Below are 72,089 nucleotides of genomic sequence, written 5' to 3'. Positions count from 1 at the left end.
TTTATTTATTTATTTATTTATTTATTTATTTATTTATTTATTTATTTATTTATTTATTTATTTATTTATTTATTTGATTTCTATCCCGCCCATCTAGACCAAAGAATAGAATATTAATTTACTTAATATTTGTGCAAAAGTGAAGTCATATCATTTGGCGTCATGCTGTCGGGCATAAACTGACAGTGGCAGTCGAGTTATCTCTCGACCCTCTGTTTTTCAAATTATATGCACAGCTGAAAATTATTTTCTTTCCAAACTGAGAAAGAAAAGGCTTTGAGTCGTGGGCAAAAGGCATAAATTGGGGGAAATGAGGAGGGGATGGGGAAGAGATCAGGAAAAGTATATAGCAAAATGTGTGTCAATCTCCATGTCTTGCTATCCAGAATTTTTTTTTTTTGATCCATTCAAATACAAATGTACCAGGGAACTTTGTGTGATTCCTATCGTTTAACATGCTACTCTTCTAATTCTTCATGACAGAGTTGTTGCCCCCTAGGAGGCGGTCACCTGTTCATATCCCATGTTGGATAAACAGGACAGGTCACCGTGAAATAACCTGTGAATAGTGCAGCCCCATGTCTGTCTTCTCAGACACAAATCTTTGCACCTACTCCTAGGTAAGCCTGCACAGGAATCTAGCACAATTCTTTAAAAAAAAAAAAAAACAATGCAGAGACTATTGAAAATGCCTAAGTATGGAGTTTGTAGTAAAGTTTAAAAATTAAGTTAAAACATATCAACCTGCTTTGAAAGTAAATACTTTGAATGATGTGTCAGGAGAAAATAAAAATGTTCTATTTATTCCTCACAGCCACTTTACTGGTGGAAATTTTATGTCAGGCTCATTAAAGCTACAGGGCGATTTAGATGGTCCAGTGGGATACAAAATTGCCTGATGTTGTAATACGATATCTGAATATATGACTGAAAAGTCAGCATTTTGGGACCAAACAAATTGGAGCACTGTTGGTCAGAATAAACTTTATATTGAAAGGAGCAGGTGTTTGTTCTAATTTTGTAAATTAATACACCTTACATCATCTGCCCGTGGCTGGTTACATGCACCTAAATAATTTACTTTTATTTTCCTAGTTGTCATTATATTAACATTCTATAAATATACACTGTCTTCAGAAAGAAATAGTACTTGTGTAAAAACCTACCAATGTTTACTTTCAATTATTCAGTTACTAAAAGTAAAGGAATACCAAGCTGTTTCCTGTACCATCTGTTAAGGCACTGGTTCACAAACATGGGCACCCAGAATTTCTTGTCCCAGCCAGCATAGAAAATGGCCAAGGATACTGGGACGTTTAGTCCAAAATTTGTACTTCGGCTGGAATCATGTTAAAAAGTTGTTATTGCAATTTCTTTCATCATTTTGCCGAGATAACTGTCTTAGGATATAACTGCACAAGGAGGAACACCATGTTTGCTGTAACGTCTTTGCTGGCTTCTGCTGTAACTGTCCCCAGTAATGTCATTAATTATCCTATTGCAAGAATCCACACTACATTTCCCGTTTGGTTCATTTTCCACAAAGCCCCATCTTTTTAATATTGCCTTCTTCCTCATCCCATACTACTAGCCTACTTTTTTTTTTCAGAAGTGAAATGGCACTTCTCTGATACAGCACTAAATTCAATAAACATAATTTTAAAAAATAGAAAACAAAATTAAGAAAGGGAGACAACAGGCAGTTAGAGGAGTGAAATTATCCTGTTGTAATGTTGTGCCATATTGAAGACATCACTGTCAATGTAACTGTCAATGTCGCATCCATGACTGACTCTTTCAATTAAGAAAATGGAGGAAATCAATGCCAGCTGAAACCATGCAGTATAGCTACAAGCTTTTGGCCGAACAAATAGAAATAAATGTCAATGGAAAAGGCTTTACATTGTGTAGTCTAGAAAATACTTCAGGTCTAACTGTGCCAACTCCAACACAAACCATGGGGTAAACTGCAATGTAGTCACACCCTTATTCTGTTTTTAGCAACAACAAAAACCAAAAGCAATACAAAGGCAGTGACAAGATACTGATACAGATCTAGGTGCTACATCTACTCTGACAGAACCCTTACAGGTCCCAACAATGTCACCAGCCATGGCAGGAGCTCATTCACTTCTTCATTTTCTTAGGTAATATATGCCATCCTTCACCACCAAGGCAGACTAAACACTCTCTGTGTAAGAGAATAAATGAGCACCTAGTTTACATCAGAAACAGCAATGTATGAAAGCCACATTTCAGCCTTCTGGGACTCTCTGTTGATTATCTGAAAGTGGAATTATAGAGTAAAGGAATTAGAAAGGAAGATTCAAAAGGGAAACAGCTAAAGGAAGATGCAGTCATAAATTCCAGTTTGCATCTAGGAGACTAAAAAGAGATGGAGATTTTTAGCACTCCTTCCCCACCCCGCAGATGTTTACATATACAGAGACACACAAGTACATATGTTTAATTCCGTTCTTGCATATAACCATGCATGTTCTTTGCATTATTTTGATCCCAATACAACCTGTTCTTCCTGAAAACTCAAGCCCTAAAATTCAAGTCCTGAAAATTCATGTCATGTCCATTTTCCTATCGCTAGGTTTGCCAAGATGTTAACATTATCAACACCCAGAATGTTCAATACTTGTGTTAATAAAGTTACTGTCACATTGGAAGCTTATTGTCAATTGTTAATATGATGTTACCTTTTGATTTGTTCCCATCACCACCATTCCCCAAACTGGTTCCACATCATGTGCACTCTGTATAAACCTGTTGCCCAGATTTGTGCCCCATGTGTCTAAAATAAATTCTATTCATGAAAATATCAAAATAAATTTGTGAGTCTTAAAAGGGACACAGTTTTCCATTTTGCCTGCGAAAGGTGTCATAATTTTATTGTAACATTTACTCAATGCCACAGGTTGTGACATGGCAACATGCCACCTCGGTTTTTGAGGTCATATGAAATTGTGAATTGTACCAGTTTTTGTTTGTTTGTTTGTTTGTTTGTTTGTTTGTTTGGTTGGTTGGTTGGTTGGTTGGTTGGTTGGTTGGTGATTGATTGATTGATTGATTGATTGATTGATTGATTGATTGATTGATTGATTGATTGATTTTTATATGACCCATCTGGCTAGCAAGGCCACTCTGGGTGGTTGATAAAAACATCAAAAAAATGTCAAAGTTTCTCAAGAATTGTTTACTAAAAGAAAATTTACAGAGAATCATCAAACTCCAGAAATATGTGGTGGTATGAACTAAGTCTAAACTCAAGGAAGTGTACCCTTAATACTGTACTTCCCATTTTTCATAACTGTTACTTTGTATATTGGCTCCATTTTTTAAAATGTACCCATTCTAATAATAATTAGCTGTATTAGGGTTAATAATTAGCTTTATTAGGTCCATTTCCATGTCAGCTTCAAGGTAATAGTTTTAGCCCATGAAGCCCAAACCTGGCAGAACATCTGCTTCCAACTGGATCTGCCCATCCTACATGAATATCCTAAGAAGGCTGGCTGAGAATACTAATCTCAAGAAAGGCCCAGAGGAAGAAGACAAGAAACCAGGCCTTCTCAGCAGTTGCTCCTCAGCTGTGGAATGAACTCCTTCCTGCAATTTGCCTGGCTCCTTCGCTGGCGATATTTAAGAGTCATTAAAACCTGATATTCAGGCAGGCATTCCAGAATGTTATACCTGTGGAGCCAGCTGAGCTTAGCTAGTCTTAATTTGACCAAGTCTGCTATTTTGAATGTTTGTTTATGTAAATGTATTTTAATGCTTTTGATTGTTTATTTGTATTTTATTATTTTTATGTTATGTTCTGTCAGACTGATATTTTAATTATGTTGCTAATGTATTTTGTTATAAACTGCCCAGAGTGGCCTGTGGCCAGATGGGTGGTATAGAAATGAAAATAAATAAATAAATAAATAAATAAATAAATAAATAAATAAATAAATAAATAAATAAATAAATAGTCAATCAATCCCCCTGGTCCTCTTACCTTTGAAGAATTAGGAAAAAAAGTACATGCTGATGATTTTATATCAATGCAAGTGTGATGACAATCCCCAACAAATGTTATAAGTGAAAGACATTTGTGGGGGAAACCATAGAAAGAGGGAGAAAAAAAGAATGAATGAAATGATGTGTTTAAGAATGGACTGGGCATTTTTTGGCACCATAAACCTTATCACAATGTTGACATCTTGGCAAGACCTGTCCACAAAAGGGCTGCCATATTCCAGATTGGTTTCCTTTGTGTGGAAACATTGGTGAAAACTCTGTACAGAGTAGTGGTGGGCTTTCCTTTATGCATAGAAAAATGTTTGCTGAATTCTTCAGTCTCATCAACTTGGGCTCTCTCAAAAGCTCCATGAGCTATCTTAAAGCCCTGAGAGACTCCCTCAAGGTAGAACCATATAAGGAGGGGCTTGCCAGAACCCACCCCAAGATTTCACAGGGAGTTGGCGGGGGTGGGACCTTTGCATAATAGACTGGAAGAAAAATAACTATAGCAGCTCTGAGTAGCAATTGTTTAGACATTTACCAGAGTGTACATGTTTTTTTCCAGCTGCCAATTATTTGAATGAGTTAAAGGACATTAAATATCTGCCAGACAGTCTGATCCCCCAAAAGCGGGCCAGCTTTAGCCCAGATCGCAGCCAAGCCTCCAGCTGCCTTACTTGAAGCGAACAGATTTCTGCCTCTTTTCTGATATCGCTAATTGGTTTGCAAATCACATGTCTCCAAATCCTTGGCATTTTAGTGCTTGGTTTCGGAAGCCTGATAGCCTGTATCAAAGCATTTTGGTGTCTGGAACTACAGGCTACAGGCTGATAATTAGAGGGACCTTACAACACTGTTAGCAGAGTCAGGCGAGGGGAGAAAAAAAATAGAAGGGAAATACATTCCCATTCCTTATTTCAGTTATTTTTTAAGCTCACCAACATCAGTGACACATGGATGCCAAAGTTTAATTAATTTGAGCAGTAGAAGATTAGAATGTCCTGGAGATAACAGGCAGCAAGAAGTACCAAAAATAAGGTCCAACAAATATAGTTATTTATGAGATGGGGGTCTTTCAGTTGCTTGTTATCTCCCAGAACATTCGTTGTGGTCTTCCTACAATGTTTTCTGTACAATAAAGTATGGCTGCTTAGCACCTGCATAATTGTTGACCTGGATGAGGAGTAGCTCCTGTACCTAAAGTACTTTTTCATTAAAAAGTGAGATTATACCAACTACTCGCTCAATATAAACACATTGTTGTCAACTGCAGTGTAGTGCTGATTTTGCCAAGGTGTTCAGTATACCTGGTTCAGTATATTCATTTATCTCATAAGGCGAGTGGCTGTATTATGAATCATGCGCTATTTCAGTTTTCTCAAACATATATCTCTTCTTCTTCTTTAGCTCATCAGCTTCAAAAGATATGTTGGACTGGTGACCACATTTGCAAATGCAAATCAAGGGCAGCTCTTTGTAGCTAGCTGCATGGCCAAAGGTTGTTGGTAACATTTTCTCTTGAGGGCTGGAATCCTAGTGGTCAATTGTGTTTCCATTGTGTGCAATGGCATGAATTTCAGCAGTAAGGTCATGCTCTTTAGCAAGTGTCCACTTGCATTCCTTGTCTCCGCCCAATCACAAGAATTGGAGCACAACAGGGGACACAAGTGACAACTCATTACCAAACAGCAGTTCATTTAGATCACTGTACTTTTAATGGCATAATGAACCCATAGATTTTGACCAACATAGTTTTTGTTGTATCCAATATGGCTGGATCTCATAACCAAGTAGACTTCTGTTGGATGAGAATCCTTGCTGTTTACCATATTACTGGCAGTTCCACTGGAGGGCACTGTGGAGATGGAGGCCACAGTGATGTCATCTTGCATGGTCTGCTTATTGTGTAAGCGGAATATTGTAATCAAGAATAAATTGGCAACCTATGGCCAAGATCTTGTGGTATATTTGCTGTCCGTCTGCAAGCAGGCAAAGACCTTTCTCTTCAGGCAAGCTTTGCCTTAGTGACTGACTGTCTAGGAGACAATAAACAGGATGGTTTCTAATTTGTTTCTTCTAAAACTGTTTTTGTACTGTTACCTAACATTTAAATATAATGTTATTAATCCATTAATATTTGAATAATTTACTGTTTTTGGCTTTTAGTACTGTGTTTTTAATTACATAAGTTGCATTGAGTCCTTTTTTAAGGAGAAAGTCAGGCTAAAAATATTTTAAAGAAATAAATTTTAAAAATTCAAGGAATCATTCTGCTTCTGCCAGAATCAGTGATGTCTGCCTTTCCCCTGTAGCCCTGATAACCAGCCTGCAGTCATGGTATATGTGCATTCTCAAAAGGAGAGCTTCCAATTGGTGGGCATTGGCAGAGTTTTCAGTGACACTGGAGGTGTGCCTGTCCTTTTACAGAAGCTGCGTGTTTGATTCTTTCAAGTTTTAATCCTTTACTTCCAGGCCAAGCATTCACTGGTATTCCCACATCATAATACTTTGGTACCTCTGGTCTATATTCGTATAAATAAAGTATTACAGTGTGATACTGAGATTTTGGCAAACCTTATCACAAACCAAACCAAACCAACCAACTGTTTATGTGCTTTCTTGCCCTGAAAAAATCTCCAAAATGATAAAAAGCTAGAAACAGACTGGTCAAAATCTTGTGGCTTAGCACAGTAAATTGCACTAAAGCAGGCCCATTGAATCAATTGAGATTTAGTGAGTAAATTCCTTGGTAAATTCCATTGATTCAAATGGGCCTACTTTAACAGCAACTTATTTTAGCATAGTAAGTTGCAGTTAGGGTGGCTCCCATTTGAATCAACTTTTTATCCAACTATATATAAAGGCTTCATGCCACAACAATAAAGTATGTATGTATGTATGTATGTATGTATGTATGTATGTATGTATGTATGTATGTATGTATGTATGTATGTATGTATGTATGTATGTATGTATGTATGTATCCATCCAGCTATAATATATTCTGGATAATATGATGTTAATAATGAATTTTCCTTACCTATATCTTCACAGTGTCTGGTTTTCTTATTGGGCCCAGCTAATTCTGAACAAATAACTATGCAAAGTATTCTCGAAGGCTTTCATGGCTGGGATCTGGTAGTTGTTGTGGTTTTTTCAGGCTCTTTGGCCGTGTTCTGAAGGTTGTTCTTCCTGACTGGAGTAGGATCACCCTATCTCCTGAAAAAAGACAAAAGCTGTTCCCACAGCTATAAATACTCAACTATCCAACAAACAGCAACAGAGAATGGACAGAGTTCCTACTCCAGTCCTCTGAAGATGCCGGCCACAGAGAGTGGCGAAACGTCAGGAAGAACAACTATCAGAACATGGCCAAAGAGCCCGAAAAACCCACAACCATCTTCCATGCCAGTTTGTTGTACCTCTATGGTTTCCTGAGTACACTTCTGTACTGCAGTGAGTCCTGGACCCTTCATGCATGGCAGGAGAGAAAGCTGAACATGTTCCAAATGTGTTGTCTCCAATGTATTTTTGGCATCACCTGGCAGGACAAAGTCCCAAATAGAATAGTCCTATATCTAGCTGGAATTTTTAGCATATATACATTACTGAAGCAGCGACATCTACGTTGGCTTGGGCATGTTGTAAGAATGGCTGATGGTCGGATTCCAAAAGATCTCCTATATGGAGAATTAGTGCAGGGACATTGCCCCAGAGGGAGACCACAGCTATGAAGGCCTTGGAAATGGATCTCAATAGATGGGAAACCCTGACATCTGAGCATTCGGCCTGGAGGCAGGCAGTGCATCACGGCCTCTGCCAATTTGAAGAGACCCTTGTCCAGCAAGTCAAGGCAAAAAGGCAGTCACAATAGCAGCAAAATCAGGGAGCTAGACAGGGTACAAACTGTGTGGAAGGGATTGCCCTTCTCAGCCACACTAGATGCTGTTCCAAGTCCTCCATGCAGAGCATGATACCATAGTCTCTCAAGACTGAAGGATGCCTAACCTGAATCCTGACTATCACATTGCACCGCTGGACATGAAATGAGTAGGGCTGGGCATAGGCATTGGCCAAATGCTGAGTCTTGAGTTGCATTTTGACTATTTATGTTGACCTGGTGCACCCTCAATCAAAGTGAACATCCCTGATCCTGCTGAATGTTCTTTTTTTTGGGGGGGGGGATGGAGTTGAGAGAGTTAAAAAGGAACAGGCACATTCAACCAAAGGGAAAGGGGAACACAACTTTCGAATAGTACATAAGAAAGACACTGTGATGGGATGAGATGATTAAAAAGGAGATGGAGCTGGGCTTCACTAATAGACAGGCCCACAACCACCAAGGAAAAGGACTTTCTCAGTACTCTCCAGGTAGTGAGTCTGTAAGGAGGATCCTTGAGTGATGTCTTTTATGTTGTTTTACATGCCATGTTTCTGTTAGGAGCTAGGAAGGGGTTATAAATGTTTATTTAGTTTCACTTCGATTTAGGACTCAGTGTGCCATTTTTGTCTGGGTTGTGAGTGATACTGAGTTGCCAGTTTTAGTGTAGTACCCACTACCATATTTCCTCCTTCCCCTTTTCTCTCTTTCTCTCTATGGGTTTCTTCTTCCCTCTCCCAGTTGCTTAGCATGGTTGCAATCTTCTCCCTTCTCACAAATGGGAGCAAGTTTCCTTCCTTCCTACTCTAATGTTGCAGAATCCTGTTTCCTGAACATGCTTAAGATGGAAAATGATGTTCTTGTTTGCATGTATGTCTTGCACATGAGCCAAACGTGTGGTTTGCATGAAAAAAGTGATAGCAGAGGAGAGCAGGAGTGGCCACCTATTAGACCAAGAAAAACTTAAGAAAAAGAAGCAATGTTGAGATGGCTCCTCTTCAAACCAACATTAAATAAAATTTAAGAATTCAGTATATCTGAAAAAGCTATATTTCATCTTCAAATCAAAATGGTAAATCCTGTCTTTGTGATCACCCATCTTGCCAAGTTTCATGGCAATTTGTAACAGCTTGCTCTAAAATTATAAGCATTCGTAAATACCCAGTCAAGTGAACAGGAGTTCCAGATACTTGGAAATCCAAATTGTGAATCAGGTTCATGCCTGCATAGGATCAACAATGGCCCAGATTTTGCTGGATCAGACAGGGTCTTGATCCCAAGTGCCAAACTGGCACCCAAGTTGGATTGGGAAGCTATGCAGAACCCTACAGATGAGACGAATCCCAGCTTATTGTCATTTGAGAGTGTCTGCCTTTCAAGCATACCAAAGGATTAACACTATTTTGATAAGATTCTTTTTTTGTACATATATCACACTCCTAATTAGACACCTGCTAAGGGAAGAATTAAATTTGGAAGCAAATCCCTCTTTGGCCAGTGAAGTACAAATGAATGACAACAAAAAGGTAGCACTAGCAACAAACAACTTTTCTAAAAATAAGACTTAATTTATTTATAATGAAAAAAAATGTTAATTGTCTGCTAGTTTACACATACTGTTCAACAGAGCAGCTTGATGAAGCTTTCAAATGCTTAGTGCTTGGCAGCAGAAAGTTTGGAATAATTAAACTCTCACTACAAAATGTTTGCTTTCTGTCTGTCTCTCTCTCTCTGTCGCATGACTTTGTCCAAAGAGACAGAAAAGTGAAGGAAGGATTTGGCTAGGTTAACAATATCATGTGAGGTGGATTTTCACAAAAGGGTTTGAATGTGGAGGGAACGGGAGGGGTGCCTGCTTGAAGTAACCAGCTACAGTCTTTCTGAAGCTTTATTTGCTCCTGCCAACACCGAATCAGGCTTGAGGAATCCTTCACATTGCCAGGAAATAAAGCATGCTCCAGTTGCTTATGGGTTGTTGGCTAGTATCTCAAAAACACATGAAGGCCTAAGAAGTGAAGTCCAGATTCCTGAGAAAGAGTTCTTGTGACAAACCTGCATTTCTCCAAAGCCAGCATGAAAACAAAGCATATAATCTGCTGGAACTTCTTTGGCAGAAACCTCACCTAAATGAAGGGAGGCTGGACAGTGTGCTGGAGAAGGTCCAAGGCAGTGCTATTAGCCAAAATGAAATGGAGGGATGGCTTTAGAACGCAAATACAGTACTTAAAGGAAATATAGTCTTCCCCATCTCATCTATGTATTATAACTATATGAATTTTCAACAGGAGTGCCAAATAGTCTTTGTTTGGAGCTTGGGCAGGGAGCTTTCAAAGTCTGTTGTGGACCCCTCAGAATAGATTTTTTCTATCTAGTACCAGTCCAATAGTTTGTACTTCAGCTCTCAGCAGTTCCAGCCTGACCAGTGGACAGGAATGCTGAAAGCTCATCCATTCCCAGCACAGCATCCCCAGATCTGTGTTGTGAATATCAGGATTCAATCATTCACTAGGTCCGTGTGGTAAATGACCAGAACTACCATTTAGGGCATCTTATAGGGCGGTGGTATATCTTCAGGTTCTATGCTAGATGGGCCAACCCACCGATACCAGACAATATGAACTTATGATAGTAAAACCTATATAAAGTCTCCTATTTGGGTGGGGACTTTTCTTGGCCAATATCAGTGTCCCTGGTTCTCAAACAATTTGGTTCGTTATTCACCTTCTTAGCATTGTTATTCAGGTCTGGCATGACGCACAGCTGCTGATTTTTCCACTGATTTCTGATTGATGCCTTCCACACACCCCTGACAGGATAGGACATAAACATGCACACAGTGCTTCAAAATCAAATATCTGAGTTGCAAAGTGATTGAGGGAGCACACCAAATAATGGCTGCATAGGTAAATGCCAGAACTAGAAAAGAAAAGCTTACAGTCAGTGCAGATCTTGTTGAAAAACTCTCTCCTACAGATGAAACTGAATCCTGACAAGCCAGAGATCTTGTTGTTAGGAAGTTCTCTTATGCCAATGTAATTAATCTGTAGGATTCTAGGCAATATGGGATCATATGAGATTATTTCTGCTTTACTATTTTTCCATATCATAGAGAGGAAATAAATGGGACATGCTTTAATTAAAAATACAGATAAAAATTCAATTATTATTTTATTTTATTTACAAAATTATTCAGCTACATTTACCAGATTGTCACACTTATTTACTCCCAGTTTTTGAGACAACATATAGAAGAGATTTTTTTTCAGAAAGTCAGCCATAGCCATTCGCAAACAATCAATTTAATTTTCCAGGTTGATTACAGAAACTTCACTGCATATCTTTCAACCAAGGTAGAATGTGTCTATGGTCAGATTTAATTCCCTGAATTAGCAGTTAATTAGCAATTAATTCTCTTCTCCAGCTTAATGTTGTGCAGCTCCAGGTTCCTGAGCTGTAGATCAATTAATTCCTCCTTGGAAATAATTAAAGAACTAAAAAACAACAACCCTAAAAAATGCTCACATTTCCCAACTACCTGAGAGCTTGAGATGTCCCCAAGGTCATTCAGATGAATGAGAGATACGTGTGCAAGTTAACCCATACAAAAACACTCTGGAATAATTCACATTGTGAAAATATTTGACTGGGTATCTGAAGATATACGAAATTGATCTTATCGGACAGTTGGCAAAGGCAGATGAGAATGTTCATTTGTCACAAAGTATGCCGCTATAGCTAGAAAACAGAGGAATGCTTGATTATCCACCATGAGTTAACCACCATTGTTAGCTTTCTAGCCATTTTTCAGGTGAAGGCTTTATTATGTACCACTTGCTTCATCCATCTTATCTGCTTCCATCACCAGACCAAAGTTTTTCTGGATGGTGCATCATTAGAATGTAGGTGGAAGAATAATATAATTGAAAGCCCTTTCCACACACATGCAGAAGAAAAGAGCATCAGTTGAAAAGTCTCACCCTTAATCTTTGTTGCATGCTATTTTCTCATATGTGGAAGTTTATGGGTGACTGTGCAGTTCCATTACCTGCAGTCTGAAGTGGAACCATGTTATCTCATGAACAGATTTGTGTGAACCAGGCACAGGTAGGAAACCTGTGGCCCACAACATGCTGAAGAACTCCTATTCCTGTGCTTCCTCGCCATTAGTCATGTTGCCAAGAGCTGATGGGAACGGGTTTTTAACAATGGCTCCTAATTCCTGCCTTGTTAACAGAACTTGTACAAGTTACTTTTGGGGAGTGCAGCTCATAAATCCACCAGATAACAGTATGGCCACAGACATAAAACTCCAGAAAGAAACTCCTCTAAACTTTTTTTTAAATTATCTCTGTTTATTAAGGATGGAAAATCTGTCAATTTCACTTTCTCTTGCATTCAGTTTTTTAAAAGAAGTTCTTTCCATCATCTGAGAACGTTGGTACATTCTTTAGAAAGTGAAACTAAATTTTTACTATACTGGCCAAATGTATTGGAGCAATTCCTAGAATAGTTATTTACTTGTTGTATTGTACGTGTTGTATATTTGCTAAAATGAGAGAGTATGGGGAGGTGGCAACCAAATGGAGGACTTGCATGCTTGAATACATACAGATTCAAACCCAGGCTTTTAAGAGTTAAACAGTCAGAACAATAAGCATCTGTCAGTTTTAACTTCTCCTATGTCTGCCTATTAGTATTCCAAAGTTCTTTCCATACAAGCTAAAACAAAATGTGACGATTTAGAAAAATTCTTATTAAAACAGTCTGGAATTAAATTTCCCTCCATTCAAGGACTGGACTCAGTAATCCACAGGTCTTTTCCAGCTCGGCAGCTCAAAGACTATTATTATATTATTATATTCCTACTGCTTATCAACTGGTAGTCTACTCAGAGAAAGACAACATGCAATAAAATATGACAGTGAGGAGAATTCCCTGCTCAAGCCACTCCATTCCATTTTTCAAGATGAAGGAGATGATGATAATGATGATTATGATTTTGATTGCTTTATTTTTCTGATAAGAAGGTCTCAAAAAAATCCAGAGATTTTTTTCATGGACAAGATGGAAAGAATTGAAGTCTAGAATATTCCAATATAGGGAAAAGCAAAAGAGACAGATTTATTTAACAACTGAGTGGTCTTTAGCCATGTAACTGTGATATCTGGATTTGAATCTCTGTTTGTGATACTGATGCTGGACAGCTTTATTTGTTCTGACAGCCTCCTCATTTCTAACCGTTATATGGCAGCCATGACTTTCTTATGACAGAATTAGCTGCACATTCTGAATTTGGCTGGAAAATTTCCTTGACCATTTTTTTAAAAAATAAAAACTTACCAGAATTTGTAAATGTTCCCATAAAGGATAAAGAACATGAGGTATTATTTTTTTAAAAAAAAAATGAATGACAGAAAAAACAAGAATGGGTAGATTCATCTAAATGTATTCATTCCCATGTCCACCTAAGTGTTTTCCTTTCAGTCTTCATGGTATATTTTGAATGATTTGAACCACAGATCTCATGTATCATATCCAGCATATTCAATAGTATATTAGATTATGGGCGTTGTAGTCTAAAATGACTGGGTAACAGTAGTTTGCATACCCCTATTCTAGAATGAATATCTTATTTCCTTACATTTTTCTCATTCTCAAAGTGGATTTGTCTGAAAGAAAGCCACGAGGAAAAGTTATATCACCTGACTGATTTATTTTTAAGTAACACATTTTCTTTTGGTATTCTTCGTATTTACAGTATATGATACGCAGTCACTGAATGTCATGGTAACAGTACCTTAAGGCCTGCTAAATAAGGCTGGTGATCAAGAGCTGGTTTAATAGGCCAGTTTCTTTTCATGTATATCCACCTATAACATTCTGTTTTTCCAGTGCCAAGTGTAACAGTTTTATATGTTTATAACACTGGTTGTTCTCTTGCTTAGTTCATGACTGAAGACTGTAATTGTTGTCGGCTGTTTTATAACTAGTAAAATATTCTACATTTTACTCAAGTGAAAGGCAACCCTTCCATTAATTTTTAATGTTCAGGATATACACACACTGCCATCTCAGGTAATTCTTTTCCACCGGATGAGGCATCTGGAGTAGTCATAATGTTGGTTGAAGGGGAGCTGCTTACATTACCTTTATGGCTGGTAAACACACCTCCTTTGCTTCTCGGTACATATAGGATTTGCAGCTAATACTGAACAGGCTTTCTGGCCAGGTGTGTCTCCATCGTTTGCCTTGAAAAAACATTATCACAACTTTGGATACTAAGAGGTGTTGCTTATTGTTTATTGCTCACTGTGACTCTCTCTCTCTCTCTCTCTCTCTCTCTCTCTCTCTCTCTCTGTGTGTGTGTGTGGAGAGAGAGAGAGAGAGAGAAGGACCTACAGTATATATATATATATACATATAAACAGACACATAGAGCTAGGGTTACTCCATACATACAAATACAGATATACACAAATATAGGCCAGGAGCTCCTACACCTACTTGAGAAAGCTGTCCAAAGTGGTCAAGTCCTACATTATTAGAAGATCGTGTGTAGACAGTCCCATTCTCATCTAGGTGAAAAGCATCACCATGGAGATTGGGGTACACAGCTAGATGGTGTGTTACACAAAAGGCATGTCAGCAAGGTTGCTTCCACAAGCCCCAGATGCATCCTTGAATGACAATGGCTCCATCTGGTTGCACATCTCTTCTATCCCTGAATGAATGCATTCCCCTTATCTCAGAGGTGGGAAACCTGTGGCCCTCCAGATATCATTGGACTTCAATTCCCATCAGCCCTAGCTACACAGTCCATGGCAAGAGACACTAGGAGTTATAGTTAGGGATGTGTAAGGAATTCTTGAAACCCGGCAACCCCTCAAATTCTCCTGACTCTTGCTTTTTGACACCCAGCTTTTCTTACAACTGTTGATTTATTTATTTATTTAGCTTCTTGAAAGTTCATGGTTCACTTGCTACTATTCTGTTATGCTATATGATGTTTCGTCTTAACTATGTTTATGCAATGAACACCTTAAAAGTTCACTACCATTGCTAATAATGCAGTTTTACCCTGATCCTGCCCCCTTTATTGGAGGACTCCATGTATCTGAGGAAGTTGTTGTAACCTAAATTCACATTGAAGTAAATCAATTTCAGTGTTAAAGAAAGATGGTAAATGAACACCTTCTGCTAACCAGTAGTTGTCACTACTGGACTTTCACAGATTAAAAAAAAATGCCAATGTTAAAAGCATTGGTTTGAATGAAAAGGCAAAGAAAAGGGACTAGAATCTACCTCAGATTGTGATGAGTAAAAGAATCTTCTGCAGGTGAACCATAGATTTTCTCACGCATGAATGTTCAGATGAGATTGTGTATGAGGGTGTGATCAGATGAAGAAATAGCTTGTATTTTGGACCACTTGTGACATGATCTGGTGCAAGCTATTGTATGGCAATCACAACCTGACCCTGATGTTTGCCTTTCTGGTCCAGCAGCAAAGCTACTTTTTTTATGGCAAGAGAAAGGGAACCAAGCCAGACTGAAACAATTCTGTGAAGACAGAAGGGTTGCTCTAAGGAAGATTTTTTCCCAGCAAAGCAACTTTTCTGGCATATTCAGAAGCAAACCTTTCTTGTCATCTGATCGCACCTTAGGTCTTTACCAAATTCCAGAAAATACTATAAGCAGCTATTAGGCATTATTGCTTCTTCCGAGAGAGTCATTCCAAATTCCAAGGAAGTAACTCTTAAGCATATTAAATAGAAAAGATACTTAAGTATAAGTCTGTGTATCTGGAAATCAATGCCAAGAAAATGCATATTCTTAGTTACAATGCATGAATGTGAAAGCTAGACAATAAAGAAAGCTGATAGGAAGAAAAACAATTCATTTGAAAGACGGTCTTAGAGGATAGGTTAACATATACCATCGACAATCCAAAATATATTCTTTCTTTCTTTCTTTCTTTCTTTCTTTCTTTCTTTCTTTCTTTCTTTCTTTCTTTCTTTCTTTCTTTCTTTCTTTCTTTCTTTCTTTCTTTCTTTCTTCCTTCCTTCCTTCCTTCCTTCCTTCCTTCCTTCCTTCCTTCCTTCCTTCCTTCCTTCCTTCCTTCCTTCCTTCCTTCCTTCTTTCTTTCTTTCTTTCTTTCTTTCTTTCTTTCTTTCTTTCTTTCAACTTACAGTACATGCTACCATTATGCAACACTCTCTCTGGGCAGTTTACAGCAAAGCAAATAAATGGTTTTTAGTTCAAATAATGTATAAATTCTCATGAGAAGCTAAAACAACTGACACAAGGCTATCAGACTTTACATATAAGATGAGAAAACAGGAAAAGACAGTAATACTAGGGACAGTGAAAGGCAGTAGGAGTAGAGGAAGATGTAACATGAAATGAGTTGACTCAGTAAGGGGAAGCCACAGCCTTTTGTCAGCAGTACCTGAGCAAGAGCTGTTAATGGCAGGGTCTTTTGGAGATACTGTAATTCATTCATAGTGTTCTCCTCAGCTGAAACAACTTGATCACACATAACAAGCATTATTACTACTTATAATAGGGTTAGCTCTGAAATGCCCCCCCCCGTGCAAATCAGACTTTTCCCTCCTTTGCTTTTTAGCACTTAGATTCTGCACAGTCCTGACTTAATCTTGGAAGCATGCCTTTGTCATAGATTACAGCATATGATAGACCAGAGAATACATTCTATCTGCTTTCTAGTCCATTCTCTGAAACGTATAACGTAAGCCCAAATGCTTCATATTGCTCCAGTAGCAATATTTAGAAGAAAGACTGCCATTTTGCCCTTCTCAGAGAACATAAATTGTCATTATTGTTGTTTTCTAAATGCCAAGAGTATCATCCAACTCAGAAATGAAATGTGAAAGGTGTAAGAGCAGCAGCAAACATTTTGATTAATCACCACCAAAGGAAATTAGAATTGCTTTTTTGTGCTAGACCGAAACAATAACTTAATACCATAGTTGATTATTATATCCATATCTAGAGATAGATCTTGACTTCTGAAGTGTAGTAACCCATCAGGGTTAATAACAGAAGAATTGCCTTCCTGAGTGAGTCTAAAGCCCATGTACTCTAGCTTTCTGTTTTTCAATAGCAACCTTCTGGATTGGAAACAACAACCAAAAACTGTGTGTGTGTGTTTTGGTCACAATTAGAGATGGGCACAAACTGCCAATTTGGCAGTTCATATGTTCAGTGCTTTCTAGCCCTGCCTCCTCCAGTGGGCGCCCACAAAGAGGCAGTGCCCTAGCTTCCCTGCCCGCCTCCTCTAGCTGCTGCCTCTGAGCGGGTGCCTGCTGGAGGAGGCGGGCTTGGGAAGAGCAAACACACATTTGTCTGAAGGACAAACCAGCATGAACCGTTGGATCAGCAGTTTGTGCCCAGTCACAATCTTTATAATTCTGAATTTCTTCTCTCACTTCCTAAACAACCTCTCCTCCAGAGTCAAAAATCACTTCAGCAGGTTTCTATGCTGACACTTTATGCAACCACAAGCAGTCAGAAAGAATCATGGATTATGGAGAGAGAACACTACTGTGGGACTGTGTTTTTTAAATATGCTTTGTACATTGTAGTGCCTATAAACCATCAAAGCCATTTTGCATATTTACTGAGAAGCTACTACACGTGGTGGTGCTGCGGGCTTAACTGCAGAAGCCTGTGCTGCAGGGTCAGAAGACCAAGCAGTTGTAAGATCGAATCCACACGACGGAGTGAGCTCCCATCGCTTGTCCCAGCTCCCGCCAACCTAGCAGTTCGAAAGCATGCAAATGCAAGTAGATAAATAGGGACCACCTTGGTGGGAAGGTAACAGCGTTCCATGTCTAAGTCGCACTGGCCATGTGACCATGGAAGATTGTCTTCGGACAAAACGCTGGCTCTGTGACTTGGAAACGGGGATGAGCATCGCCCCCTAGAGTAGAACATGACTGGACAAAAATTTTTAAGGGGAACCTTTACCTTTACTACAATTGCACAATTTTTTTTCCAGTTTATAGCCATCAATTTTTGTGAAATGTCAGGTCCTGGGAAATACTTGTCCATCTTCAAAAGTAACTTTTGCCTTTGTTGGCTGTACCCAATCAAATAGGTATGAGCAGGAATTTCAAACAGTTATTTAGATCAGGGGTTGGCAAATCATATCCAGACACTGATAGGCTTCTCATTCTCATCATTCCTCACCATTGGTCTTACTGATTGCAGGTGATCAGCATCTGGAGGTTAGCACTTTGTCTGCCCCAGATTTAAACATCAGGTATTATGCTTAGACAAACCAATGGTTTCTCCTGCCTGGTGCACTCATGGCTTAAGACCTGTCTCTGTTTCAGGGGTACAATGTTTCTGTGTTGGGATCTGTATTGGATGTTGGGATACATATGGGAGGGGGGCTTAAATTCATAGAGGAATGCCATTTTTGCCTATTTAATTCTCACTCCTCTCCTTTTCACCCTTCAAATTGTTTGCTTGCTTGCTTGCTTGCTTGTTTTAAAGTAAAGTAAAAGAAAAATGCATTTATTGTTCCAGGAATGACTTACAGATACCACAGACAATGAGAAAAGCAGATAAGTGAGTGTTCAATCAAGTCAAGTCTGAACTTTCATTATAACAAAAATGAGTAAACTAAAGCTATAAAATCTATTAAAATCTTAAAACTGCAGAGCTGGAAAGGACCCAGTGGATCATCAAGCCCAGTCCCTGTCAATGAAGCACAGTGGGGAATCAAACTCTCAACCTCTGGCTCTGCCAAAACCACTGAGCTATGCAGCAGTTCCTACTATGCACATACCTGGAAAAGAGGGGAGGGCAGTAGGAAGAAAGATCTGACATGAGCTAGATTGTCTCAAAAGTTCAGATTGCCGGAAGGTGGAGCTTCATTGTGGTGCTGCCAGTAGCCCCCAGGAATAGCTCCCAGGAATAGCTGGAACCACCTGGTTTGGGATCCCTTCAGAAATGGGGGATCAAAGGGGAGACCAGGAGAGGTCTCTCTCAAGCAGTTGGTGAGCCCCAGAAGGAAGAAGATTGGGCGGCAACCTGATTTTAATTCCCTCTGATAATTCACCCTAGCACAGATCAGAGACGGGAGCCATCTTGGCAGAATAACTATGAGCACTCCACCCCGACCCCCCGAGGAAAGGAGAACAAAAAATACGGCTGAAAAATATACAATAACAAAGTAAGTTGAAGCTTTTGATTTATGAATAACCGCATTAAGATGAAAAAGAAATTAGGGTGAAAATACTTGGCTGAAAGAAGATAAGGAGCGGCGAGTCGTGCTTGCCAGCCTGCTTCTTCAAAACGAAACTGATTCTTAAGCAGCAGACTGGCTCAAGGTCGAATTTAAGACAGTGAGAAGGAAAAATCTTGTGTTTCTGGAAAAAATCCCAGAGAAAATACCACTGGACAATCTTTAAGAGACTGAAATTTTGTGAATGTTGTTTAGTCTGGATCTTTCTCCCTAGACTGTATGGGACTCTGATAACAGAATTTTGCCAGGTTTTCGGAGAAGGGGGAAGAAGCTTTTGGAAGTAAAAAACCGGACTGTGAATCTCCAGTGAGACGATGAAATCAGCTAGATTGAGGATCTAGGAAAACCAGCACTGGAGTTTGATGAATGGGACTTTGATAACAGAACCTTGCTGGATTTCAGAACGAGGAATAAACTTTTGGAAGCAAGAAAATGGACTGTGAATCATCAGTGAGACAAACGCAACCAAATAGACTGAGGAGTGAGGAAAACCAGGACTGGAATTTGACAGATACAAGTATATCTATTGGAGAGACTGACTTCCTGTGTCTACTGTTTAGTTTGGACTTTTTATTGGCTGGACTATGTGGGACTCTGATAATACTGCCATGGTTGTAATTTAAATTGTTGGGCTAAAAGTTGGTCTACATACTATAATATCTGGGTAAGGAGGGGAGGAAGTACTTAGGGGAGGTTTATGATAATAGGTTTGGTTCGTTGATAAAATAGTGGAAACTAAAGAGTATTATTTATACAGACCATACTCATTGGAAAGATGAAAATGGACTCCGAAAAATTAAAATATCAATTGTTGGGGACTTTGTCAGATAAAGAATGTCAGGTTACCATGCAAATGATAATAATAACAGGATTTCAGCAGGTAAATGAGTGTCTCAGACAGATGGAAGATTTGATGAAAGAGAAGTCATCAGATGTTAAACAACAGTCAAATGAAACTGTACTAACTCCAGAAATGTTTTTATTGAGTGTGATGTCAGGTAACATAGATGGGAGGAAGAGTTACCCAGCAAGCTATTTAGCTACAACAGTCAGAAAATATGATGTTAAAAATCAGATTACTGTCTTGGATTCATCCTTCTCTCCCAAAAACTGGAAGAAAACAGAGCCATGGAAACAAGAGAAGCATACTGAGGAAATATGGGAAGTGACAAAAACTGAAACTTTTTCAGCCGTGCTGAATGTATGTCTAAGACAGAAGGAAATTGAAAGAGGGGATGTATTCTACTATTGGTCTCAGTTTCCTGATAGTGTTGGAGTAACTTAGATTTAAACTAAAACATAAATATAAGTTGATAGCTAGAGGGTAATCAAGTAGTTTAAAAAGTAGAAAGTTGATTTTTTATTGAAAAATGAATAGATTGGATGCTTGTATACCTAACATGCATAGATGGATGATTGTTTATTTGGTGTTCTATCCTTAAAATCTTTTCCCCATCCCTTCCTTTTCCTTTTACCTTTTGTATTTCCTATCCGATTCCTAGTAGTTTAAAAAATAAAATATTAAAAAAAAGAGTTCAGATTGCCCATGACCTGGAGTTGATTTTCCATTTAAAATTTTGTCTTAGGAACCAGGTCTCAGAAGGCCTGAGAGAATGTTTATTGAAACCACTTAGGACTGGGGAAATAACAGTTGCTCTATTCTTTTGTAATGCAGAAATACTTTGAATGAGCTTTACAAAACTGTATGTTATTCCCTGGAGATACTGTACATGGCAAAATGTCCCACTTTCTGGAGAACTGCCCCTCCATTACTTGCTTTAAAACAAAATTGATTTTTCAACTTTTAAAAGACAACCTGTCTTTTGACTCTGTTTTCAGCCAGTAATTGCCCTAAGCTCTCCAAATATCTCTCTTCCCAACCAGTGGTGGGATTCAGATAAATTAACAACAGGTTCTATGCCCGAATGGCAAATAAATAAATAAATAAATAAATAAATAAATAAATAAATAAATAAATAAATAAATAAATAAATAAATAAATAAATAAATAAATAAATAAATAAATAAATGCCCAGGACAGTGGGATCTGATGAGAGTTTCTTCTACAGTGGTCTCCCTACTGCCTATCATCACAACTACTTCTCACATGATTAAGATATCTGGATAAGTGTATCTGTTTGGGCATGCCGCTGCTGTTAACCTCACCATGGGCATGTGCCAAACACACACACACAAACACACACCTCACAGTGGGTGCTTATGACCAGGTTTGACAGAGAACTGACACATCTCTCCTTCCCTTTACCTCCTATTTCACCCTATAGCTCACCAGTAAAAATTGCTTTCATCCCCTTTCCTGCTCCTGAAATGACTGATAGCCCTGCTTGTTGTTACCTGGAGGCTGCCTTTGCACACCTGTTGAGGAGTTCTTCTCTCCCCCACTTCCTTCTGGCTTGGAAGGTATGGTCTCTTTTCAATCTGTTGCCACTCCACCTCAACCCCACCACCTCAATCGGTCCAGAACACTGCCAAAGAGCCCGAAAAACCCACAACAGCCAATATCAACAAATGCTTGATTAGTATGCTCTCATGTATGTCTTTTCTGGAGAATGCTGCCTTCTCATGATGGTCCCTCCCCCTCGGAGTCCCTCCAGCCCCCATCCACCCCCCATGTTGACTTGTGGTCAAGATGCGTCTGAATGTCTGGAGAGAAGAGTTTCAATTCCCCTTATCTATTGATATGTTTATGTGTTTTCCTTTCTTGGCCCTGGATATATGGCCTTCAAGAATAGTAAGTCTTACTAGTGTTAAAATACTGATAGCTGTCTTCCTCCTTCTAACAGAGTGGGCCATCTCTGTGTGCCATTTGTCTCCCGAAATTGTCAGTTTGGGGGCAGGAGGAAGAGTTCTTTGTTACTCTAAATGAGGCTTGGAGGTTTCATCTCTTTGTGGTGTGAGTGACTTTTCTATTGCATACCTTGCTTGTGTGGATCAGTGAGACTATCACTGGTTCATGCATTGGATATTCTCTGGGATTTAAAAAAAACTCTTTCTAGGCAGAGCAACAGTCTTATGTGGTACCTTTAACTTGAAAAAAATCATAGTAAAACGAGGACGGTTGTTTGTTTGATTGAAGCTGTCTCACCCCAAAACTTTTTCCCTCTGTGTCCTGCCCTCATGCCTTGTCAATCACACACACCCTCTGCCTCAAGGCCATGGGCTTTCCTCCAGTGACATCAAGGACTCATCCTCCCCCCTTTTCCCCCAGTGACACCTCTGCTCTTTCCAGGGCTTTATCTCTCTCACCCATATCCCACCTCAGATGGCTCAGTGTGGAGTGGGAAGGGAGGCAGTTAATTGTACCCCCTCCTCCTCGCTCGTCGCTGGTCACCTGGCCCTTCCTCCTTCATTCATCTCAGGCCAACAAACGGTTCTAAGAACCAATAGTACATTTAGGAAGCGGTTCTATAGAATAGGTGAGAACCTGCTGAATCCCACCTCTGTTCCCAACCCATGCAACAATGTATACACTTTGCAAATTTAATTCTGGTAAGCCTGCTCCAGGTGTGCTCAGTGTGATATGAAATCACTGTTTCTCCCTTTTGAAAAGCCTTTTTGAGAGATCAATATTTCAGTTCCAACGTCCTCCAAGTTTGGTGAAGATTGGGTTTTCCCAAGCCAGCTGCTAAAGGGCATTTTCCTGGGGGACCCAATTTGTGGATGTATAACAAGGGTATCTAACACCTCAGCTTCATGAAACTTGGAAGGCTTGTAGAGGAGATTCATTGGAAGCTTCACTGCAATTTTGATGTCTCTAGGTGTCTGGGAGTCTGTTTTATAGGGGTTTAAAGGCAAAACAAATCAACTAATTCATTCATTGATTCATCAGAAAAAAATATATAATTTTGTTGTTCATGATTTGTGGACCTTGACAAGTCATGAATTGAAATGAATTGCCATTTTGATGCCCATCTTACACTTTGAGTCACTCAGTATGTTTAGTGTTCTATGAAGCGACCAGAAGCCATATGGTTAAGTGTTTTTGCCCTTTATGCCAGTTCTGCAAGGTAAGAATAACAAAATATCCACAAAATATAAAGGCACTCAGGTAGGTGATCGAGGCAATGGCCTACTTTAGTAACAACAACCCTGTTGTTCTCAAAAATAACCAAGCTGTTGTTAAATTTTATATTCTATTAAAGACATTAAGAACATGAGAACAACCCTGCTGGATCAGGCCATCTAGTCCAGCTTCCTGGATCCCACAGTGGCCCCACCAGATTCCTCTGGGAGCACATGAGACAACTAGATATTTGCCTCCTGATACCCCTCTCCTGCATCTGGCATTTTGAGGTACCTTCCTTGTAAGCCTGGAGATTATACATACATCTCCATCATGGTTTATAACCTGAGATGGACTTTTCCTCCATAAATCTGTCCAATTCACTTTAAAAGGCATCTACGCCAGATGCTATTACCACATTCTGTGGCAAGGAGTTCCACAGACTAACAACACACTGGGTAAAGAAATACTTTCTTTTGTTTGTTCTCACTCTCCCAACACTCATTGTGAGTGGATGCCCCCTGGTTCTGGTATTGCATGAGAGGGAAAAGAGCTTCCCTCTATCTACATTATCCATCCCCTGCATAATTTTATACATCTCAATCATGTCCCCCCTCAGGCACCTTTTCTCTAGACTGAAGAGCTCCGAACACTGTAGCCTTTCCTCATAAGGGAGACCCCAGCCGAGTCATCATTTTAGTTGCTCTCTTTTGCACCTTTTCCAGTTCCACTATGACTTTGTTAAAGTGCAGCGACCAGAACTGTACACAAGAAAAAGGCAAAAAGGTAAAGTTTCCAAACAATTTCGGAAGTCATAAAAACACAGTCAAAAAGCTGTGGAGCAAATAAGCATTCAAAAAGGTTTAAGACTTGAGGCAAAACACTCCCAGAACAACTCGCACAAGAAATTAACTAATCTAAGCTAATGCACATTGAGAGAAGGTCAGCATGGTTCCAGAAGATACACAGGTTACAAATCAGGCAGCAAAGCAATAGATGTGCATAGTGGTCTCCTAAGAGACACTAGGCTAAGCTAAGCAACTTCTCTCTCACTTTTATATCCATCATCCCTTCCTAAACTCTTTGAGAGGATACTCCAATCAACCATCAAAGCATCCCAAACCTTCTCAAAGAAGAGAGTAATTTCTCCGAAGTTACTTCTCTCTGCCTTCTCAGCTGAAACAATTCCTTGCTAATTAGCTCTGTACTAGTATGTGAGCAGTTTTGGAGATTCTTCTCTTTCACCCAGTGATAAGGCCAAATGATATGGCCTCCTATTTCACATAAACACATGTGCAGATCCTTCCTTCCTTCTTTCACATTTCAAAATCCACATACAAATCCTCATCTGTCTTGTACTCACCAGCAAGAACAAGAAATTACAACATTTTCCTCTTGGCCAACATGCATGCGAGGAATTTTGTGGAGCAATTAACAGAATTCTCACATTGGCAAGACCAGTGTTTTCCATAAAAATAACCCACTTTGCACAAAAAAAAACCTGTTATAATTTGAAATTATCTCAGACAAGAAGGACATCCACATTGTTTAGGATTTTGAAGCACCAGGTATCAAGTAGGTTATTTTTATTCATCTTAAGAATCCACCCGAATATGTGCAATCTCTGAAGTACATTACAGTTTAAAAATTTAGCTGCAGCATTTGACATATAATACAAATGACAAGATTCTTCAGCTTCCTGGTATAACTATGGGGATGGATCCAGTCTGGTGCTCTTCTGCTCAGGGGAGTTTTCTGCTTTTAAAACAGTTTGATTTATACCCTGCAGTAAAGTAGGGTGGTATGAAACAGTTCTGCATTAGGTATAGGTAACCCAAGGAGTCCTATTAATATGTTGAAGAATCAGGGAAACCCAGAGGTTTGGACAAGGACCATTGAGGTTTGGACAAGGACCATTTCATGAAACCATTTCTCTCTGTATTATAAGTTCAAGTTCATGAACTGTTGGTTGAATCACTGTTTGTCACACGTTCTGCTCCAACGCAGCTGGAATAACGAGCCATGCACCTTTGTTGAAACCCTGGAAATCTGATATTACAGATTGCTTATTCTGCAATAAATCTATATAAAAGAGTTTGGTGTTCTCTTATTAGTGTTTGATTAGCAGCTTTTCCCCCATTGCAGCATGGTCAGAATAAATATCATGAAGCAAAGTCTTTAGTTTTTTCCAGATTGCCAGAGTGGTGCTTGAACTAAGAATTGGCCGCAAGTGTTGGGTTTTGTTAAGAAATAAAATGGCAAAAAATCATTAACTGATTACTCCTGATGCCTGACATTCCTAATGTCCATTTTGTAATTGCAACATGGAAGCATTGCAGGGTTACCTTTCCAACAAAATCCAAAAGTAAATTTAAACAGGGAAATTCTATCTCTCACTACAGTCACTTATCTTTTCCTGAGATATTGGTATTCAGCGGGTTATTAAATAAAGAATGATGAACCCAGAGAGGAAAATCTGTCAATGATAGCTTTGCCGCTTTGCTTCCCTTTCCTAGTATGTTAATGACATTTGCTTCTCAGCTCATCTCTAATTATGCAGGATAGGCCTGGCGTTACCTAGGAAGACGCTGCCGTCTTAGTTCAGCAGTATTAAGCAATCATGCAAGTGTGGCACATTATAAAGTGACTTACAGGAGTAACATGCAGACTTGCCAACTTGTTAAACAAATTGCAAGTATGCCCACAAATCATTTATATTCCTGGAGAGGAGCTGTATAAGCAAAACACTTCTAATCCCAGACACATATCACTGTTAGAAGTTATAACAGGATGGATGCAACCTAATCATATACAGGGTATTATTAAGAAGCACCAAAAATTGTAAGAAGATTAGAGGGTTTAGAAATGTTGAAATTGTTTAAACTTGCATTTAACCTATTTCTTTGCAAAAGTTGTAATCTCTGAAAGGAACTCAATAGATGATATTTTGGACAGCCATCCTAGATCTGTCTCAGCATTACAACTAGAGTTGCTACATTTGGATAATTTTGAATACTTTTTGAACTATTGTGGTGGTGGGCAACAGAACTGATCTTGCTTTCCAAAAAAATGTTTACTCAGAATTATGTCAAGTTCCTTGATCCACTAAGGAGCTAAGGCCTATCTTTTTTCTTTTTTTCTTTTTTTTAAAGTTCTGCTATTGTAAGCCTCAAAATGCTATTATATATAAAAATGACATGACTTGAATTCATCATTGGAAATTTGGCACCCGTGATCTACTTGATGAGGTCAACAACTGGAACAAATTTCAAAATGGCCCAATTAAAACTATTACAGACACAGCATATTTAGAAACTAGTGATGCATTTTATTCAAGCTTATTAAGGAAGGCAATCTTATTGTGGTTTAGTGAGTGCCTGAACTCAAAGGCAATTCAGGTTTCTTTACTCTGATAAAAGCTACAGCAGGGACTACATGTTACTACATAGATTGAGAATCTAGTGCAAGAATGAGAAAACTCAGATGGTCTGGGGATTACACTCGACCAATTTTCAGTCCCTCCAGGCCTTCATAGGCTACAACCATCTGTGTTTTTCCCCCTCAAACCCAGAAGTAACCAGAACATCACTTCCCATATTTCAGAATTGCTCTTTTGGGGCTTAAGTGAGAAATTTTGCCCCTGGAGACTGGAAAGACAGTTTTATCTACTGAGGGAAGCTCCAAGGGCTTCCAGAAAACCAAATGACTGACCGACTGACCGACCGACCGACCGACCAACCAACCAACCAACCAACCAACCAACCAACCAACCAACCAACCAACCAACCAACCAACCAACCAACCAACCAACCAACCAATAAACAAAAACCATCTCCATGGGCTTCATGCAGCTTGCAGGTCACAGAATTTCCAGCCCAACCTAATGTGTAGATTGGGTGCTTGCATCCTTCCTTTTTTAGGCATCATGAAGCAATTCTTTTCTGGCCCTGAAGGAGTTGCATTGATTTTTAAATTTTCAGGACAAGTTTCTATCTGGGACAAGATCTGAGTGAAGAAAGACATTGAAATGGCCACAGGGAGACAGAGTAGAGGGGAAGCACAGACCAAGGGGAAGAGTCAACTAAAGCCAGATACCAACTGGTTAATGTGGGGGGTGCTACCCAGCATGATTATTTTTGTCCTCTGCTTATAAATAGCAATATATTGTCATTCTTTTAAGTTAATCTTGTTCAGTAGAGTTCCTCATTGTTCTCAAATGGAGCTAGTAAAATCAAAAGTTGTATATGTAGCAGGAGAGGTGTCAAACTGCAGCTGTTCACTTGCTAGTTTTTGTTTTTGGTATTTTAAACAACCAACATAATAAATGTACTGGCATAAGTATTTTCCCCATTGTAAATAATAAGCCATGCAGGGACTGATAGTTCCTACTGTAAATATTAAGATTTTGGTTTGCAATGTTTCGTTTTGTTTGCCAAGGTCTCAGATTAGGAGAGAGGTATTAGACAGCAGAGAATGAATGGATAAACTGGATTTTGAGATCTCATGGTACACAAGCTAAATTTCATTGGTACTTTTTAAATTAAATGCCACGTGGCCAGTCCGTTTGAGTAAATGCAGTATGACCTCTGTAGTTCTTTCACCAAATAGTAGCAGGAAATAGTCACCTGAGATACTTGTGAGGTACATATTAGAGCTATGAGTCTCATTTTGCCTAAAAGATGTTTCACTGATGGTGAGAGGCAGGGAAAGTATGTCAGGAACGTGCGACAGCTTTCTCAGAAGTATGACTTTCTGAAAATAATTTTATTTTATTTATTTATTCAATTTATCCCCTGCCCATCTAGACCAAAATCTACTCTGGACAGCTAACAACAACACATAAAAGTAAAAACAATTTAAAATAAAATCAACAGTATTAATATTATTCAAGATGGCAAAGAATAGGTTAGGTGATGACAGGTGGGAAGGCCTGCCTAAAGAGCTAAATCTTAAATTTGCTCTTAAAAACACCCAGCGAGGGAGCCAGGCAGATTTCTGCTGGTAGGGGTAGACTGTTCCAGAGGCGAGGAGCCATTGCTGAGAAGGCCTGGTTTCTTGTTCTTTCTCTATGTGCCTCCCTCAGCGTAAAGCCCCTCAGCCGCCCATCCTGGCTAGAATGAGTGATTCGGGTAGATCTAGGTGGGAGGAGGTGTTGCACTAGATACTGAGGTCTTGAACCATTTAGGGCTTTATATGTCATCATTAACACCTCGAAATCAATGTGGAAATGAACAGCCAGGGTGGGGAAAATATGCTGATATTTTCTCACCCCAGTGAGAAGTCTGGCCGCCGCATTCTGCACCATTTGAAACTTCCGCATCAATCTCAAAGGTAGCGCCACATAGAGTGCATTAGAGTAGTCTAATCTCAAGATTACAAGCTCATGGACCAGAGTGGTGAGCACCCCAACATCAAGATAGAGACACAGCTGGGCAATTCACCAGAGGTGGAAATAGGCAGAGCAGACACTACCTAGGTTTCCATGGTGAGTGCTGGATCCAGATGGACCCCCAAGCTGTGAACCTCACTTTTCGCGGTGAGAGTCATTCCTCCCCAAAGAGAGGGAGTTTCCCAAACCACCAATGGTGTGGCCACCTACCCTCAGGACCTCCATCTTGTCAAGATTCAGCCTCAGTCCATTCTCCTGCATCCATTGCAGTACAGCCTCCAGGCAGTGCTGAAGGGATGGAATGGCATCCACTGTTGTAGGAAAAAAGGACAAGTAGAGCTTGGTGTCATCAGCATACTGATGACACAAAGCTCCACATCCCCTGATGACCCCACCCAGCGGCTTCATATAGATATTAAAGAGCATTGGGGAGATAATCAAGCCCTGCGGAACCCCACAATTGAGACTCCATGGGGCTGATACACCCCCCCAAGCTGTAATCTCTGCGGACGGTCCTCCAAGTAAGAGCGGAGCCAAGCAAATGCCAGGCCACCAATTCCCAACTCAGAGAGCCTCCCCAGGAGGATACCACGGTCAACAGTATCGAAGGTGGCTGAGATATCGAGGAGGACCAATACAGACATTTTGCCCCTGTCAGCCTCCCTCAACAGGTCATCAAACAGGGCGATCAATGCCATTTCCATGCCATGCCGTAGCCTGAAGCCTGGCTGGAATGATCCAGGGCATTAAGGGACATACATTATAATATTTTGCTAACATTCTGTGGGCAATCCAAGGTTATTGTTCAGTTCCAGTCTTCTTAACTTCATGGGCAACGTATACATTAAAAGCAGAATCCTAAAGGCAAACATGAAGTCTATGGCTTCAACACGCAAAGTACTGCACGCGATCTTTGCCTTGCATATACCGAACTTGCCCTATGGACAACAATAGACTTCTATATACGTAAGAGAGCAATACCAATGAATACCAGATGTATAAACACTATTAGAAAAGGCAATTGCACATGTAATGGGGCATTGTATGCGTGGTAAAATCAATCAGAATTTTGGTCTATAGTTATACACATAAACAGGGTTTTTCAAAGCAATGGAAATATCCGAGAAAGCTGATGTTCAAAGCATCGAAGCATGCTTTGTATATGAGAGAACACCATTACTCTTTTTCCTATTACTGTGTGTTATATCAGCTACTTTTAATTAAACCCATTTGTCCTTCTCATTACCTAAACTATTCCTTGTAATCTCCACTATTTATCTTCTTTCCAGAGGTAGTCCTGTAATTTTTACACACAGGAAACGAAGACGGCCTTAGAAATGCAATCTAATGTGGCAATTTCCTTTGGTCAAAAGTCCATTGCTGCGCCAGGAAGCGAAAAATTAAACAAGCTTCATATTTTTTCAGCCAAAATGATGAGAGATGGAAAAGCCATAACCTCTTTTTTGGGCATTTGCATTTTTCCCTTTCCTTAAAATATGAAGCCAAGGTTGAACACTTACTGCCACTTTAACATTTTCGTGCCCTTCTCAAAAGTGAATGCGAGGACATACATGGCATCAAGAGAATGGATGACTTTTTCTCCCCCGTTCTGTCCTCATCCTGTTGGAACCCTGTGCATGTAGTGAATGTCAGATACCCAGAGCACGCAGACTGCAGATAGTGGCTGTGCACGAGACATGTGTGGTGAAGATAGCAATGCTTTAAGCTCTGGGGTGGCAAAGATAATAACCAGGCAGGCCTCAGACGCACAATGTACCAGTGAAGAGATAAGAATGTTAATGAGGTCACCAGGCAATTGCACAGCTTCTGAATAATAGGACATCGAGTTATGCAGATAGTGTGCAACTAGAGAAAGATGAAAGAAAGGTTAAAAATAGGAAACTGCATGTACAGTATAGTTATTTAAGCCATCCTATTTGAAAAGGCCACATGCTAATATTGGGGTTATTAATTACAGCATTACAGCAGAAATTAAGCCATTTTTATTGCTATACATTTATTCTACCATCATTTCTATGTAAAAGTTTGATTTTCTCATGTTTGTAGCTAAGACTTTATATTTGTGATGTTTTGAATAACAGAAGCAAGAATGACATCTACATCCTAAATATTAACATTCCAAATGCTGATATGGTATCAGCCAAATAAATTACATCTTCACAGTATTCTACAGTTTTGTTGAAGCATCCACCTAAACATGCTGTGTGGATGTCACAAGTGCTTGAAAACCTGCACATCACATAAATATTTTCCTCAAGACCCAATTCAGTTCTGTGGTTCCCTTGCAGATGTACATTCTGTTGCCTTCATTCAAAGAACATTGACATATATTCGCGAAGGCTTTCACGGCCGGGATCTAATGGTTGTTGTGGATTTTTCGGGCTCTTTGGCCGTGTTCTGAAGGTTGTTCTTCCTAACGTTTTGCCAGTCTCTGGTTGCCCATTCCTATATGTCAGAAGTTGCATGATGAAGTTTTTCATCTTCTTATTCTGTTGCCTATAGCTGCTTCCCCTCACCCTAAGCCATGGGTGTGCTGAGGAGAAAGCCTATGTGTGTGTGGTAAGGTGGGCATGAAGGTGAGAGTTGTCTTCTTCCAACTGCCCAGTTAGCATCCCATGAGGCTTGGGGGCCAATGGGAATCAAAATGTAATCCAGCTGGTGAAAAAATTCAGCTTCCTTTGAAGCAGGATAAATTAACCAGATGGGCTCTACCCTATGTTCACCTCAAAGATGGAAAACTCCTCAATTGGGCAGTCACATCAGCAGTACTCCTTTGAGTCCACTAAGAATTACATACTTGCTGCTGAATTTTCCACAGCATTGGCACTTGTAGCTCCATCGTGGCAGTTTTCACTAAGCTAAAAGACCAGCATGCCAAAAGAGACTTCAATTTTTTTTTAAAAAAAAAAGGATGTCCATACTACCGGAATCCTCTTTGGACTTAATAGTGGTTCAGATTTGTTTCAAACTGTTGCTATGAAACCAAAAGCAGCAGGCTTGAAAACTTGGTTTATTCTCTATTGTGTAACATCATCTACAGCACAGGTACACAACTCTTCCCATTTCCAATTTTAGAGTAATGGTTTAACTTCAAAGACAAAGTGAAGTTATCAACCAAATGCTGTGTTATAAATTACCTTATTTACTTACATAGCGTACTCCCCCACTCAGTCAGGCTGTACATACTGTATATTATGTTCACATATGTAAAATTCAATTATTCAAAAAACCTCCAGTTTAGGAATGTGAGGTATTGTGCTTCCGCACTCATGAATCAAAAATCCAGAAATGGCCCAATATTGCTACACAATATTGTGCCCACATTGCCAGCAGGAAAAAAAAAGATGCCAAGCTTTACATAGCAAACGACAGCCTGAATGTTGACATGCTGTTAACTGGTTTTTCTGGTGCGTGGAGGGGCAATGACTCAGGACCACAATCAACAGTGTTGCTTCATTTGAAGAACACTCATTTGATGACCAAGATATACTCATTTTGGACCAAGAAAATCTGTGGTTTGAGAGAAGGGTCATGGAGGCCATACATTTGCATATAGAAAACCCCTCACTCAACAGGGGTAGAGGCCTTAGAGACAATCTGTTTATTTATCATGCTGCCCTTTCATCCATCCCCAGAAAGATCAGGACCACACACCAGAAAGCCCACTGTTAATGACTATTAACGACCCATGACAATGGGTGGAAAAGGCCTGCAGATGTGATTATCCCTCACCCCCAGTCCTTTGTCCTTCTAAGGAGCCTATTCAGACCAGGAGGAAATTAAACTAAGGTGGAGAATATATCAGGGGTCTCCTACCAACTCTCCCCAGACTGAAGAAGCTACTTGGATGAGTAGCAAAACATTTCAACTTAATAAGAAAGAAGTCCAGTTGCCATGATTCAACTTCCAGATAACATCACCTGGATGACTGAGAATCTTCATAGTGAAGTTAATTTGCTTAATTATTTATTTAAAATATTTTTAATCTCACTTTCTCCTTTAAAAAGACCCAAGGTTGCTTACAACAATTAAAAAACAGTATTTAAGATGAGGAAGGACAGGAAAGATAGGGCCAGTCTAGCCTCCCATGGAAGAGACTTCCAGAATTTGGGGGGCGGGCACTAGAAGGACCAGGTGGGTAGCAAATCTGGGTCATATTTCTCTATTCAACTGCTATCCCTACTATAGTAGCTCAATGGAATCAGTTTTTTAATGGATCGGCCAAACCTTATAAAACTCCTAAGTTAGAATCAACTTAAAGTGACCCTACTAGGGCTTTCAAGGTAAGTGAAATATTTAAAAAGTGGTTTTATGATTTCCACACCCCCAATCAGTTTACATGGCTGAGTGGGGATTCAAACCCAGGCCTTTTGAATCTATTCTGCCCACTACACCACAAAAAGGATATATTTCTGAATAAAAGTCTAAAGTTAACTATGGTGGAGGGGGAATTCTGGGGATTTTAGGTCAAACATGCAACTTTCCCCAAGCTTTGCCCACAACACTCCATAATGAGAGAATCTGGCAGTGTTAAAAGTGACAGACACCTGCTTGGTGGGCTGACTGGAGACACATCCTAATTGGCCAGAATACTGGTTTGCCCAGTTTCCCTTTCTGAAATTAAACACTCATGTAAAACATGAAAGTGCAAGAATGTTCATAAACAGAACAACATCTTAACCAATGTTTCCACTTTTTCAGGATCCATGCAACAATGAGACAACCGTTTTTATTGTTTTTAAATTTTGCACCATTGTGCAAAAACTCACAAATGTGAAAATTCTGTCCAGGACTTTTAAAAAGATATAAATATATATAGAAGTCTGCACTGTGTCATGTAATATGTGGCAATGAACCAAATGATGATTTACACCCTTGCTTGAAATGAGCCTCGTGGCGCAGTGGTTAAAACGCTGTACTGCAGCTAAAACGGTGCTCACGACCTGGGGTTCAAATCCCAGGTAGATGGCTCAAGGTTGACTCAGCCTTCTATCCTTCCGAGGTCAGTAAAATGAGTACCCAGCTCGCTGGGGGGGGGCAATGTGTAGCCTGTATAATTAAATTGTAAACCACCCGGAGAGTGCTTGTAGCGCTATGGGGCGGTATATAAGTCCAATAAATAAATAAATAAATAAATAATTGAGTACATGATCTCAGACTCTGACCATTGTTTTCACGCTCTCCACATTCAGATAACTTATTTCATATCTATTTAATTGCTAGGAAAGAGAGCTCTGTATCACCATAGGAGGAAAAGTTGAAAATTCACTGAAATACATGGTTGTATATTTTGAGTTTTCTTTCCTTCTTATATTGGTGTAGCACAAGTTATATGGAATAGGTTTAATAGGGGAAAAACCCAACAACTTTCCATGTAGTTTAGACCAGTCTAGCAAACAGTTCCTTTATTTCACTTCTATCTTCTCAAACTTTTTTATAGTGACACTGCCAATTCAATTTTGCTGCCATATCTTCTTTAACCTCTAGCGAAGTGCTCCCTCGGTCTGTCTTTACACATTTTATTTCGTATTTATCAGCTAATGGAAATGGAAATTACCTACATAAATAAGACATATATTCACTCAAATGCTGTTAAACCATGGCTACTTCTTTCTGGAGTTTTAAATTAAAAATGCTTCACTTTACTTGTTTTCAGCCGGCAATTGCATTCACTTTTAATACAGTTGAATACACCGAAAATTAATTAGTTCCAAGGCAGTTCAAAAAACTAGCCTTGGATTTTCATCCGGTGGAATAAAGTTTATAGAGTAGCTGCATGTTGCAGCTACGAGATGCCTTTCCAGTCTAACTTAAATGACTTTGCTGTTAACCAGAGTTCTTTTGTGGCCCCTATTCAATGTGAGGAGTTAACTTTTAAGGCTACTTTCCACAGGGTGGGATGGAGTGTCAGGCACAGCATAGACAGGTAGAGCTGGTGTGACAGGGAAAAGAGCGCAGTCTCACACACAGAGAGAGTGGAACACAGAGCACACATTCCGACATACACATAGAAGGAGGGTAACACAGGCTGGACCTTGACTTTAGACCTGTGGTATGGAGGCAGGCAGTGTTAATTAGGTCCTACATTTATGGTACAAGGGCACACTGGCAAAAGGCCTGTGGACATCCAGACTGAACAGGCCTGTGGATATAGGGCCCATGGAGTGGACTCTTGACCTGTGGAATGTCCTGCCTATGGAATGGCATTGAGGAAATCTTTGGTTTGGTTTCATACACAGCACAAATGACAGTTTCTTGTTGGCAAAAAGCGCTGAGGATGCATTCCAGCATGAACTTTCGTACTATGGAATGAACAAAGAAAGACTGATACAGTGGTGCCTCACTAGACGATGATAATCCGTTCCACTGAAATCGCTGTTTAGCAAAATCATCGTCTAACGAAAAGCATTTCCCCATTGGAATGCATTGAAACCTGTTTAATGCGTTCCAATGGGGAAGAATCATCATTGTCTAGTGAAGATCGGCCATAGGAAAGCCGCTTTGTGAACTGCCGATCAGCTGTTTAAATCGCTGTCTTGCAAAGCTTAGGTCCTGAAAACACCTGTTTTGCGAGCACGGAGGGAGCTGTCAAAATCGTTGTCTAGCGAAAATTGGTTTGCGAAGCAGGGACCAAATATTGTCCAGTGAAATTCCCCCATAGGAATCACTGTTTTGCGAATTGCTATAGCGATCACAAAAAGTCAATGTCTAGCGAAAAAACTGTCACACGGGGTAACTGTCTAGCGAGGCACCACTGTACATGATTACTGTGGCAACAAGTCTCTGGCTGAGCGGGAAGACAATGGAACAGAACGGTCAGGCCATGAGCTGGAATACCAGGGCCAGAGTGTACCCTGACAAGATGCTATGAAAACATCGTGCTGCAGGACAAAGGGATTATTTATTTTCTGGGAATGAAGAAGAGTGGTGCAATGCTTCCAGTTTTGCCATCTAGCAACACAGAACTGAATTTTAGGGGTGAAGGTAAAGAAGCCAGCCAGAAGGCAAGGGAATTAGGGGCATCAGTGGGGCAAGAAACAATTGCTGATTGGGACCAGACTCAGCATCACATTCTTTCATACTCACATGCAGATGTTTCTCAGTTTGCTTTTTCTCATGTAACTTTAACTTTTGCAGATTTTGACTGCTCTGGGGCCTTTAGGCCTTAGCTTGATTTTGAGAGAAGCTTTAGTTTTTACAATGGGGTAGACTAATCCTTCTGTGAGATATTACACCTCCCTCATTGTTTCCTTTTATACAGAGAGGGGGGGAAGAAGGGAGAGAGAGGGAGAGAGATTTCACTCCTCTATGTTAGATTTTCCCTTCTGATTTTCCCATCTGGATTCTCCTGGGTCAATTTTTCTGTGCCTTCCATGAATTTTCATGAACCTGTTCCTCACTGTTGTTCTTGTTTAGTCGTTAAGCCGTGTCTGACTCTTCGTGACCCCATGGACCAGAGCATGCCAGGCCCTCCGGTCTTCCATTGCCTCCTAGAGTTTGGTCAACTTCATGTTGGTAACTTTGGTGACACTGTCCAACCATCTCGTCCTCTCTTGTCCCCTTCTCCTGCCTTCGCTCTTTCCCAACACTAGGGTCTCAAGAGTCTCCTCCAGCACCACAGTTCAAAAGCATCAATTCTTCGACAGTCAGCCTTCTTTATGGTCCAGCTCTCATTTCCATACATCGCTACTGGAAAAACCATAGCTTTGACTATGTGGACCTTTGTCAGCAAGGTGATGTCTCTGCTCATTAAGATGCTGTTTAGGTTTGTCATCGCTTTCCTCCCAAGAAGCAGGCATATTTTAATTTTGTGGCTGCTGTCACCATCTGCAGTGATCATGGAGCCCAAGAAAGTAAAATCTGTCACCACCTCCATATCTTCCCCTTTTATTTGCCAGGAGGTGATGGGACCAGTGGCCATGATCTTAGCTTTTTTTGATGTTGAGCTTCAGATCAATTTTTGCACTCTCTTCTTTCACCCTCATTAAGAGGTTCTTTAATTCCTCCTCACTTTCTGCCATTGGAGTGGTATCATCTGCATATCTGAGGTTGTTGATATTTCAGGTTGTTGATAACTGAGGTTGTTGATATGTTCCTTGTTATAGGTAGCTATATGTCTGTCTTTCTCAGTCTTTAGGCCAAACAGCTGGAATTGTACCTGCAAGTGGCCTAGTGTCATTTCTGGTTACACCCTCCCACCCACTGTGGTAACAGGAACCTCGCTTTCAGGCAGGAGTGGGCTGACTCAAGGGAGCATAATGAGAGGCCCCATTGGCTCTGTTAGATAAGCCTCCAACACCCAAAAGGAAGTGCCCTTATTTCATCTCCCTACAATAACTACAGAGGCAATGAGGCACTATTGTGTATCCACACAGAGAAGACTCTAAGGCCAGCTCATCCTGCTTGGGAAGGAACAGTCATGATGGTGTGATGGGGAGACACATGTTCCCAGATAGGATAAGCCAATATATATTAATCTCATGGGTGTCTTTTCCCTGAATTAGGGGGAAACATTTTCCTTCAAAGTCAACACATGACTTCTAGCAAGTTACATCTTCACCAGGTAGTAATAGTAATGACAGACTGCAGAGCCATAGTCCAAAGGGGGAAAAATCATGACAGTCTTTAAAACTATATTTGAAGGAGAATCTCAAACTACAGATACTTGTGTTGATCTGTATCAACAAACCAATCTACAGTGTTTTTATCTTCAACAGAAGAACCCCAAAATGTTTTTCATTACAACAGGGACAGCTGGAGTGGCAACTATATAATGTTGCTAGGGGAGAGTCCATTTTCCTCCCAGCTACTGTGGGAGTTGAAGCGAAGGTTAGAAGAGGCAAGGAATCCTCAGCCGAGGTGAGGTGGGTGGCAGAGAATAGTTCTCCAAAACAGGGTTTCCAGCATTTTCTCTTCAAAGGTATAAGGTCTCAGGGCACTGGCTTTAGTGTCAGGAGCCTGCTGTGCTTCCATAGCGGGGAGGTCCATCTTAGGGTTAGGGTTTAATAGCACTAAGGAGGACATTTGGTTTTCTTGTGTCTGGTCTCTTCATGATTGGTCATCCGTCTCTTTACCACTTGAGAGGAAGATCTGAAAAGACTGGGGGGTGGTGTCATCCATTTTTTGCCAACTTTAAGCAAGTAGGTAGGGTACGTTTGCTCCATTTTTGGATTCAATATTGTATATTTTGACATTGTTTATACTTCCTCAAGTGCAGTGGTACTCACCATAAGATCTTGGAGAAAGCAGATTAGAATCATTTTTAAACAGGAAAAAAGCATAACAGCACATTGTACAGTTATGAAATAATTCAATAGAAATATCATTTTAAAACAATGTGTGCAAACATGGTGGTCACTTAATAGTATTAGAGATGTTTGTGGTAGATTTCAAGGTAGCAAATATGATGTAAAAACGAATCTAGAGGGATTTGCCACTTTTATATCAAAAGAGAATCTTAACAAATTATGTCACTTTTTGATCTCAAGTTGTTTGCCCAGAGAAATTAGGACACATTTCTCCTGCAACTCCCGAACAGAATATAAATTCTTTTTTGTTTTTGTTTCAACCATTGAATTCATTCCAGAAGATCATTAAAGTACTTCTCTGGCAACTTCCAACAGACAACAGACTTATTTTTGTGCTCTCAGTGGCACAGTGAAACTTTGGAATAACTCTTGTCTCTGATTAAATGTTAAAATCAAATACGAATCTGGCAGCAGACACATTGTTATTTTTTTTTTGATGTAATCAAGCTTGATCTGACCAATACAAGGAGGTTACCTCTACTACATTAAACTTGCTAAGAGGTGCCAAGTGCAACATTAAGACATTCCATAGAGGGAACACACTGGGAACGGATGATGTGTCATGTGTAGAAGCTTGATCCATTCTATGAAACAAGTCATTAAGAATATATTTCTAAGCAGAGTAAATGGGCTGCAGGAAGAACAGTGCAGAGATGTTCCCCTGCAAACTGGAAGCTGACATTTTGGAGGAAAGACACCTCAATCTTCTAAGCCACTTCCTGCCACTACTGGATGCTCCCCTAGAGGAGAACAGATTCCTGCTTTCTCACACAGCCACTTGTGACCCTATCAGGGACCCCTCCTGTAGAGTATGAGTGATGATGCTGGGAACTGCTAGGGAAAGGGGGTTTCCACAAAAGATAAGTGCTCCCCATCTTCTTCCCATAAGGACCTTGTGATTTGTGGAAGTAGGAGACTGGTGCTTTCAATGTCCCTTTTGCCATTTGCTTTAAATTGGCATTAGTGTTTCACAAAGCCTCCCCGCCCCCCCAACTGAAATAATTTATTTCTTGTTAGAACAGATCCCCATGCTAATTAAGATGAATTGTTTCTAATTAACAGAAACTTGGCATTTTGAGATTGGTTTGAGGGCTGAGTTCTTAATGTCTGCAGAGAAAACACAGCAATCAGGATCAGATAAACAGTATTGATTCTGCAACCGACTGGCTGGAAATGCTGGATGTTCATTACTCATATCACTTCTCATACAATAAGCTTTCCGTGACAAAATGTTACGCTGAAAAATCATTTGATAATCAAGAGGGTGGCAGGCAGCCTGGTGCTAATGGGGTTGGGCCTACGAATAAAGTGCCATCTATCTCCATAGCACTGGTGTGCTGGTTTCCACTTGCAGTGATATGATTAAGTGTATTTGACTGAAATGGAGACAAAAGAATTAGAAAAAAGTCTACAGGGATACAGGAAATGATCTAGGGGACTCTGGTGAAGCTAAGATGACTGGAGCTGAACAATAATCTGGGGTGCCCCTAAGTAACAATGGCTGAGGTTTCATTTTATGATCTTATATAACAATTTTCCAAAATTTGCAAACATGTTTCTTTTTTGAATGGGGAAAAAACCCCTTGCTGTTCAGTTTAATCCTGAGTTTCTGCCATTCTTTATAAAACAAATGGAGGAAGATGACAGCTAACTAGATAATAATATAGTGAACAGAGTGATGAACAGGGACTGTGGAGATCTGGATTTGAATCTGTGCTCAGCCGTAGAAACTCATGAGGGACTGGCACCAGCCTCATTGGGACAGGAATGCTTTAGTGATTCTTTCTTTGGAAACTATAATATGCATTAGCCTGTGTGGTGTAACCCCCCCCCCACATCATGCCTGTCCATCATGGTGAGCTCAAGGGCAGGAGCCTATGAGAGGACAGGAGGGGCGGAACAAAAAGGACAGTTGGACAATTAGTCAGACAGTTAGAGAGGAGAGTTAGAAAAAAGAGGTTTGAGATAGGGAATTGAAGAGAGAGAGAGTTAGGAGATTGATCTGAGAAAGATGAGAGAGATTGGAAAGTTTGAAAGCTAGGAACAATAGGAAAGAGTTCAAATGCATAGGGGATAAATAAATAATCAGAGAATATTGTAACAGTGAAGAAATACACATATAAACCAACGTAAAAGCAAATGAAATTAAATGAACAATCCTAAACATCTATGATTTACTCCTGTGATTGGCATAACATCAATATTATCAATAAATCTGTAGTATTGGCAGCACGTGTAAGATCTATCTATTTGGTATTGAGGGACTAATATCTGGTGGCAGCGTGAAGTGAGGAAATGCATCCAGAGGGTAGACTTGTGTTTAGAGGGAAAATAAACAAAGGACACTGGGTGTACATCACAGCCTGACATGAATTTACTGGAGTAATGGTAGGTAAAGGTAAAGGTTCCCCTTGACAATTTTTGTCCAGTTGTGTTTGACTCTAGGGGGCAGTGCTCATCCCCGTTTCCAAGCCATAGAGCCAGTGTTTGTCCAAAGACAATCTTCCGTGGTCACATGGCCAGTGCAACTAAGACACAGAACACTGTTACCTTCCCACCGAGGTGGTCCCTATTTATCTACTCACATTTGCATGCTTTTGAATCGCTAGGTTGGCGGGAACTGGGACAAGCAACGGGCACTCACTCCGTCACGTGGATTAGATCTTACAGTTGAAGATCTACAAACCTTACAGCACAGAGGCTTCTGTGGTTTAACCCGCAGCGCCATCATGTCCCTTTGGAGCAATGGTAACATCCAGTTATATTCTGGATTTAAAACTTTCTCAGTGTTCCAATACAGTTCTTGTACTGAACTTCAAAAAAATATAATTTGTGGTTTGAAATGTGTTTTGAAGTAATGTATAGTTATAAATTATATTAGGTACAAATTTTGTGAGTTTTTTAATTTGTAGAAGCAGAGCAGAATGGACTGTTCATGTGAATGCAGGTAAAAGTGACTTAATTGCTTTCTACAAATGGAACTCAGTAGGATATATAAGGTTATGAATATCTTTAAGCTTTTGTATGTGTGTGTGTTTCTCAGAATCCTGTCTGCTTTTCTACCAGTCTAAATTTCACTATGTGTTTTGTTTGTTTATCTTATTTATTTATTTATTTATTTATTTGATTTTTACCCCACCCCTCTAGACCATGTCTACTCGGGGCAGCTTACAAAATAAAACAGAACAGTATAAAAATATATAAAATCATAAAATTACAATTACAATTTCAATTTAAAACAATTAATTTAAAGAGAGGATTACCAAGATGGAATAGCAAAGAAAAGAAAAAAGAAGAAAGACTTAATTGACTGGAGGGAAGGCCTGCTTGAATAACTAAGTTTTTAACTGGCTTTTAAAAACACCCAGCGAGGGTGCCAGCCAAATTTCTGTTGGAAGGGTGTTCCACAGCTGAGGAGCCACCACCGAGAAGGCCCAGTTTCTTGTTTTTTCCTTCCGGACCTCTCTCGGCATCAGACTCCTCAGCCATCCCTGCTGGCTATGTCGGGTGATTCAGGTAGATCTGGGTGGGAGAAGACGGTCTGCCAAATATTGAGGTCCCAAACCATTTAGGGCTTTATAAGTGATCATTATTTGTTGTTGTTTAGTCGTGAAGTCATTTCTGACTCTTCGTGACCTCATAGACCAGAGCACGCCAGGCCCTCCTGTCTTCCACTGCCTCCTGGAGTTTGGTCAAAGTCATGTTGGTAGCTTTGATAACACTGTCCTACCATCTCGTCCTCTGTTGTCCCCTTCTCTTGCCTTCACACTTTCCCAACATCAGGGTCTTTTCCAGGGAGTCTTCTCTTCTCATGAGATGGCCAAGTATTGAAGCTTCAGCTTCAGGATCTGTCCTTCCAGTGAGCACTCGGGGTTGATTTCCTTCAGAACGGATAGATTTGATCTCCTTGCAGTCCAATGGAGTCCCAAGAGTCTCGTCCAGCCTCCTAGAGTTTGGTCAAATTCATGTTAGTAACTTCGGTGACACTGTCCAACCATCTCGTCCTCTCTTGTCCCCTTCTCCTCCTGCCTTCGCTCTTTCCCAACACTAGGGTCTCAAGGGTCTCCTCCAGCACCACAATTCAAAGGCATCAATCCTTCGGCAGTCAGCCTTCTTTATGGTCCAGCTCTCACTTCCATACATCACTACTGGAAAAACCATAGCTTTGACTATATGGACATTTGTTGGCAAGGAGATGTCTCTGCTTTTTAAGATGCTGTCTAGATTTGTCATCGCTTTCCTCCCAAGAAGCGGGCGTCTTTTAATTTTGGGGTTGCTGTCACCATCTGCAGTGATCATGGAGCCCAAGAAAGTAAAATCTGTCACTGCCTCTATAACTTCCCATTCTATTTGCCAGGAGATGATGGGACCAGTGGCCATGATCTTAGCTTTTTTGATGTTGAGCTTCAGACCAATTTTTGCATTCTCCACTTTCACCCTCATTAAGAGGTTCTTTAATTCCTCCTCCCTTTCTGCCATCAGAGTGGTATCGTCTGCATAAATGAGGCTATTGATATTTCTTCTGGCAATCTTAATTCTGGCTTGGGATTCATGCAGTCCTGCCTTTCACGTGTATTCTGCATATAAGTTAAATAAGCAGGGAGACAATATACAGCCTTGTACTCCTTTCCCAATGTGTTATAAGGCTCACTATGTGTTACAGTGGTACCTTGACTTACAAACATCTCTACTTATGAACATTTCAAGTTACGAATGGCTCCGTTCACAAAATTTTGCTTCAACTTGCAAACGGCGCTTTGACTTACGAATGAAAAAAAACTTCCCTGCTCTTTTTTTGACCTAAGTTCATCTTAGGTCAAAAGAAGAAAAAAATAATAATTTTTTTTCCCCTAGTGGTAGAGTACGGATTAACCAGCTTTGCATTAGTTCCTATGGGAACTAATGCCTCTACTTGTAAACAGCACCTCGACATAAGAACGAAAAACAGCCGGCATGGATTAAATGGCTTTCAATGCATTCCTATGGGAAATTTTGCTTCTACTTATGAATGTTTTGACGTACGAACACCGTTCCAATAGGGATTAAGTTCGTAAGTCGAGGTACCACTGTATAAGTCTCTTTTTTATTTCCTTTATGGAATTTAGCACATATGTAATATATATGTTTTCCTAATCCATATATTTCAAACTTTTTTTAAATCTACAATTTTTCCTGCATTTCTTATTTTTATTCTTTATGTTCATCATGGATGTATATGAAATATAAGTAAAAATTAAAAACAAATTAAAATGTTAGAAATTATTGTCCTTTGTGGTTCTAAAAGGATCGCTGGGTCATTTTGCTCATCAGCAAGCTTGCAGTGCAGTGCTTCTGGAAAAGAAGAACTGACTAGCTATATGCCTTTGCCCAGGGGATGCTAGAGTGTACTCACAATGCTTTCCCATTCTTCAAGGAATCTCCTTCAAATAATACTATTTTTTAGTCATGTACAAAATTCAAAAGTTAATGTGATACTTCTGTCTTCCCTAATACTGGAAAGCCAAAGATATACACAGAGTCTGGTTAATTCTCTCAGAAATCACAAATTGGATGGCTTTTTAAATTTGGTTAAAGTGTATTTATTTTCATTCCTATTTATTTCTCAGTAAATATGTACCAGGTAAGACTGCAACTGATAGTGAAGCGATCACATACTCCCTTTTTAACCAATGACCGCCATCAATCGAATACAAGTTAAAAGAGTCTAACTTTATAGCTTGTCCAGTTTTAGCACACCTTAAGTGTCCACACAAACTTGTGAGGTAAGAATTATTGTCCTATTGAAATAATGTTTTTCTTGACTTAACTGACATACAGGGTTTAGGCCAAGTAAAGTTTTACAGTCTAGATTTTTTCAAGATAAAAGAAAATAATAAATACCAAACATTCTAAGCATATTGCATTACAAACTGAACTTGGAACTCTTCCTAAAACATCAAATGTGAATTTCTGATTAACTAAAATACCAGAGTATAAAATCCAGGTAAATACTATGTCAGACTTCTTACTGCAGGCTTCTTCACTGCCAAATGCTCCCTTTTATTTTACTCACTGTTATTTCAAAATGTTTTTTTTTCCACATCCTGATTTGTCTTTTAGTCTCTCTTCCTTTAAGGAAGGTTAGTCTGACATAGCGCTTGGGAATCCCATGTGGATGTCTTACAATGCATTTATTTATTTATTTGAAAGAGACCCACAATAACACTTTCTGTATAAATGCTTTAAAAGGCTGGCTTTTCTTTGTAGACTATTCCGTGAAGCTTTACAAATGCAGGTTGTAATTCATAGGAAAGGAAAACAGCTGTTTTGTAATGCACTGCAGGTAAAAGCAGAATAAAACGTACAAAAGCTCAATTCAGACACATCCCCAGGCAGCAATCCAGAACAGCTGGTGGAAAGGTGGCTACGCACCTTTCCCTTCCACCATGTACCAGAGGTAATATGTGGTATTATATACCAATACAGTGGCTCTATTTTCATAATTTCATCCCAGTCCCTGAAGCTGGAATAATGCATGCACGTTTCAGCATAAAATTGTGGGTTTACACCCCTCTTTTGGATGTACAGTGGAAGGAAAGCACACACACTCTTTTGAATGAGGAGTTCATCCAAGAAAATACCCCATGAGTCAGTTTATTATGAAACTGCATATAAAACTTTATGTTTCTCTGAGCTAATTTCTCTCTCTAGAATCTGTCAATTCCCTTGGGAAAACTCTCCTAGCTTACTGAAGAAAGACATTCCTCAAGAAAGGGTGGGGAACACTTGATATGTTTTAGACAACATCCATAATCTTGTACTTTTGGCCAAGATGACTGGGACTTCTGGGAACTGAAGTCCAGAACATCTGGAGTGTTTGCGAAGGCTTTCACGGCCGGATCTAAGAGCGCTGTCCTCTGAAGATGCCGGCCGCAGAGACTGGCGAAACATTAGGAAGAACAACCTTCAGAACATGGCCAAAGAGCCCGAAAAACCCCACAACAACCATCTGGAGTGTTCTCAATACTTGTCTTAAAGGTATTGTCGCATTTATCCTCAAAAGTGCTAATACGTACATCATGCCAATAGCTTCTCAAGCCACATGCGTTTCTGAACCTGACTGAATTCTGCTTCATATGAAATGGCTGCCATATAGAAATTGCACTACACTGAAGCCACATAATCACTGATTCCCATTATGCTTCCTGTACTTCATCTCAGTGCCTTCTGTCTAATGCCCTCTTGTTTTCTCCATGTGATTGCTCACCATGGAAAATAGTAAAAGACCTTCATTTTGTTCACTCTTCTGATAAAAGTGAACTTGCTTATTAAAGTAGCTTTTTAATATATATTTTTTCTTATCATACATTAATTGTGGACAAAGGAATCAATCCACCAATGAAATAAATGCAATGGATTTTAGCTAGGGGCATGCTTGTTTCAGAAAAATCATACAGAAGAACTGTATATGAATGTGCACTACCTTCCAGTCTCAGCCAGAGGCCTCTATTAAATCCCTCAGACAATCCCTCTATAAACTGCTGAGAACATTAGCTTCCTTGGCCTTCATCATTTTTGGTATACTAGATCAGTGGTTCTTAACCTTTGGTTAGACTGGAGGGCCGGGGGGGGGGTAGCCATTGTTTGTAAATCCATCTTGGAGGTTATTAGGCACTCCTTGGTGGTAAAGCCAGGTCTAGAGGCTCTCTACATGTTTATTGGGGCCAGGGATGGTATTGGGATCTTGTGGGTTACCGTGCTTCCCGCGACCCAGCCATTTCCCTACCAGAGCTGGTGGACTTTATCTCCGTGGCACTGTTGGGATCCCCGAACCTAGTGGTTTTGGGGGATTTCAATGTGCATGAGGGGGCAGAAACGTCCGGGCCAGCTCTTGAGTTCTTGGAGACCATGGCCTTCTTGAACATGTCCCAACATGTCAATGGCCCCACCCACGTGGGTGGCCATACACTTGACCTGTTTTTTTTTCCACCAGTTGTAGCGAAAGTGGTCTGATGGTGACTGACCTCGAGTCAGTCCCCTTGTCATGGTCGGATCACCACCTGATAAAATGTCCACTCAAAATGGCTCTCCCCCCCCCTCGCAGGGAGCAGGGACCCATTGTCATGGTCCGCCCTCGAAGACTACTGGATCCGGCTGGATTCCAGGATGCTATGAGAGGTGTTATGGCTGACCTGGCTGGTGCTCCTGTCGAGGCTCTGGTTGATGGCTGGTTTGCCGCAGTGGCTAGGGCTGTAGACACGATCGCACCTAAATGTCCTCTCCAACACAGAGCCCGCCTGGCGCCCTGGTTAACCAGGATCTCCGGGCGTTGAAGAAGGTTCAGAGATGGCTAGAGTGCAAATGGAGAAAGTGCCCCACGGATTATAATTGGATAGCTGTCAAGGTCACTACTAACCTTTACCTGGCTAAGGTAAAGGCTGCCAGTCGAGCATACTTTGCTAACCAGATAAGTGAAGCGTCCAACCAGAAGGCGGAATTATTCCGTATAGTATGCAACCTATCCGGAATTGGTCTGAGTGATGGGCCTCCCCCTAGTTTTTCACCAGACCAATTTGAAGCATTTTTAAAATCTAAAGTGGAGGCCATCCGCCGGGACCTCTCTCCTTTTTTGAACACAGTGAGTCGAGCAGAGATGTCCAGTGCTCTGTCTTGCCTGGTAACCTCTGACTCCTTTCAGCCTATCATGCCTGACTCTGTGTCCAAGGCGCTTGATCGCTGCTGTGTCACCACCTCCTCCCTTGACCCTTGCCCAGCCTGGCTAATCAAAGCAGCCAGGCCTACAATAACGGAATGGGCCACTTTAATAATCAATGGGTCTTTCCTTGAGGGCATGTTCCCATCTGCCCTCAAGGAGGTACTCATTAGGCGCATTAGGAAGAAACCCAGTTTGGCGGCAGACAAAATTGGCAACTATAGGCCCATCGCCAACGTTTCTTTCTTAAGCAAGGTGGCCGAGAGGGTGGTGGCTGACCAGCTTCAGGCGCACTTGGATGAAACAGATGCCCTGGATCCATTTCAGTCAGGATTCAGGCTGTGCCATGGTACAGAAATGCCATTGGTCGCCCTGTGTGATGACCTACTGAGGGAGGCTGACAGGGGCAAAATGTCTCTGTTGGTCCTCCTTGACATCTCAGCGGCCTTTGATACCGTTGACCACGGTATCCTCCTGGGGAGGCTCTCTGAGCTGGGAATTGGTGGCCTCCCATTGGCCTGGCTCCATTCCTTCTTGGAGGACCGCCCCCAGAGAGTACAGCTTGCGGAGTGTGTTTCGGCCCCGTGGAGTCTCCATTGTGGGGTTCCACAGGGGTTGATTATCTCCCCAATGCTGTTTAACATCTATATGAGGCCGCTGGGTGGGGTTATCAGGGAGTGTGGAGCATTGTGTCATCAGTACACTGATGACACTCAGCTCTACATCTCCTTTTCACCTGCCGCAGGAAATGCCGTTCTGTCCCTCCAGCGCTGCCTGGGAACCGTACTGCAATGGATGCAGGAGAACGGGCTGAGGCTGAACCCAGACGAGATGGAGGTACTGAGGGTGGGCACCTCCACAGTTGGGGGCCTGGGAAACTCCCTCTCTTTTGGGGGGGGTGACTCTTCCCGCCAAGGATGGGGTCCGCAGCTTGGGGATCCATCTGGACCCGGCGCTCACTATGGAAACTCAGGTGGCATCGGTGGTCCGTACTGCCTTTTTTCATCCTCGGCAGATAGCCCAGTTGCAGTCCTATCTCGATGTTGGGGCGCTCACTATCTTGGTGCATGCGCTCATAATCTCACGATTAGACCACTGTAATGCGCTCGACGTGGGGCTGCCTTTGAGGCTGTTGCGGAAACTCCAGGTGGTGCAGAATGCAGCAGCTAGATTACTTAGCGGAGTGAAAAAATACCAACACATTTCACCCACTCTGGCCACATTGCATTGGCTGCCCATCCGGTTCCACATTGACTTCAAAGTGTTGATGCTTACGTACAAAGCCCAACGGTTTAGGGCCTTGATACCTGGCAGAACGCCTACCCCCACCAAGATCTACCCATGTCACCCGTGCGAGCCAGGAGGTGAGGCTGAGGAACCTAACGCCGAGGGAGGCCCGAAAGGAAAAGACAAGAAATCGGGCCTTCTCGGCGGTGGCTCGTTGCCTCTGGAACAACTTACCTCCAGAGATTCACGTGGTTCCCTCGCTGGGTATCTTTAAAAATCAATTTAAAACATGGATATTTTGGCAGGCCTTCCCTCCAGTCAATCCCTGATGCTTTTTTCCCTTCCTCTTCCCATTGTTTGCTCCCATCTTGTGAAATGTGTTTTACTATGTAGTAACAGTTTTTATATATATTTCTGTGTGTTTTTTGCTATAAGCCGCCTAGAGTGGTCTTAACCGACCAGATAGGCGGGATATAAATAAATAAATAAATAAATAAATAAATAAATAAATAAATAAATAAATAAATAAATAAATAAATAAATACTCAGGTGTTTTTGGACTTCAACTCCCAGAAAGCTTCACCACCAGGATGGATGGTGGATGAGTTCCAGAAATCCAAACAGGTCTGGGCTGTAACATGGAAAGCTTCCAGCAACTGCTCCACTGCTCCACTGACATAACATGATATTGCATGCATCTGAATGCAAGTGTGATCTCAACACACATCTCCTCCACACTAGCAATCATGTTTGAGTACTGGAGAAGTTCTTGTACATTGTAGTCTGAAAGTATTTAACACAAATGACGAATGGATCAGGTACTTACTAGTTTTGCCTGTCATCCCTCACAAGACAGATCTCTCATACAATAGATTACTCTCTCTGTGCTTTTTCCGAAACTCAAAAAGATCAGCTGTTTTTAGCATTCCTTTTCCACAGAAATACATGCCTTTGTATACATTTTTCCTATTCATTTCAGTATGTTTATAGAGCTAAGAGTCATACCACAAAATTCAAAGTAATGCAACAATGAAAGGATAATTGAGTTCCTATTTTGTATAGGTTTAGGATTTGCAAATCAGATAATATCTCACAAAAATGTGCACTGGGTGAGTCCCTCAAAAGTATTATTTTTAGCCTTACCTGCATTCAGACCTAAAAGCCAATCTGGGGAGAGAATGTTCTTTCAAAAAAATAATATACTGTTGCTGACAGGATGGTGGCTTTAGACTGCATAAATGTGAGAGTTTTTCAGAGAGACTTGTTGATGATGATACGATAGATAGAGCTATCATTCAAGCAGTGATAGAGCTATCATTGATTGCAATCTAGACATTTATTTTTCCTCTTCTCCAATGAGTTCTGATTTAATCATTTTCCCTCAGAGTTTGGAAGCACTATAAAATATGTGAAATCAGTTTGAACAGAAATCTTAATGGGAATTTAAAAAAACCTCATGGAAATAATGTTTCTATTCTAGCATAACATATATACATGTCTCTAAAAAGCTAGGTTCAGCTGACAGCTTAAAAGCATTTATTAGATCAAGGGTGGGGGATGGTCCTTTGGACTTTAGATGGTTATACTTTATCTCCCAGAAGGTCCAGCCAGCTTGGCCAATGGTGAAGGATGATGGGAGTTGTAATCTAAAGGATCTGGAGAATGTTTCACTTGGTAAAAGATAAACATGAAATAAAAATTACACTGGGAGGTGGAATAATTAGGGATGAGTAGGTTTCCAAACTTTTAAGAAAAATGGTTAACTGGGCATGGTCCCCCCAAAATCTAGTTCTCACAGCCTCTGAAATCTTGACATCCTTATCTATTGCATTGATGCACATGCACAGGCACACATACACATTTCTGTGCCCAGGTTTTTAACCAGTCAGGGTTTTGTATCCTCATAACCTGCCTTACAGCCACTATATTCCCACATTTATTGTCAGTCACATAGAATTAGGATAGCAATTTTTCAAGCAGCTTTTCACACACCATACACCAATTTAACCATCTGTCAGTGTTACCAAAAGAAAGCATCTGCCTAACAGAATTCTGACACATGAAATGCAGCAGAAGTAATTCTAACTTTACTTTGTTTTTCACAGGTCACAGCAACTTTTACTCCAATAATAATAGTCGGCTTTCTGACCCATGAAAATTTTCATCTTGGCATTTTGGTCTCTTTATGGTAGTTTTTCTCGTGTGTCGCTATTCTTGGTCCAGCTTGTGACATTTTAGCTAACTATATAATTGTTCTATAGTTATAGTTTGGTCATAATTTCCTGGGATTTTTACACCCTGCATAGGAAAGTACAACTTTCTTCTCTACTCAGAAGCAATGGTTCATGAATCCCTTAAAGCAGTGTAGCTACTGCACCTCTACAGCATGAATTTAAACCTTCATCTGTCTTCTTTAACTATTTATTTTATTTATTTAATTTCCTTTCTATACTGCCATGTCTGCTTCCCACCAGGGAAACATGGGACAACGTCTATGTCAGGACTACGATCCCTACATCTCAGAAGTACAGATCCCTGCGCCTTTCACAGAAGCAATGGAAGCAGAAGCCATTTCAGATCAGTTTAGATATGTAATTAGATATATATTTCCAGGCAAGTAACTTTGGAAGGAATTGATGGGCCACTCACACTTTTCTAACCTCTACACATCCACATCCAAACAGAATGGGAAGATATGGAGGCAGTGTCAGATTTTATCTTCCTGGGCTCCATGATCACTGCAGATGGAGACAGCAGCCACGCAATTAAAAGACGCCTGCTTCTTGGGAGGAAAGCGATGACAAATCTTGACAGCATCTTAAAAAGCAGAGACATCACCTTGCCAACGAAAGTCCGAATAGTCAAAGCTATGGTTTTTCCTGTTGTGATGTATGGAAGTGAGAGCTGGACCATAAAGAAAGCAGACCGCCAAAGAATTGATGCCTTTGAATTGTGGTGCTGGAGGAGGCTCTTGAGAATCCCCTGGACTGCAAGGAGAACAAACCTATCAATTCTAAAGGAAATCAACCCTGAGTGCTCACTGGAAGGACAGATCCTGAAGCTGAGGCTCCAGTACTTTGGCCATCTCATGTGAAGAGAAGACTCCTTGGAAAAAACCTTGATGTTAGGAAAGTGTGATGGCAAGAGGAGAAGGGGACGACCAAGGATGAGATGGCTGGACAGTGTCATCGAAGCAACCAACATGAATTTGACACAACTCCGGGAGGCAGTGGAAGATAGGAGGGCCTGGCGTGCTCTGTTCCATGGGGTCACGAAGAGTCGGACACAACTAAACGACTAAACGAACGAACACATCCACATGTAATGTAGATGTGTAGAGGTTAGAAAAGTGTGAGTGGCCCATCAATTCCTTCCAAAATTACTTGCTTGGAAATATATTTTTGACTTTAGTTAAATAATGGCTGGAATCCTATTGTTTAAGGTAGTAAGTCACATTATAGCAGTACCATTGCATCAGTGGGGATTTGAAGAGTAAACTCCTCCATAAGTTCCATTGATTCCTACTCTATGTTAAAGTAAGTCACAACTAGAGAAGGCCCATTTGAATCAATGGATCTTACAAAGGAGATGACTTACTAAATCCCCATTGTTTCAGTGGGCCTGCTCTAATGTGACTGACTACACCAAAAAAAACAGAGTTTCAGCCATCGTTAACAAACTGATTGCTACAGAGTTTATGTGGCTTCACTTCTCTTATTTGCTCGTATGGTTAGTGAATATAATAAACAAATATCTACACACCAAATAACACCACGCTCAAAAGTACGATCTCCTCTGCATTTTATATTTGTGATTTGATGGAAGGCCATGTATTAGCATTTTCCTACTTCTTTATCTCTGCATGTAAAGTTACTAGATGAACTTGATTTCATACAGTTAACCTGTTTTATGAATCACCAACTGATTAGCATGCATATATTAAAACAAGGGCTAATAAATGTATGCATCTAAATGTACAGATACGGAAATAGGGTTGTGATGTTCCAATTTGCTCAAACTAGTGCCTGAATTTGCCCATTATGCATATTTGACTGTTGTACAAACCAGGGATGAGGACTCAAGTCATGGGACTCACTGTCAAATACATGGGCTTTTGCTTCACAGATTTCCTCGGCTCACAGAACTTTTATCATGGAGATAAAGTTCAGATGATCACACACATTCTTTCCAATTAGATGAAATTATATGGCTGCCTGCAGAGGATGTGCCAAGGCAGAGGAGGTATTCCACCTTTTATGTGGGGCTCTCTTGTGCATTAGTGAGAGCAAACATCTGCTGCAAATTACTCTTTTTAAATCATTAGCCTCAAAATGTTATCTGTTTATTGCAGCTCCTGGGAAGTAATTGTAGATGTGGGGGGGCCTATAAAAATGGGATGCATTGTCTGAGTGGCAGGGGACGGCCTTTGGGACATTTTTATATCCAATACAGGTAAAATAAAAGACTTCCTTTCAGAAAGGGGAGAAATATTTTTCCCCTGTGATAATTCAACAGAGATTTTTACACAGTTTGTTTTGTTAGGCTTAAAATAGTAATCACTTTCCTCACAGAATAGCAGTCATGATCCTGCACAGTATATTATGGTTTCGTATTTTCAGAGAATGGAAGAGTAACTCCCACCAGCACTAATGGCAGTTACTTATTTCCTGAAATGATTTTTTTTCTGCTCTTTGAAGGTTTTGTGTTAGTTGGGGGCCATTCCTACAAGTAAGATGGTTTCTGTCTGCTAAATTTTTAAACATTCTTAATAGAATGGCAGTCAGATCAGTCCATAATGCACTATATTCTTATGCACCACGTTTAATTTAAGCTAAGGGTTCTAGCTGAACAGTTGTTAAAGTAAAATGTAATTTTTTAGCCATCCATCCATTCCAAAGACAATTTTACGACCAGTCATGTCAGGTCCCATATTTTGGAGTTTGTGGAAAGGAGAAAAAAAATTGTTTATTTGGTTTGGGTTTTTTTTTTAAACTGATGTGAAGAGGCAACACGTGAGAAGGAAGTTCCATCACATTGCACTTAATCAAAGTTGGATTAACACCTATACCTTAACCCAAATAATCTTAAGTGTCATATCAATATAAAGTAACTATTGTTCTGATATGTTTCACTTTAATTGGAGCTGGGAATATTTAAACCATTCTCTCTGTATATCTCTGAGGGAAATTATACCTTTGATTAATTGTATTTCAATGCATCCTTCTACTTTAATTGGAGTCAACCTACTTGACCCTTGAGCCATTTTAATGAAATGCTCAAATTAAAAAAGATAGAGAAGGATGAGAAGCAATATAAGTGACCTCTTACTGTAGCAAAACACGTGGTTATTTGTTTGTTTGTTTGTTTGTTTGTACCCTAATAATCTCATGGGGCTTTAAAACTGTCTATCAAAGTGTCTCACTGAGTTAGTCTAACTTGATGAGAAGGGAGAATTTAGTAGATGTTCTTTATATCACTAGTAACGAGCAACAACTAGGAGTTAATTTTCTAAATTACAAGTGGTACTATGCCTCATAGGGGAAGGCCCTGCTGAAAGCAACTACAGTGTTTGCGGCTGATGGATATAAGTGTTCTGCCACTTCTCTGGCCTTGGGCAAGCCACATGGTCCCAGAACACCACCAGAAGGAATGACTGATAAACTACTTCCAAGTACAGTGTTTTATATCTAGAAAACGTTGAGATGACTGCCGTAAGTGGACATTGACCTGGTGACACATAAATTATGGATTAAATTTACACACACTAGTATTGAAAAGATTACTTTCCAAGTTCTGAATCCGCCATATACATGCTCAGAAGAGGCATTTCCAGGCAAGTTAGGTAGGACTGCACACGGAGACACACCTCAGGCCAGTGATTTCAAAAACTGCAGGCATGCCTCATTCTGCAAAGGATCAGACTGTTAACAGGAGGCTGCTTGCTATTAGAATGCCTCGAGATTCACCATTCAAAATTCAAAGCAGGTGAAACAGCGTGAACTTGGTATGTGTGTGTGAGGAGGTTTGTTACATGAAATCCGATCAGGCACAGAATATGTAGGAGAATCTCCAGAAGACAGAAGACAGAAAATACGACATTTATACAGAGATGGAGACTCAAAACATCTGCAGCTATAGTGCATTAGGAGAGGAAGTGAATCCAGCCAGCTCTTAGCAAAGGCTCTGTTCGCATGTACGTCAACCTGATTTGACAGCATAAACCATAATGGTTCCCTAGGAGCCATTAAATTCTATCCATTCTGTTAGTTATAGATGGGATTAAAATGATATGTGCTGAGAAACAGATCGAAAGCAGTGCTGTGGTGTCAGGTCAGTGCCTGAATGAATTTGGCAAGAGGACTGTTGCATACAGAAGAATGAGCCTGTCCTCCAGAGGCTTCAGTGGGTTGGTTGACGTATTCAGAAGTGAGTCTTTTACTATTGATTTTTCTACATGTTAGAAAAGAAAGCAAGGCTCAACTGGTTGCACTTTCTATTTTGTGAAATTATCCAGCTGGCTTCCCTGTTCTTTGCTGCTGTCTTGAAACAGCCAGCCAGCCTTGCCCTTGAACTGGAATATAAACAGACCCAGGGCCACTTGAGGTTTCTGTATTTCTTTGGTAGCAGTTGTCCTCCCAGTAAGCACCTCCAAAACACCTCTGGAAGGGAGCAGGAAAAAGACACTGCAAATCTGATCAACAGTTTGTGCTTGGAACCTCTTAGCTGTACATGTAAATGTCTCAGGCTGGCTCCTGAAAGTCAATCCTTCAGATCTCCTTGACTGTTCTTACTCTTAGCATAGCATACTCTGCTTTTTATTTGCTTTGAGAATCCTGCTTAAGGCTGTCTGTGTATTAGAGATCGGAAGTAAATTCGTATTGTCCCCCCTTCTAAATGAAAGTGTCTAATTTATGGTGTGCCAAACTACTGATGAATACATATACATACCTTTTACTGTACAGTGGTGCCTCACTTGAAGAGGATAATTCGTTCCATTGAAATTGCTGTTAAGCGAAATCCTCATGAAGCGAAACGAAAAAGCCCATTGAAATGCATTGAAAACCGTTCCAATGCGTTCCAATGGGCTAAATACCTCAGTGTCCAGCAAAGATTTTCCATAGGGGCGGCCATTTTCGGTGCCTGTAAAGAGAGGAATCCATCCTAAAGCAGAGTGGGGAGCCATTTTGCACAGTGGGCAGCCATTTTAGAGCTGCCAATCAGCGGTTTTAAAATCATCGTCTAGCGAAAAATTGGTTCCTGAAGCAGGGAACCGATCATCGTCAAGCAAAATTTCCCTATCTAAACATCGTTTTGTGATCACTATTGCAATCGCAAAAACCTCATTATAAAGTGGATTCGTCGTTTAACAAGGTAATCGTTAAGCGAGGCACCACTGTACTTCCCCACCATCAGGAGGAACTTGATAGCATATTTTTGTGGCACTTTAAATTTTACGTCAATAAATTCTGCATATCTTAAACTATGTATCTTTAAAAACTACAAAGAAACAATGAAAACAAGTGTAACAAACTGTGCAGGTGAGGGAAAATGTATGTAAAATATGAAATAATTCCATGAGAAAAGGGGGGAAACACATTGAGTGTCACAATCCAATATGAGAAAGGAGGGGAAACACAACAGAACAAAATTAATGTTCCTATCCATACTACCTGTACCTGTCAGAACCTAGTTGTTCCTAACTCTAGTTCTGCCAAAACATTATGCCTCAGCCATAATCAACATTTTTAGTAGTCATAAGTTCTTTTTTTCTTTGGCTTGTTTTTCTTTGGAACATTCTCAAGAACTTGGTTGCTCCTCCTTTATACAGTGGTGCCTCACTTAGCGATGTTAATCCGTTCTGGAAAAAACATCGCTAAGTGATTTCATCGCTAAGCGATATGAAAAAGCCCATAGGGACGTATTGAAACATGTTTAATACGTTCCTATGGGCTAAAAACTTAACTTAAAGCAAAATTCCTCCATAGTGGTGGCCATTTTGGGTGCCTCTCAAGTGAGGCAAAACAGCGGTGGCCATTTTGTTTTTGCGGCGGCCATTTTGGAACCACCGATCAGCTGTTTAAAAAAGTTCGCTGTGCCATGATTGCTTCCCCACAATCATTGCAAAGCAAATTTTAGCCATAGGGGCCATCGCTAAGCGATCGCTCCAGCGATGGCCAAAAGTTCATCGCAAAGTGATTTCATCGCTCAACGGAGCAATCGCTAAGTGAGGCACCACTGTATTTCATTTGAAAGTTGCAAAGGACCCACCTGTGCCAGCCCAAAAATGCTGTTGGGCTTTAAAACCCTAACCTTCCAGTTCCACAAGGTCTTAGGTTTGATAAAAACAGGCATTCCAGCATAATCTCCACAGTACATCAAGCTCCCCCCGCTTCCGCCATATTTTTGTTCTCCTGGGTGTGATAGTAATTCTTTTTCAAGGCCTATGATGGAAGCATCAGGAGGGCCATTTGAGCTAGGCCTCACTTTCATGGAAGGACTCAAATTTAAAAAACACCATCATTTTTAACACTATTTTGATATATCATATTTTTATATACTAAGACTCTCAAAAATGGAACACCCCAAGCCTCTCTCAACTTCTGAGACACTCTGTTCCTAGTAATTCCTTCTTTTCTTCCATTCCCCGTCTACTCTTTCAATTCTGATTTCTCTTTCAATCGCTTTATAAGATACATCTGTTGACTTCTCTTCAACAATTGTTTGAGTATAGCAGTGTCCTGATTTCTTGGTGGCAGTCTCCATTTGGATTGATGACTGAACCATAGTATACAAAATCTTTCAAGTTAAATAAAGTTGTACAGTTCTTCTGTAGTTATAATTTTTGTCTTCTTCATGTTCAACTGCAGTCCTGCTTTGGCACTTTCAAAGGCACTGGCAATTCCCTTGAACATAATAGTTTTTTAAAACAATAATTTAAAAAATACTAACCAAGTCAAAGGATACAGAGTCAAAAAAGTTGGTTTAGCTGGCCAAAATATGAGGTGTGAATTCCCATATACTACTGCTTCAACAACTTTCATCCTAAATAGGCATTTGTGTTAAGTCAGATACACAGATGATGCAACTGCTTTTTTTATAATCTTGGTCAGCTGGGTGCAACCAAATGACTTTAATATTATGATCTATTGTAATTTCATCATGCAACTGCAGTATTACCTGAGAGAGGCAAATCATCTTCACACCCTAAGATAGAAGTGTCCCACAGAAAGTAACTGGTTTTGCATTTGTCACCCACATAAATGTGCAATCATAAATATATAACTACGATCATCCATTATGACAAGATAAAAAGATTATTGTAAAACTTTACAATAATAATTTTAGGTCAGCAAGTTTATTCTAATTAATGGCAACTTTTCTGAGTTTAGAGTACTAAAACTGGTTGACCATTCCCATTCACTTCTCTGATGGGTACTCTGGAACACCACAACTGACTCAAGTCAGGTTCTTCTCCTGGGAGAGACCATAGGGAATTGAAATCCGAAATCCTGGCTCCACAGTCACATACCTACTTCACTGAACTGTCCAGTGATCCTCTATCCAACCTATTCGAGCAATTATTATTCAGCTGCTTCCTTGTCTACACCCAACTCCCCCTCTTTTTTAAAGAGTTGTAGTAACTGGCAATAGGGAATAGACTAGGGCTGGTTGTACCAAGTTTGCACCAGCAGGAATTTTGTGTTAGTCTTCATACAATCACAATTAAGCGACAACTCCTGGCATCGGAGGACATGTTCCAGATGGCTCCCAGTTGTGAAAATCTTTCATGTGCTGCTGATAGTAGGTTATGCTTGTCATCTGGCCAAGGCTATCCTCCTTTTCACTACTCTAAGAAAGCAGGGTGCAATCTTTCTTGAGGGGAAGAGTGTTAAAAATAGAGCTGAGTGTGGGCTAGGTTTCTGCTAACCTAAAAGGAAGCAAGCAAGGAAGTCACAAACCCATTACTGTTATTTTAAACAGTGATTTTTGGGTGAGGATTAAATGGGGAACAAAACTCATGAGAAATTTCTTGGTGTAGTAATTTTGATTTGGATCTTCAGGAACATCTGCCAACAATTTTGAATTGTCCTAGTTCATAATAACAGAGAAAGTGGGAAGAACAGGGTGGGTAGGGTGACTGATCTTGAGGGCGTAGTTTTTATCTGGTTCCACTCATTGTTGACACATAGCCTCAACCACAGCTTGGAAAAAATTGCTTTTTTTGAATGCAATTCAGAGACTGCCCCAGACTGCTAATAATGAGCTTAGGAGATTGTTGTTTTGTTTATATTTTGTCATTATTAGCGGCACTGACCACTTTTCCTGTCAGAGAAAAATTTATAAATTGAACGAATTTATTTTCCAAAAATTAATATAAGCAGGCTAAATTCCCCCATGGATTGTTTGTGCACACAGCAAGGGGTCATGGTGTTATAAATTGGCTGCAGCTTGAAATCTGATTGGCTAGACCAGTGGTTCCCAATCTTGGGTCCCCAAATGTTTTTGGACTACAACTCCCAGAAATCCTGGCCAGCACAGCTAGTGGTGAAACCTTCTGGGAGTTGTAGTCCAAGAACATTTGCGGACCCAAGAGATCCACCGGGCTGGACACACATATTAACTTAAGAATTACTCACTATAATGATTCTCATGCAAGTAAATGATCACTGACTAGCTCTTTCTGGGCCTATGACTTCAGTGTTCATCATCTCTCAAGAAACAGATAGGATTCTCTTCAGATTAGCCCTGAACTCCCAAAGACCATACACATTCTAATTTTTTGTTTTGCCTCTTGACCAGCCAGCAGGCTTTCACAGTAGCCATGCATTTTTGCTAAAGTAAAGGCTTTATCTGACCATACCAGATCTCCTCATGGTATTAGCTGTTCACAGAATAACAATTTCAAAAGAACATAAGTTCAAACTAAACAGCCATATTTCCCTGCTATAAACAGCAGTTGTAATCCCTGAACTACTTTTGAGAAGAATTAAAATGAAAGTACTCTTGGGCAATTTCAGATTAAGTTGCAGGAGGTTTTCCTGACACTTTGTTTGCAAGCAGCCTGTCCCAAATCCACCTTCTCCAACTTATAATGGTAGGGTGCCTGTGTTTCTCTTAAAACAAAAGAAACGTTGATGACTACAATACCAATTAACACTGAGATTGTTGTTGTTGCTGTTTTTGCTCAATTTGGTCCATACAGCATTAGCACCGCTTCAATGTTGCTGCTTCCAGTTTCTCAACTGGTCCTTTAAGACACAACAAAGATTCTTTTAAGAAAATCTTTATAATTGATGTAGCACATCAGCAATGGTATACCAAAGGCTAAACAAAAATTTCACTTTCTCTGCCCCTTCACTGAGGAGCAGAGGTAGTCTTCAATTTGCTGATATCCTGAAGTGGCTCACTTATTAAGCCACTTCACAATATCAAAAATTCAGAATGGAAGGAACCAGATCAAATAGGGTCACCTGAGCTCCAGTATGCAATTTGGAGGCAAGGATCACACCAAGTGGTATATCACACCTCCACTCCAAATGACCTTACCACCCCACTCCTTAATGACCAACATAGATGAGTCCTCTGACTAGGCCATCACAAGGACAATAACTCATAATTTGTTGTGCTACATAATGACACAGCTAAACCCACTAGCCTGACATTATAATAGCCTCTCTATTTCCTTATGGAAGGTTTAGTCAAAACAGTACAATTCCACAAACTTCTATGATGGGAAGAATCACAACAATAAAGATGATATTAGCAAAACTGTTATTTCTATTTCAAAACTTAGCAATTTTATTAAATTATAAATACTTCAAGGATCTGGATAGCCTGACTTTGAAATCTGAATGGAAGGCGAAGAAACCAAGAATAAACTTAGAACATTGCAAGACTTAAAAGAAAGAGATGGTTTAGGACTACTGAATTGACTATTATAAGGCATGTGCCATGGTCTGGATAAAAGAATGAATAATGCTAGAAAATCAAAGATTATTGAAATTGGAGGGTCATGATCTAAAAATGGGTTGGCATGCATAGGTGTGGTACTGGAAATATAAAGAACAATCACATTTTGCAGAACATATTCTGAAGAAGACGTTCTGCTTAGTATGGCAAACATTTCAAACACAAACTTATAAGAAAATTCCAATATGGGTAGCACCAATAGAAGCATTCACATTGAAAGTATTGAATCAGAAGTTAGCGTTACTCACGTATAAAGACTTAATAACTAAAGAACAGACTATAAAAGATGAACAAGATCTAGAGAAACTGGGCTTAGCTACAGATTGGTGGTCAATGCTGAAACTTGAATTGAGATATAAAAAGGACAAAACTATGGGATTTTTTGAGGGGAGGGTCCAGGTGGATGAACTATAGATTTACACTAATGAGAAAATAATGTATATATGTGGAAAGAAAATAATATATATATGTGTGGAAAGAGAATCATAAAATGATTAAGCTAGTGAATGTTAGAGAAAATGTCCTTAAAATGTTTCATAGATGGCACTTTATCTTTGTAAGGTTGGCAAAAATGTCAGAAGGTAACAGTAATGTTTGTTGGAAGTGGAAGTTTTTATTATCATATGTGGTGGTCATGTGAAAAAGCAAAAACTATATTTGGATACAGGTTTGGGAAATGGTAAAAGAGACTGTTCAACAAAAATTAAATTTTAAACTTGAAATGTTATTACTGAATAAAATGCCAGAATTGGTGACAAGAAAATAAAATATAATCTACTGTATATATTCACAGCAGCTAGGTTACTCTGGGCCTAAAAATGGAATAATTTGGAGATATCAACAATGGATGAGTTATTAAAGAAGTTATTGGACATTGCAGAACTAGATATGCTTTCAGAGGCACTGCAGGATCAACCAAGAGACATTGTAAAGCAAAGCTGGAAGCTTATATATAACGGGGTCCGGAAAAGGACAGGAATTTAGGAGAAAAATTAGTTTATAGCGAACTAGTGCTCACCGGAATCCACTTGTGGATATGTTGATGACCAGACAACAGTGAAATCTCCAATCCATAGGGGAAGGAAGGATGCTTAGATGTGTTTTGTTGTTGTTGTTGTTGTTGTTGTTGTTGTTGTTGTTGTTGTTGTTGTTGTTGTTGTTGTTGGTCTGATTGGCTTGTTAATTATCGATTACATTAATGTTTTTAAGTTTGTTTTGTTTAGATATGAATAAAATGATTATTTTTTAAAAAAAGAACAGTACAATCTCTCCTCTCCAGTGAGCAAATGTTGAGAGAAAAAGAGGAAATTTCATTAAACACGAAGTAGGAGAACACACTGAGAATGTCTGTAGTGCTGAATGAGAATGGTGTACAGTAATTTGGCAGTTCGTTCCTCTTCCGAATATTTCAAAGCTGACAACAACAATCCTGATACTTAATGTCTATGGGAGCTGGAGTTGGGAGAGTCTAAATTTTTGTAGGATACAAAAGACGCAGAAAGAAAAAACAAGAACAGGGGATACTAATGATTAAAGCAAAGTTTTTGTTCACACAATTCTAGATGCACATTTTGCTTCACTCCCCCCCCCCAGATTGTGAGTGTGTGGATAAGTCTTGTATATCATTCCATCTACAGTTCCCTTGGGTCATGATTTAGCTGCATTAATGAAACAGATGTTTCCTCTGGTGAATTTGTCTCAATAAATAGACAGTTATTTGGAAAGAAGGAGAAAGAAAACTCCTAGTCAAGAGAATTAGTTGAATTCTTGAAGACTGAAGCTCATCTCATTTATCTCTTTTAAAGGACATTGTCTTGATTGTTTTGTTTTATTAATTCTTCTATGACTTTTCAAAAAAACAACAACAACAACCCTGGACCATCTAGCTTTTTCCAAATGTTCCTGTTCAGCTTGAAACAGGAATGTAAAAGCACTCACTAAATGCTATATTCTCCTCATTTTGGCTATTTTCAGATTATGAGACACCACGTTGAGGAATGTTGAAGCCTTGAAAGATTCCCTGCCACTTGCTGAGAGGAAGAAAAGGGCTACTATTTTTCTCTCACACCAAGGATTCTGTCATTTTCACAGACTTGATTTGAGCAAAACTAGTGTCTTGTTCCTCTGAGAGGTAAAACACGCACACATATGTAGCAATCACAGGATGACTGGCTGATGTTTTTTTTTTTTTTAAATGCAAACAGCTCCCCAGGGCTTCTAATCCTTAAACATCCATAAAACAAAGCAGCAATCATCAGCAATTTGTGTTACCGTATTTTTCCATTTAAAATATGCCCCGATGTATAAGACAACTCCCACTTTTCTAACCCTAAATTAGAAAATTTGATTTCTGGCTGTTTTCCCCTGCCTCTTCCTAAGCCCCATGGGGCTTAGCAAAAGGAGGTGGAAAGCAGTGGTCAAAGTGATCCTGCAGCCCTTTGATCCCTGCTTTCCCCCTCCTTTTGCTAAGCTCCGTGGAGGGGGAAAGCAGCGAGCAAAGCGTGGCAGAATAGCTTTGATGCATTCCCCCTCCTTTTGTTTTTGTTCTTTCCTCAGCTTACTTCTGTGTATAAGATGACCTCAATGTGTAGTCTAAAGATTTTAGGCAAAGGCATCATCTTATACACGGAAAAATACGGTATTTTTGTCAAGGCATGGACTATGCTTTTCAGCTTGATTTGGACAAAAATTACTCTTGCTCCTCTTGTTGAAGGTGCAACAAAATATGCCATGTGTGAGAATAATAATTGTGTGGTTTCTCCTTCACACTTATGTGGACAGGTGAGGACTTCCATCCACAGTCTGTAGCTATTAGAGAAGAGAGGGGCTTATAGTTCTCTGGCAGAGCATTCTCATACTTTGCTTGCATGATCTCCCAGATCCACCCTCTCACATTCCCCATTAAAGACACTTCGGAGAAATTCTGCAAATTTCCCACAGAATTTTCTGGGGAAGGGGGACAATCACACCTATAAATCTCACTGGCTGTAGAAAAGAGGGATTCCCTTCCTCAGTTTCTTTCCAAGAGCAATAAGTTATGAGATTCATAGTTCTAGCCATGACTAAGCTTTCCAGTCATGGCTTTGTGGGGCCATGGAACAATTTGTTTAATTGCTATGTTGATATGTGAAACTGGTTATTAGTTAGTGAGGGGGTAGTCTTTATGACTTTAAAAAAATCAAGTTTGTTGGGGTGATTTTATAATGAGAACACTGGGGAAGAAGAAATTTCACATCAGTTTCATCACTTTCCAAATATTATTGTGTGAGTGAAATGGACTCTATTATTTACATTTCAGGAAATGTGAATCTAAATATTTGGACTTCTATGAATGCTCTGTGTAACACAAGAAACTCTGACATGATGAAGAATAACATAGGAACAAACCATCCTATGCTTCAAATATGAACTACAGCATACACACACCTTTTCAGGAGACCTATAAAGCATGGGAACACACAGTATGAAATCTCCCTTGAATGAACTTGGCATTACAAGAATGAAAGTTAAAGCAATGAACAACATTCATTTCAAGCACAAAGCCTCTGCTTTATCCTGTACCTCTTTTCCAGCAGATGGGAAATCATTGGTGTAGAGATGCAGTGGAATGAAGTTTGGAATGCACATTTGCATCCTAATAATTCATTGGAAACTCATACATCTGCTCAACCCTGACATATGCATTTACAGGTGGGGAGGAAATCTGCAAAATAAATTGTAATGCAGTTTCTAAAGTTGTCTGAGTTAGTTCTGAGTGTTGTGCTTCAGTACAAAACTTTCACTGTCTGAAAAGAGGCTTCTCTTAAGCAGTGATAGTGAACAAGGAAGCACATGTCTCTATAATATTGCTGTCTCTAGGTGCCTGGGAGGAACTTTCTCGGGTGGTCTCTCCTTGTGGGTGCATAACTCAGATATCCAAAACCCAATCTTCACCAAACATTGAGAGATTGTCGGGAAGGTTCAGAGGAAGGTTCCCTGCAATTCTAGTGTCTCTAGATTCCTTGAAAGCCATTTTATAGCCAAACAAATGAACAAACAAAAAATCACTAAAATTCATTGATTCATGATTCATCAGGGTCGTTGGTTTATATGAATATGAATCAAGGAATTAGCGAGTTTTAAACAAATTTGGTCATTTGTTTTTTGTTTTTTGTTTTTTTGAATTTGTGCCCTTCTCTACTTAAAGCCAACATCTTGAATTCAGCCTTGTGAATAATTGATAACCATGATATATTGCATCATCTGTAAATCCTACTCTCTCTTCAAGGGTAGCCTCTCTACAGCACATTGCAGGAGTCAAGATGTAACTAAGGCATTGTTGAGGTCAATTCACAGAAGTTCACAGCTGGCACACTAAGCAGAGTTCTGCAAAGATACTCCACATTACAACCCCTACTAGAGCAGGCTGAATCCCAATCCTGAATCTGACTTTCTACTGACCAATAGCCTTGCTTGGATTTAATTCACATTTGTTCACCTTCATTCATTTTTATGAATGAAAGATCAAGGTGTTGTACCCTGTTTCCCTGAAAATAAAACCTAACCTGAAAATAAGCCCTAGTATGATTTTTCAGGATGCTCGTAATATAAGCCCTACCCAAAATAAGCCCCAGTTAAGTGAAACCCCGCCCTCCACCATTGTGCAGTAACCAAAAGAAGATGACATGACTGTATTTGAATAAACATAGACTGTTGTACATGAAGAAAAATTAAAACATCTCCTGAAAATAAGCCCGAATGCATTTTTTGGATCAAAAATTGATATAAGACCCTGTCTTATTTTGGGGGAAACATGGAGTAAAATGGATGCCCATAGCATCATTGCAGTAGTAGCAGTCATGCCAGTAATAGTTTTTCTTCTCTTCCACCCTCCCTGTCCCTTTCTTGTTCCAGTAGAAGCCTTCACCAGCAACATTCAAATAGCTGGCAGGGTAATGGAACAGTTGCTATAACATCTGTGCTGATCTCTCAGTTGGAAAATTATGCCAGAGCAGTTAACTCAGCTGGGAGTAGACTCTGTATAGTGGATGAGGCTGGACATATGCCAAGTGTCAAGGAGTCAACGGGCTCTTAGGTAGTCCTCCTAATATCATGAAATAAGTATTTATAAAACAATTGGTTTTAGCGAAGCCAGTCCAAACAACCATATGCTAAAGTCGCAGTGAATATGTTTACAGGGCCGACAAAAGAAAATATTTCTTTACCCAGCGTGTTGTTAGTCTGTGGAACTCCTTGCCACAGGATATGGTGATGGCATCTGGCCTGGATGCCTTTAAAAGGGGATTCGACAGATTCCTGGAGGAAAAGTCCATCACAGGTTACAAACTATGATGGGGATATATAATCTCCAGGCTGACAGTTGGATTCCAAAAGATCTCCTGTATGGAGAATTAGTGGAGGGAAATGGCCCCAGAGGAGACCACAGCTACAATACAAGGATATCTGCAAGTGGGATCTGAAGGCCTTAGGAATTGACCTCAAAAGATGGCAAACTTTGACTTCTGAGTATTCAACCTGGAGGCAGGTGGTGCAGAATGGCCTCTCCCAATTTGCAGAGACACTTGTTCAGCAGGCTGAGGCAAAGAGACAGTCCCTAATCCAGCAAAACCAGGGAGCTGAACAGGGGACAGATTGTATTTTTATTTGGTGTGGAAGGGATTGTCACTCTCGAATTGGCCTTCTCAGCCACGTTAGATGCTGTTCCAAGACCTCTATTCAGAGCACATTACCATAGTCTCTCGAGACTTAAGGATGCTTACCAGGCTTAAAATGAAGGTACCTCAAAATGGCAAATGCAGGGGAGGGGTATCAGGAGACAGGTATCTATTGTCTCATGTGCTCCCAGAGGCATCTGGTGGAGCCACTGTGAGATACAAGAAGGTGAACTAGACAGGCCCTTGGCCTGATCCATCAGAGTTCTTCTTATGTTCTTATGTTATGTTCTTTTTCATGAAATGCTAAGGGTCAAATTAGGCAATACACTTAGCACTGGAAACAGAGCTCTCTTCAAATGCAAATGATTTAATTATGTCTTGTCAAGCTGGTATTGATTTACGGCCTCCCTTCTATGGGAACACCATAATACATATGGCCTTGATCTCTAGTAACACATATTTACATTTGGAATCTTTTCTAGTTGAGAACACCTGACCTTCCAAGTCTATATTCTTGGCTGCACTGTCCATTTGAACTGACTGAACCAAGGTATAGAAAATTTTCAATATTTTCAATTTCTTAGTTCTCAAAACTAGCCTTATGTCATTCCCCACAGTCATGATTTTTATTGTCCTACTGCTGAGTAGCTCAGTGGTTTAGGCATCTGGCAGGGAATTCGATTTCCCCCTGTGCCTCCTTAACAGGGGCTGGACTTGATGATCCATATGGTGCCTTCCAGCTTTCCAGGTCTCAGATCATTATTTTTACAATGTTTGAAACCATCTTTAATCATCATCAGTAGTCAGTTGAAGACATCACTGTTTTCCTGCCAGTGGTAGGTGTCATCTGAATATCTTAAATTGCTGGTATTTCTTCCACCAATTTTCACTGTTCTTTTCATTGAAATCTAATCCAGCTTTCTATGCTGTACATACAGCATTCAGACTGAATAGAGACTGAGATAAAATGCACCCTTATCTGACAGTGTTGCTTGTTGGAAACCATTCTGTTTCTCCACATTCTTCCAAACAGTTGCCTCTTGTTCAGAGTACAGGATATACATCAAGATAGTCAAAATCAAGACAATCAAATTTTATGCCACACCCATTTCTTTTAGAATCGTCTATAGCTTTTCACAATTTGTACGGTTAAAGGCTTTCATACAATGTAGAAAACATGAACTGGCTTTCTTTCAAAATGTGGTAGTCAGCAGCCAATACTGTATATATTTGAAATGTGATCTCTAGCACCTCTTTCCTGAATCCAATTTCTTCATAGTGTCCTTAACTGGAAATGTGAGAGACTGGATCTGGGATATAGAGCTTGCATTGGAATTAATACATTGATCCTATCATCACTTCAGCCTTTCTGCATTAGAGTATTGCTGTCTCATATGCTGGACCTGACTCAAGTCCCATTTGCCAAAAGGTTTGGCAATTGTTACAGTAGTCCTGCATCAATGCATGCAGTCTGACACAGTCTCCAGATCTGCAACCAAATAGTAAACCAGCCCTCATGGAATCAGATCCCATGTCAAATTCCCCTTGCTATTTCATGCCATCAAAGTGATCCTGCAGCACTTTGATGCTTGCTTTCCTTTTGCTAAGGCTTAGCAAGTGAAGGGGGAAGCAGGGATCAAAGCCCTGCAGGATCACTTTGATCCCTGCTTTTCCCTCCACTTGTTTTTTTCTCCTCAGCTTACTTCCATGTATAATATGGCCCTCAATTTTTAGTCTAAAGATTTTAGACAAAAGTATAGTCTTATACATGGAAAAATATGGAAAAAATATAAGAATGTAGTTCTTGACAAAAAAAGTGTGAATTTCCTACTGTTCTTACTGTTGTCAACCTCTTCCTGATCAAACCAGACAAGACCAACATTATTTTTTCTAGGATTCAATTTTTATTCTGTTTTTTGTTTTTCACTCTTGCTCTTTCCCCTTATATATCTGCATTCTGTTTATAATCGGAGTGTAGAGTCCAAACCCTGTCAGTAGGTAGAAATAATCTCTTATATCCAAATCAAACAAATGGATGATGCAAAAGCTCTCATCTGATAATAAGTAAACTTAAGTATACATTGTGGGCTCCATTTAAACTTCTTCACTTGTTTCCCTGGCCTGAAATTTTGGAGGATGTTCAGTAGGAAATTGCTCTGTTTCTTTAACAGCTCTCAAAATGTTGGTAAGAACAAAAGAAACATTTTGATTCACTCAAATTACTGATGGATAGATTAATATGGCAAAATATATGCTGTGTACAGTGAGGAGTTATAAACAATTCATTTTTCAACATAGAATCCCATTTTGTTCAAGTGTGTTTTCTGTGTTTCTCACAGAAGTGAATAGTGATCATATGACATAGATCTGACTGAGAGCCTCCATATTTGTAGGAGCAATATTTTTAAAAACATCAGAGAAGGTGGGTATTTCCTACTCTGCTACTATCAAACTAGAACCCAACTTCTACTGTTTTTAGGATTTTATTTTTTATTAAATGAAATGAATGTCTTGAACATTAGCTACTGTGCTGGACCTGCTGATGCCATCAAAATGCCAACAAGAGGATGGTGTTGATTTGTTTACTACACTCCTCCAACATTGGGGGGTTCTGAAAACACAGTCCTTACCCATATTCCATTTTCTTTGGAAGAAGGACACCGATGACTTATGATTTTGGCTGAGCAAAGATGAAGCCAGACCATTTGAACCAGCCTTCTAGCCTGGTGCCATCCATGTATGTTTGAATTAAAACTCCAATCAGTCCCAATCAGTATGGTTAATGTTCTGGCGTTACGGGAATTGTCAGCCAGAATATCTGGGCAGCACCTAAAACACTGCAGCAGAATCCACTATTCCACATCTGATCAGATAGACCCAGACAGAAGTTAAACCTACCCATCTCATCCCAGAGTGGAGGGTTTCCTGAGGCACATGCTTGTTGTCCTATTGGAAGATGGGAAATATTTTTCTTGCCAAACAAATTGCCCCAAAAGTATTGCCATGCTTATCTTCTCATGGTAACACCTTCAGAACTCTGCTCTCTCTCTCTCTCTCTCTCTCTCTCTCTCTCTCTCTCTCTGTGTGTGTGTGTGTGTGTGTATGTGTGTGTATACACTCATTGTTTCCTTGTTATTGTGTATTTTGTCACAACTTTGGGAAGATAGGTAGAAAGACATTGGAGAAACTCAGGTCAAAATCAATATGGTAAAGTAGCATGATTTGGAACAGCAGGTTTGACCTTCTCTTTGAGTCTCATCTCACAAGACCTGATTTCTTGTGTCCTTATGAGCTTTGGGGGCCCCAGTATCTCATGACAGTCAAGATTGCCAGTTATAATGAGAGCTATGCCATTGTCCCCTCAAGCCAAGGCAATACAACAACACATGAAAGCAGGGGGTGAGGCTGATTAAAAGCAGTGAGCTTGACTGCTGCAATGGATTACTTTTCAAGTCAATAGTGAGCATATTTTTAAAGGAAAATGCTACTTTACTGAAATGTTAATACTGAAACAGGCAAATGTCTCCTTATAATGTAAACACAAGAGAGGGTAGAGTGGACTACCCCCCTTTAAGTAGCATAATTAATTTTGTTGGGTTGTTACAGAATTCATAGTAGGGGCAAAATTCATCTGAGGCTTTGTCTTCAGAGTATGAATTATTACAAAAAAAGTGCTTGCTGATTTCTCTAGGGATAGTCTAATAAAGTAGACGCTTTCCCTTCCCCTGTGTACCTTTCCTCAAATAAAACACATTTTTCTTTTTTTGTTTTAATCAGAAGATTTTCACTTCCTTTGCCCCAGTTGTTTGCAGTGATACTCTAAAAATATAAAGCTTTGTGCTACAGGCAATTGGTTGTAGACAGTTTCCATCAGATTTTCCTCCACACATATAAGAGTTTCCTGTTGTGTAATTAAATTCTATTTCAGATATATGCTGCAGTTATAAGATCAGGGTTTATGTAATACAAACAGAAAATAACCACAGAAATGAGCTGAATAGGCCCTGTGACAATACAGGTGCATTTAAAAGCTCACCCTTCCAAGGAGAAATGCCTCTGAGTGGACCAACAAGAAGAGCTATGTTTGGCTGAGAAAGAAAATATATTTTGTGACTGAACAAAAGCCAAAACTCAGAAGACATTTTGGAGTCACCAGAGACCTGTGTGGTTATTCCAGTTCTTGAACATGCCAGACTGTGTCAGAGACATAGGCACCCAACACAGCCTCTTTGCATGCCCGGCTGCCATTTAGATCCTTGTACACTTGGTGCCAAGCTTGCAAAAGGCACTATGACTATACTTGGCTAAGTGCACTTGCACTCCAAAAACCTGATAAGGCATGAGATTAAAGCTCTTCTTAGGTGTTTGTCTGAGTCCAGGAAGAGCACTATGTTCATGGTGGGCTTGTGGAAATGCACATAAGCCCTGTCTCTCAGTACTCTTCCCTGCCTGGCAATCATTTAGATCTTTGTGTGCTCACTCCTTGCAACAGAGTGAAGACAAGAGTACAAGTGAAGTACTTCAGGAGCTCCTGTGACTGGGAGCCATTTTAGCTTATGTTTTTCTCTTAAAACCATCTTGTTCAATATCAGAAGATCCCTATTCAGAACTTCAGGAAACAGTTAACACAAAAGCTTGAGTAAGAGAGAATTTCAGCCACACGCCTGCCAGTTGTTTTTTATTTATTTATTATTATTTTTATGCTGTGCATCTAGTGGCCAGGCCACTATTCTGGGCAGCTTGTAATCAGAACATCAGCAGAAACACAAATTGAAATTCAATAATGACATCACTTCAAACATTTGTCGAACATATAATGCACTTTATACTAAGGTAAAAGATTGTGGCAAAACCAAATTATCAGCCCATAACATTGTGGGTTATCAGCAGTTGGAGAGACAAAATATTCAACAGGGGCAAGAGTGTGAAAAGCTTCAATAAATAGTGAGTGCTTTAATTTTTTCCCCCTGATGTTGAGGAGGGATGGGGCCTGATGCACCTCCACAAGGAGGGAGCTCTACAATATGGTGGTCACCACTGAGAATGTCCCAACGGTCTTCAAAAAGGGCATAGTGAGCTGGGAACTACAGGCCAGTCAGCCTGACATCAATCCCAGGCAAAATTCTGGAACAAATGATAAAACAGTCACTATACAGGGACCTAAAAAATGTAGTAATAACTAGAAGCCAACATGGATTTGTCAAGAACAAATCCTGCCAGACAAATCTGATCTCATAAATAAATAAATAAATATTTTTTTAAAAAAATCAGGTAACCTTCCTGATAGACAGTGTGAATGCTGTATACATAGTATATCTTGACAAAGTCCCCCGTGATAAGTCTGGGCTGGATAGATCAAGTGTCAGGTGGATACACAATTGGCCACAGAGTAGTACTCAGGGGGTGATGATTAATGGCTCCTTCTCCAACTGGGAAGAGGTAACAAGTGGGGTACACCAAAGCTCAGTCCTGGGTCTGGTGCTCTTCAACATTTTTATCAACAACTTGGATTTCATTAACAACTTGGAGTGCAGGGAATGCTTGTCAGATTTGCAGATGACACAAAATTGGGTGGAATAGCTAATACTCTGGAAGACAGAGACACAATTCAAAATGAGCTTGATAGGCTGGTGCACTGGGCTGAAAACAACAGAATGAAATTCAACAGGGATAAGTGCAAAGTACTGCACCTCAGAAAAAGAAACCAATTACAAAGTTACAAGATGGAGGATACCTGGCTCAGCAATACTACAAGCGAGAAGGATCTTGGAATTGCAGTAGATCACAAGCTGAATATGAGCCAACAGTGCAATGTGGTTACAAAAAAGGGCAAATGCTATTTTAGGCTGCATTGACAGAAGTATAGTTTCCAAATCCTATGTGGTGTTAGTTCCCTTCTATTCAACACTAGTTAGGCCTCACTTTGAGTACTGTATCTAATTCCAGACACCACACTTCAAGAAGGATGCTGACAAATTGGAACAATTTCAGAGGAGGGCAACAGGCATGATCTGGGGCCTAGAAACCAAGCCCTATGAGGAAATACTGAAAGAATTGGGTGTGTTTAGCCTCTATAAAAGAAGACAGAGGGTGATATGATAACACTTTTCAAATGTACTTGATAGGCCGTCTTATAGAGGAGGGGCAGGATCTGTTCTTGATCACCCCAGAGTGCAGGATATGCAACAATAAGCTCAAGTTACAGGAATTTTGATTTTGATTGAATATCAGGAAAAACTTCCTAACTGTTAGAGCAGTAAGACAGTGGAACCAATTACCTCGATAGGTGGTGAGTGCTCCGACGCTGGAGCCATTCAAGAGAAATTTAGACAACTGTCCCTTGATCTGTATTCCTGCATCAAGCAGGGAGTTGGACTTGATGGCCTTACAGGCCCCTTCCAACTTCACTATTCTGTGATTTTAGGATTATGTCATCAGGTAAAAGCAAGCACTCAGACCTTTGCTTATCCTGTGTCATTGGTTACTGAAAGCCTGAGTATGTGATTGTAAAAGCACATGTGAACTCCTTGAAATTACTGATTTATTCAACAGCAGGAAGACTTCGAAGAGTTCAGATCTTATTTTATTTCTGGAGGCAGATGCTGTGGCTGTTTTGTAAGATCACTTGTTTTG

Source organism: Pogona vitticeps, chromosome 5, assembly GCF_051106095.1.
Source record: "Pogona vitticeps strain Pit_001003342236 chromosome 5, PviZW2.1, whole genome shotgun sequence".
Classification (NCBI taxonomy): Eukaryota; Metazoa; Chordata; class Lepidosauria; order Squamata; family Agamidae; genus Pogona; species Pogona vitticeps.
The sequence above is the reverse complement of the archived record's forward strand: the minus strand, read 5'-3'. Positions refer to the sequence as shown.